This window comes from Lithobates pipiens, unplaced genomic scaffold (assembly GCF_037356315.1).
Source record: "Lithobates pipiens isolate NorthernLeopardFrog02 unplaced genomic scaffold, aLitPip1_a1.2 Scaffold_8, whole genome shotgun sequence".
NCBI lineage: Eukaryota > Metazoa > Chordata > Amphibia > Anura > Ranidae > Lithobates > Lithobates pipiens.
This window is the reverse complement of record NW_027507903.1, coordinates 59,442,806-59,494,703: the sequence shown is the minus strand read 5'-3', so window position 1 is coordinate 59,494,703 and position 51,898 is coordinate 59,442,806. Positions and strand designations below refer to the sequence as shown.

Genomic DNA, 51,898 nt, shown 5'->3' with positions numbered 1-51,898 from the left:
CTATCAAGGGGGATCGGAGATTCGCTGTCCAAGGGCCCTGGCTATGGAACGCTCTACCAATCAACATCCGCCTGGAAGAAAATCACCTGGCTTTTAGGAAAAAACTTAAGACCTTCCTCTTTTAGCTGATGATCAAGCTCGCCACAGCGCCTAGAGGCGATTCAGTTCGCATTGTGCGCTATACAAGTATTTCATTCATTCATTCATTCATTCATTCACCAATATGACCACCCCCACAACAGAACAATGCACAATGCAGAACAAAGCATGGTAAGTCAGTAATGAGGAAAAGAGCCTTGCCTGAGATGCCAGAATGAAAAAAACGAGGGACAGAGCAACCGGAGTTGGACCACAGGCAATATTAGTTATTAGTCATTTGCGCTCTGCCTGCCTTTTGTTGGGCACAGCTTCCAGAGTTCACTTCATCTTTATGAATCAGTCAAGTGTTTACTGCTCACAATCCATTTTTCATTTATTTTCATGGTATGGTGTTTAACCACTTCAGATCCGCGCTATTGCCAAATGACGGCATTAGCGCGGACCTACATTTTCAGGACTACGTCTATTGACGTCGTCCTGGTTACGAGCGGCCTGCGCGCCCCCTGAGGGGCGCGCGCGGCGCGCTCTGTGATCGGCGAGTCCGTGAGACTCGCCTGATCACCGATCCGTGTAAGGGGTCGATCCCGACCCCTTATCACGTGATCAGCTGTCAGCCAATGACAGCTGATCATGTGATAGAACGGAGCCGGTAATCGGCTATTATTCCTCCTCGCGCTGACAGCGCGAGGAGAGAAAAAAAAAAGCCGATCACCGGCGGCCGTGATCGGGACATCAGTCCCGATCACGGCCATCAATACATGTGCCCACCTGCCACCTGCCTGTGCCCACCTGCCTCCCGCAGTGCCATCCTGAAGTAAAATAAAAGAAAAAGTAAGTGCCCCCCGTCAGTGCCCCCTGTCAGTGCCCATAGTGCCCACAGTGCCACCCACAGTGCCACCCACAGTGCCACCCACAGTGCCACCCACAGTGCCACCCCACAGTGCCACCCACAGTGCCACCCAATCTGCCTCAAAGGTGCTGCACCCCAGTGCCGCCCATCAGTGCCCAGCAGTGCCGCCCATCAGTGCCCAGCAGTGCCACCTATCAGAGCCACCTATCAGTGCCACCTATCAGTGCCCATCAGTCCCATCTATCTGTGGTACCTATCAGTGCCCATCCGTGCCACCCATCCGTGCCACTTATCCGTGCCACCCATCCGTGCCATCTTATCTGTGCCCATCTTTGCCCATCAGTGCCGCCTTATCTGTGCCCATCGGTGCCGCCTTATCTGTGCCTATTAGTGCCGCCTTAACTATGCCTATCAGTGCCCACCAGTGCAGCCCATCAGTGCCCACCAATGCAGCCCATCAGTGCCCACCAATGCAGCCCATCAGTGCCCACCAATGCAGCCTATCAGTGCCGCCTAATCAGCGCACTTCAATGAAGGAGAAAAATGACCCGTTTGCAAAATTTTATAACAAACTATTAAAACATGATTTTTTTTTTTTTTTTTTTTGCATCTTTTTTTGTTTGTTTAGCAAAAAATAAAACTCCGAGCTGTAACTAAATACCACCAAAAGAAAGCTCTATTTGTGGGAAAAAAATGATAAAAATTTCATTTGGGTACAGTGTTGTATGCCCGCGCAATTGTCACTCAAAGTGCATCAGCGCTGAAAGCTGAAAATTGGTCTGGGACTGAGGGGGGTTTAAGTGCCCAGTAAGCAAGTGGTTAAAGTGATTGCAAAGGATCGTTTTTTTTTAAAATAACAAACACATCATACTTACCTCCACTGTGCAGCTCGTTTTGCACAGAGAAGTGCTCTCCCAGGGGGGTTACCTTGCGGGCCCACTCCCAAGTCCAGCATTTGCGTCCACAGAAATGAATTCCAGACTTGGCCTGCCCCTGGGGCCGCGTCATTGGATTTGATTTACAGCAGGGAGAGCCAATGGCTGCGCTGCTATGAATCTATCCAATCAAGAGCCAGGACCCTGTGGAGAGAGGGACACTCTTTACAATCTTTATGTTATGTTATGTAGAGTTAGAGTAAATTCGTTTTCTGATTCTGAATTAAAAAAAGGTGATTGCACCAAAAGCATTGACAGTCACTGACTCTTAAAGTGATTGCAAAGTCTTGGGGTTTTTTTCTATAAAAATAACAAACATGTTATACTTTCCTGCTCTGTTGTAGTTGGTTTTGCACAGAGCAGCCCAGATCTTCCTGTTCTCGGGTCCCTCTTCTGTGCTCTGGGCTCCTTCCTCCTGTCGAGCAAGCAGCTTGCTATGGGGGAACCTGAGACAAGTCACAGCTCCCTGTGTCCATTCAGACATGGAGCTGCAGCACGGCCCTGCCCCCCTCTCTCCTGATTGGCTGACTGACTTTGATTGACAGCAGCGGGAGCCAATGGCACCATTGCTGTGCCTTAGCCAATCAGCAGGGACAGACACGGATGGCCGAAACACTCCTGGACATCTCCGGACAGAGAGGGGGCTCAGATAAGTATTATGGAGGCTAAGGGGGGCTGCTGCACACAGAAGGCTTTTTATCTTTAATGCAACCCCTTTAACCTCTTCATAATTGACAAACTCAACCTAACCCTTCGTGGCCACTCTGTGCAAAACATGCTGCACAGTGGAGGTAAATATGATAAGTTTGTTATTTAAAAAAAAAAAAAAAAAAAACAAGTCTTTACAATTACTTTAATCTTACTCTCAACCAAACTCCTAGCCACTCCAACCCAAGTCCAATCTCTAACCATAAACTGGAGGCAAAATGTTTACCATCATGGAGATAAATAATATCATGATGAAATCAGAGGTGAGCAAACAACAAAAATGTAATGGAATTAAAGCTGTGGTGCCTGTCTAAGTAGCTAGCAGATCCTTCATCCGCCTACTAATGCTTTAATAAGGCTTATGGTACTGATATCCACTGGACATTCATCTGTTTTTTTTTTCTTTGTGTGTTTTCTGTATTAGATGATGACATATGAGTAGCATTTGCCCTCCTCCTCTTAATATGCTACTCTAATGCTGTATAGTTTTAAATAGAAGTTGCACCAACTTCAACTAGATGTTACGCACGTTCATGTGAAATGTATGAATATGCCACTCATTATTCACCCCTAAGTAGGTAACACAACACTAATTTATTGTTTTTAGTTGCATGTTTGTACTGTTGTACTTCAAAATACAATAAAAAGGTTTAAAAAAAAAGCTGTGGTGCCTATTTACAAAGAACAAACAAAATTATTACCACTGGTATAGTTTGGCCAAATTGCTTTGACTTTTGCGGACTGCTTGGTTGCATGTAATGAAATATTGAAACAAAGGCATGCACGTGAAAAAAATTAATTCTTATACCAAATACTATCAATACATATATTATCCAGAACGAGATATCAAAATACAATATTTTTGTAATATTGTTTTTTAAGTTATCTGATTGGGCAACTCAGGCAACAAATATAATTATTATTATTATTATTACACAGGATTTATATAGCGCCAACAGTTTGCGCAGAGCTTCACAACATGAGGGCAGGCAGTACACTTACAATACAAATCAATACAGAAGGGATCAAAGGGCCCTGCTCGTTAGAGCTTACAATCTAGAAGGGAGGGTCAAGTGGAACAAAAAGTAATAACTGTGGAGGGTGAGCTGATGGAGAAAATACAAATACAGTTGTTAGGTGTGAGTAGGATAGGTTTCTCTGAAGAGAAGGGTTTTCTGGGATCGTCTAAACGCTAAAAGAGTAGGAGATAAGCGGGTAGATTGGGGTAAGGCATTCCATAGGATTGGAGAGGCTTTGGAAAAGTCCTGGAGGCGAGCATGGGAGGAGGTGATGAGGGAGCTAGAGAGCAGGAGGTCTTGAGAGGAACGAAGAAGACCTATAAGCTTTCTTATGTTTGCTGCCTGAGTCCCTGGGCCTGGGCACTGTTCACCTGCTAGGTTTGGTTTGCTGGTGAAGTGTGAGTGCTATGAACAATACTTGCCGATGGCTAAGTATACTATGCCCAGGACCACTTGGAAAAGGTGTACCCTGGCACAGTATACTTGTGGTCCGGTATGTTTCACTTCAGTGTGGGTGCGAAAACCTGAGCACAGAACTCTCCATAGATGACTGAGCACGTAAACAGGGTTCACTGGTCTGGTTGGCAGAGGTGATGATGTAAGTGAACCGAGGAGCACTTGCTTATAGCCCAGTGTGAGTGCTGATCAGTGGGGGAGTGGAGACAATCAAACTCGGGCAAGGTTTGTTTCAACTGTGTCCAGCAATAGAGCTTTTTGGGTAGGCCTGGCACTCAATCGTGTAATACCCCTGATTTGCTAACCTACTTTGGGAAAAATAACCCTTTATTCTGAGAGCGGTTAAATTTTCCTTGTTTAAGTGTGAACAGACACTCGTGCACCTTGTTTTTGGATGAAAAAACATTTTTGTCTTGTGGAAGTTTTATTGACCTTGTAATTTGCGGCTTCTGAACTTTTATAAATATAAAGATATGGTATGTTCGGGGAAGCTGATGATTATTGCACTTTATTTACGTTGTGCAGATCAGCCCTGTTGTGCATTTTAATTTCTAACAAAGCATGAATTATTCTCTGGAGCATTTTAAAGATCCCTCTGGAATTAATTTATTCCAGGCTCCTTCCCCAAGCACCAGAGACCTTGTCTTATCGTAACAAACACCAATGTGAAAAATGCACACTGATACACACAAAACTGAGCGCAAATCTATATATAGAAAGATAAACAGGGTCATTGGGGAAAATATATTCTTGGGGAGATGAAGATGAAAGTAGTTATTTTTAGGAAAGAAAATGCCAAGTTTCTAAATCTCTGTTTCATGCAACCGTCGCATAGCATCTGCATATTCTGTCAATACTGTCAGCAGAAACATATATGTTATATTGGAAATTATGTTAGCTCACTCTTGTAAGCATGTATAATCCAATATATCACAAAGGTTATTAGGCCTGGTTTCACTTCAATGCAGTTTTCTTTTAAACCATTTATGCAGTGCTTTTTGCAGTGTTTTGCCCCAAAAAAAGCATAAAAAACACAAATTTGTCGTTGAGCAGATCAAAAAATGCAAATCACAGCATAAAAGCACTACGTCTATTGACCCAAAAATGCACCACTTTGCTTTTATAAAAGTCCCTGACCCTTCCAAAAACGCAGCGGCTGAAAAAAGCATAGATGTGAACGTGTCCCATAGGAAACCATGTTAAGTGGACTGCAAAAAACAAAAAGGACTAAAAGACGCATAGGTGTGAACCAGGCCTAAGGTTGGGTTGACACTAGCTGCAACCATGGCTCACAGCAGGGGTCCGGTGCATCCCTGTTTGCCATTTCATGTGCGAATGAGGTCCGAATTTTTGGCAAAATTCGCAACTGAAACAGAGCCAAAGACTCACAGGACCCTTTTCCAGAGCGCTCCGGGGCCTCCCTGGAGCTGTGTGAACCGGCTCCATTGAGAGCTGGTCACATTCTACTGTGATGCGAATTGGATGTCTGCATCCAACTCGCATCAGTGTAGATTCAGCCTTGATATGGTGGAAGATAATTGTAGATTGGTTTATTAACCTCCCTGGCGGTATGATTATGTCAGGAATTTTGTACCAAATGCGGTACAATTTTTTGCATGGAAATTTGGTGTTATTTATTATAGGCCTGCAATTCTTAGTAATTACTTACTTAAACCTGACCAAGCAAGACTCTAGTAGACATCCCAGATGTGATAAAGTTTGAATCACAAAATCATGAATTATAATCTAATAAATAATATAATTGTATTCAATAATGTAATGCAAAATAATGAAATTTGTCAAACAAAGAAAATTCAATAAACATCCTGAGTGTGATAAATTTTGAAACAAGATACAGCACACGGTCCGACATGACAATCCGGACAATGGAACTTGCTTTCTTTTCGGACTTTCTTTCCATTGCTATCTCTCTTTGAACAGCAAACCACGCACATCCTGGTGGGTGCTGCCTTTTTTGCGGTTGGTGGTATGTAGTCCATAAAGTGGCGACCTGTTAGGCGTTCTGGGTTGGCAACGTCAATAGCACGTCGTCCAGGTCTGTTCACAGCTACTGATGGCGTCTGGTGTTTGACAAAAATCTGCTCAGCCACCTTCCAGATAAAGTCAGAATGAACAAGAGGCTTGTCACTCTTTGCTCTGTACAGAATATATGAATTCCAAAGGCATTGTTCCAGAAGATGCCAGAAAATCTTTTTATAATATTTTTTTTTGCTGTTTGCGCATAGCCGGATAAAATGTAATTGCCTGATTGGCTCTGTCAACACCTCCCATAGTGCAATTATAGTCTATCACGACTTGCAGGTTCAGCACATCTTTCCTACCTTTTGTGCTGACCATGGCAGTGGAGGTATTGTGCACAGTGCTCATGAGACACACGTCCTTCTTGTCTCGCCATTGCATTGCCATCATTTTACCCTTCTGCCAGGCAACCATTTCTCAGTTTTTTAGTTTTTTCTTGGAAAACCTAGATGGCATGTCACATCGGTTAGGCCTAACGGTACCATACGCATCGGTCTTGTTTTGTAGCAAAATCTCAAACAGTTCCGGAGATGAGTAGAAATTGACCATGGTCACACAATATCCCTGGTTCAGCAATGGCTCCAGAAGTGTAAGGACTGATAATGTGGCCATCCCATAGCCGCTGTACCTGGGGTTGAACTTCGTGCCTTTACCGGTGTAAATAACCGAATTCCAGATGTACCCAGTGGATGACTCGCAGAGCATGTAGGATTTGATGCCAAACCGCACTCTTTTGGATGCAATAAATTGTATCCAGCTTAGGCGTCCCTTGTAGGCCATCAAACTTTCATCCACGCTGACGTCCCTTTCTGGCACATAGGTCTGCTGGAATTTGGTCACGATAATTTGGCATACCTCCCAGATTTTTTTTTGTTTGGGTGCAGGATGCGTGGAAATACTTCATGATGAGGGAAAACCGGTATTCGGACATCACGGTGCCAAAAAACGGAGTGGCCAGTAATTTATTGGTGGTCCAGTACCATTTCTGGAGCAGTTTCCCCACCACCCCCGAAGAATGATGAGTCCCAGAAACTGTCAGATGTCCTCTTTGGTCACCAGTTCCTACTTTCTGCTTCGGGAAAACCTGGCATGCAGCGTAGTGGATTGCTGCTCTTGGTAGCGATTTGTATCTGTGACAATTTTTTCAATTACCTCCTCAGTGAGGAATAATTGCAAGTATGCCAGAGGGTTGTCACGTTCAACATCTACCTTCATCCCAGGACATCCAGTGAAAGGGAATCTTGGCAGCGCTACCTGGTCCGTATCACAGTCAATAGGGCACCAAGTGCGCACATCACTGAGGTCAGGTGCAGGATCATCACCGCTGTCACTTGCCCGAACAGTGTCAGTGTCAGACGACAAATCTCCCCACGGCTCACTATCGATCAATTCTACAAGCAACTCCGTGTCGCTACCGCTGTCACTCAACTGGTCCAAAGGCGATTTTGAACGAAGTGCTGCTTTTTTGATGCCGTGTTAGAAATATTTTATTGGGAAAAATTGGAGGCAAGGGGCACTGTAAATTTATCAGTCAGATAAAGAGATGATACAGTGTAATCCTCTCAGATTACAGTGTATCACCTCTTTTTATGTGTTTGTGTTTATGTTTCACTTTTGAAATTCCCGCCCAGTAGCGCTCCCATGCGCCATTGCTGCACGCAGTGAACGGAACCAGGAAGTCAGATGCCGTGATCTCGCCGGCGATCGCGTCGGCGATCACAGCGGAGGACATCTCCACTGGAAGCTCTGCAATGTTACCCCGAGTGTGACTCGGGGTTACCGCTCCTGGCAGAGAAAATCAATCCCAAGTCACACTCGGGGATACCACCAGGGAGAATAACAATTAGATGTTCAGATTAACATGAGCCGAGTATGTACATTGATTTGCTAAGGCTGTGGCTGGTATTAGACGGCAACTTTCAGCAACAAAATGTAGCGCTTACCAAGAGGAGCCACTTGGTATAACGGGTCCTCTGTTCTTAACCACGTCTCTGTGAACTGCTTTGTCCACTCTGACACAGACAAGTAACCTTGTTTGCCACACACCACCCCCCCCCCCCAAATATATAAAACCAGCTGCCACCATATTGAATAGTATCAGCAGTGATAACAGTGTTAACATAGTCAGCGAACGTCTCAGAGTGCACTCTATTTATATGTATTGCTAGGAAAATATAAATAACCCAGGAAAGGTACCTCTGACTATTAGGTAACTCAGTTCAGAGTCCCTGGGGAGCAGTTAGTAAGTATATGGCTCCTGAACTGCAGTCTTCAGATGGCTATTCATTAGGGCCTTTAAAGCTCTGCATGCAGATGCAGAAGTCTAGGCAACTAGATGGATGGTCACTCCCTTTCTTACTCTCCATTTCTAAAGCCTCGTACACATGATTGGATTGTTGGCCAAAAAAATTGTCTTTTTGCAAACTTGTCTTGCATACATACGGCATTTCACACTTTTCATTTCGCACATTTCATTTCACACTTTTCAATTTGCACTTTTCATTTTACTCTTTTCGGTTTGTTTCTAAACAGCTGTTCGTCAACGAGCCATGTTGCAGAATCGGAGGAGATAACGTGTTATTTATTATTGGCCTTGGAGTTATTGTTTTGACCTAAGTCCAGTCCAGGAACAGGAGGAGGAGGATTTCTTAGACCAAAAATTGGTTGCTTTATTAATCGTGACCAATTATGTTGTATGCCTTTGCTGCAGAAGCTCCAGGAGAATAATCCAGATGTTTTTCGGAATTATCTCCGGATGACGGACCACTACATTCACCAACTCTTGGCATTGTTAACCCCCTAGATTAAGAAGCAGGACACATGCATGAGGCTTTTATTTTATTTTTTGGTTGAATAATGATTTGATTTGGTATATTTTCTATATTTTTGGATGCATAGAATGCACTTTTTGGTTAAGTTCTATTGGCAGATAGCATGTCTAATTTTATTTGTTTTCTTTTTTTAATGCACAATAAAAAAAAAAGTGAGAATTATACTTGGCTATGTATTTTACTATAAATGACAGTTTGGGAGTAGGCAGTTACATTTAAAAAAAAAACAATGTAAAATTGACAAGGGACACAAACATAATTGTATCTTTGATCTTAAAAACTATGGGATAATGGTGTTGTGGTAACTTGCCAACAAAAATAAAACATAATAATATTATTCTTGATATCACTAGGAAAAAAAAGCCTTTGAAAATGTGTTTGCAATAACTCCATCAGTATCACCAGCAAAGCAGCTTCATTATTATCCCATTAAAGAAGAGGAGAATTGTGCAATGCATTTCGAGATTTCATAATTTGCCACATCACAAATGTTAATTCTCCATTACGAATGCTAGTTTACAAGACCGACCACTTCCGGCTCGTCTTTGCTTCCGAGCAAGTGTGTTGTATTGTGGACACACGCACGGAAAAAGCGACAACAGACATTTGTCCGTGGAAAATTTAAAAACCTGGCATCCAACATTTGTCCACGGAAAATCCGACAACAATTGTCCGATGAAGCATACCCACGGTCGGATTTTCCACCAACAGCCTGTCATCACACATTTCCCATCTGAAAATCGGATCTTGTGTACGAGGCATAAGTCTGCTAGCAGAGGTAAAGTCAAACAATGCAAGTGGACACACATTAGTCCCAAGCGCACATGGGAACTCTGATCGGAACCCTTGGCTTTCGGCAATCCTTATGACTCTGCACTCAATGTGACTGGTGCTCAGTGCTCCAGTCCTCAGTCTACAGATGATGAATACATACAGCAGCACAGATGTACGCTCCGCAGTCCCCTCCAGCAAGAGAAAGATCTCTCCTCTACAGCCCAGGAAAGTTGTTCCTTTACTCTCCTTTTTTGCATCTAACCATGGGAGTTGTAGTTCATTACCCTATTCACTGTCATAGCAGAGTCCTTTCTCCAAACTGCATCTCCCACAGTTCAGTGCGACCTGCACCAAAGTCTTTTGAGCTCCTCCTACTTGTTAGTTCCTTTTGCTGAGTAGAGGCGGACAGTCCAATGAGAGCACAAAGAGCAACTGCAACACAGGGCACTAGATTGCTCCTGTTACTTAGGCAAGCACCTGGCTACAAAAAGTAAAGTCCAGTACAAACAGGCCAAATGTCAGGCAGCATCAGCCAGTTCAATAGAAACCGGCCGGCATTCAGCACGTGTGTACGTCAGCTAGTCTGACAAGGTCATGACCAAAGAAGGTCTGCTGACTGGCTCACAATGGCTGACAGAACTGACTGGAGTGTTCTGGCAGGGGGGCTGCTCCCCTGTCAGAACACAATAGAACAGCAAGTGAGATTGATGTACTAACATCGGATTGTAAGTACAGCGGCTCCAACTTGAGCTGTCAGCTTTTTTTTCTGGTTTGAATGAAAAACAAAAACAGTAGTGTGTTTAGGCTTAAAAGATGCTTCCAAATAACGTAACAGCTTGTTGGCAGGAAATTTACTGTGTCCTTGGTCACCCTGTCAGGCACTGCTACCACATTTAATTTAGATACTGGTATAAACCACTGATCCAAGCACAGGGCCGGATTAACATAGGGGCTATTGGAGCTGCAGCTCCGGGCCCCTTTCTCAAGATAGGCCCATATGCCCAAAAAAAAAAAAAAAAGATCGACTTCGAGGATTGTAGCTCGGCGATCAGGAGTCACAGAGACCCCACATTTGGGGGGTAGGTAGCTAAAGACCCACACCAGCACTGGTTAAAATATGGGGCTGCTATCATCTATGGTTCCGGAGATACGGGGCTCCTTGCGTTGCCTGTCAGAAGCTACATACAGAGCGGCAGTATAAATACAAGCTGGAACACTCTGCAGCAGACTGAGAGGATGAACTCACAGTGCTTATAATAATTATTTGTATATTACTTATGATAATTAACCCCTTGCCACCCGGGCCATTCTGAGACTTCTCTCCTACATGTAAAAATCATAATTTTTTTATGCTAGAAAATTACTCAGAACCCCCAAGCATTATATATTGTTTTAGCAGACACCCTATGGAATAAAATGGTGGTCTTTGCAACTTTTTATGTTACACGATATTTGCGCAGCAATTTTTCAAACTTTTTTTTGGAAAAAAACTGTTTCATTCATAAAAAAAACACTAAAGTTAGCATGATTTTTTGTTGTGTACTAAGCGATGCTTTACATTTTTTTACAGGTTACATGTTTAGAGTTACAGAGGAGGTCTAGTGCTAGAATTATTGCTCTCGCTCTAACAATCATAGCGTATGTAACCTGTGTGTATCTGGCTCTGATACTAACCAGTGCCTACCCAGGGACTGACTAGTATCTCTCCCCAGCCTGTCCCCACACACCCACACACCCTCTCACCTGCTGACATGTGAATGGGGCAATCACTTCCGCAGTGTTATTGTGTTCTGCCAGTCAATACAATGATTAGTGTTGCTAACTATAGCTGGCAGCACTGATTGTTTTGGGGAAAACCTGACAGGCTGGTTGTACTCAAGTCGGTTAATAGGTTGACTTGTGTAAAACCAGCTAGCCCATACATAGATCGACTATGGCTGGTCTCTGCTTAATTGGTGTAATTTCAATCCATGTATGGACCGCTTAACCACTACACAGCCCCTAAACATCCTTCCACAAATCTTTACATTTTTTCTTCCCAGATTATTTCATCATCCTCTCCTATACAAGTGCCCACTGTCATACTCTCCACACTTCTCTCCTATATATAGTGCCCACTGTCATACCCTTAACACTCCTCTCCTATACATAGTGCCCACTGTCATACCTCCAACACTTCTCTCCTATACATAACGCCCGCTGTCATACCCTCCACACTCCTCTCCTGTACATACTACTCACTGTCATACCCTCCACACTCCTCTCCTATACATAGTGCCCACTGTCATACCTCCAAAACACTTCTCTCCTATACATAGTGCCCACTGTCATACCCTCCACACTCCTCTCCTGTACATACTACTCACTGTCATACCCTCCAAACTCCTCTCCTATACATAGTGCCCACTGTCATACCTCCAAACTCCTCTCCTGTACATACTACTCACTGTCATACCCTCCACACTCCTCTCCTATACATAGTGCCCAATGTCATACCCTCTACACTCCTCTGCTGTGCATACTGCCCACTGCCATACCCCTCACACTCCTCTCCTTTACATAGTGCCTTCTGCCATACCCTCCACACTCCTCTCCTGTACATAGTGCCCACTGTTAGACCCTCCACATTCCTCTCCCTCACCTGCACATACTTCCCACTTTTATACCATCCATACTCCTCCCCTATGCCTCTTACCCACAAAAACTGTTCTTTAAAATTATGCTGAATATCCTCAATGTTACCAGCTCTAGAATGGGCACTTTTGTCAGTTCAACTAAAGGAAATATTACAGTCCTCATATTTGTTCTGCCCCATTATTAGTACTTATTTAATTTTGTAATTACTATTGTGATATATAGAGGAACACGGGGGATGTCAGCTACTCTAAATATAGCACCTGTAGAAAAAAGTGTCCCTGAAATTATTTTTCAAATGTTGACAACTATGCACTTAGGCACTGCCCAAGGGCCACAGGGTAAGTAGGGGCCCCATGAGAGGCTCCTGTGATATTAAAGCAGTAGTAAACCTTTCTAAAATTACTACTTTTTAGAGGCCCTGGGGTAGGTTATGCCATGATGTACAAGTATGCCCAGCAAATTAGCACATTAGGGCACACTTAAATTGTCAGATTGAGCCCTCCAGTGCTGCGCTGTGATCAATCCGGCAGCACTTCCATCTTCACCCGGTCTTCCTTCTGGGTTCTGTGCCTTCGGTCACTTGCCTTGGCCAGGCTGTGTTGATGTCACTCCCACACATGCTCATGTGCATCCTCTTTCTCTCATCCCCCCTTTCTCTCTCATCCTCCCTTACCCCTCACACCTCTTTCATCCCCTTTCTCTCTCTCTGTCTTTCTCTCGCTCTCTCATCCTCCCTCTCTCTCTTTAATTGAATTTGTTATAACAAAAAATAGTTAGCATTTTTATTTATTTATTGTTTATAAAAGGCCCCACCAAAATCCTCAGCACCAGGCCCATGATGTTCTTAATCTGGCACTGTCCAAGCAATTAATGCAACTAGTGTTAGTGAAATGAACACTAGTTGCCAGTTGCTGACAGATTGATTCTGCCACATATAAAGTTAAGGCAACATTGAGCAATTTCTTTCCATACTCATTCTTTTACAGTTTCTCAGAAATTGCTCTGGCTAGATACATTACCTTATGACTGGGAGGACTGAAATGTAATTAGTGTTCTAAACCTGTAGCCTGAAGTACATCTAATGCCGCATATATAGTAAGAAATGCCGGCAACGCTGTAATCCTTGAAGTGTCGTTTATTGGTACATCAGAGTGACAATAAAACAATAAAGCTGACACGTTTTGGCAAAAGCCTTAGTCGCAGCTACGACTAAAGCTTTTGCCGAAACGCGTCAACTTTATTGTTTTATTGTCACTCTGATGTACCAATAAACGACACTTCAAGGATTACAGCGTTGCCGGCTTCTCTTACTATTGTTGCATTGGAGTGTGTTGGGACACATTGAGCCTTGGCACCTGTGCGTGGACCTGGTGTATGGATTGAGTTGTCCCTGCAGAGAGCGCTGTTACTTTTCTGCTTTTCCATGATGCCGCATATACACCACCGGACATTTCAACGGACTAGGTCCGGCGGAATTAATCCGTCGGATATTACGATCGTGTATGGGCTCCACAGGACTTTTTTTTTCCCAAAAGTCCGACGGACCTACAAATAAAACACGTTTCAAATCTTTCCAACGGACTCGAGTCTGGTCAAAAAATCCATTCTTCTGTATGCTAGTCTGATGGACGAAAACTGACGCTAGGGCAGCTATTGGCTACTGGCTGTGAACTTCCTTATTCTAGTCCTGTCATACGCCATCATGTTCAAATCCGTCGGACTTTGGTGTGATAGTGTGTGTCCAAGTCCGTTGTTTCGTAAAGTCTGTCGGAACTCCGCTGAAAGTCCGTTGATGAAGACCGTCGGACCTAGTCCGTCGAAAAGTCCGGTCATGTGTATGCGGCATAACTGTTTAAAGCACCAAAACCTAAGCTCTGACCTTCCCGAGTCAGTAACACAAATATATGCCATCTCTTATAAAATTTAGCTAATGTCGATCCCTTCTTTTGCCCTCTCCATCTTCTTTTGCCCTCTCTATCTTCTTTTGCCCTCTCCATCTTCTTTGGCTTCTCCACTATTTTCCTGGCTAGACCCATTACTTAGTACCTTGGCGTTCACAGTCTAAGCCCAATCGGAACCGTCTAGCTTCTGAGGAAGTCCCATTGGGTTGGGTTGGTCTGTGGTATCAGCACACTATTGAGAGGAGTTTTGTGGCGAAGCCGTCGGGTGACCTGAATGGCTGCAATGATTGCAGGGAGACCAGGTGGTGGAGCCAAAGCACAGGTGCCAGTACATAACAAGTTCTGTTTATATGAGTAATATTTAAAGGTGATAGATTGTGATGTCATCTGACCCTCCTCTCTTTCTGCCTTAGCCAGAGAGTACTTTATATTTACTGAAAAAAAATACAAGTTTCTTCTGTAAGGCTTCTATTGAATGGCAAAGGTTGCGGGAGTGAGCGACTGTTTTTAGAGGATGTTGCTTACTGTATGTTACATTGGCTACATTAGTGACTTACAGCTTCATCACACAGAGGTGGCATATGGATTTATTGTTTGAGCCAAGGTAGCCCATAGTGAGTGTTTAAACTAATCTCATTCCTGAAGTTCTCCTTTAAAGTCTAGGTTGTTTCAATAAATGTTCCACCTCTACCTCTCTCTTTCTGTATTTATGTTTTCATTTAAAGCTGAATTAACCACTTCAGCTCCGGAAGGTTTGCCCCCCTTCATGACCAGGCCATTTTTTGTTATACCGCACTGCGTTACTGATGATTGCACAGATGTGCGACGCTGTACCCAAATAAAATGTTTTTATTTTTTCCCAAAAATAGAGCTTTCTTTTGGTGGTATTTGATCACCTCTGCACTTTTTATTTTTTGCGCTATAAACAAAATTATTTTTTGAAAAAAAAACAATATTTTTTACTTTCTGCAATAAAACCTACCCAATAAATAAAATTAAAAAATCTTATTTATTCATAATTTTAGGCCAATATATATTATGCTACATATTTTTAGGAAAAAAATTTCAATAAGTGTATATTGATTGGTTTGCGCAAAAGTTATAGCGTCTACAAACTGTGGGATATTATTTTTTTTCATTTTTTTACTAGTAATGGTGGCAACTGCAATATTGCGGAGGACAAATTGGACATCTAACTTACACTTTTGACACTTTTTGGGGACCAGTGACACCAATACAGTGATCATTGCTAAAAAATATGGACTGACGCAGTACTAATGACGCTGGCAGGGAAGGGTGATCAAAGGGTTAACTGTGTTCCCTGGGAGTGCTTTCTAATTGTGTGGGGGGTGGTTGTACTGTGGGAAGGCAGAGATCCGTGTTTCTGCTTAGCAGAAACACAAGATCACTGCCTTCCGTTGTCACAGAACAGCAGCCTGCCTGTTTACATAGGCAGACCGCCGTTCTGCCAGTCTCCCGAACGATCAGCAGGTCCCGGCAAACATCCCACTGTGTCCAATCACAGCAGAAGCGGGTCACCAGCGGTGTATGTGTGCCCTCCAGACCCAGAGGTGCCAGATCACGCACCTAGTCTTTGATCTGGCGCAGAGCGGCCGCCCTGCCACAGTATATCTGCATGGGGCAGTCAGCAAGAGGTTAAAGGAAACACGTTTTTTTCATTCTGCATTTTTTGCACTCTGTGTCCCATTGGGGAGATTTATCTTCAGTTTCTTTTTCACAGTCAAAACAGGAAGTGATAGAAGATCAGCAGGACTAGTGTCCCAATGGGAAGGTTTCCCCTCTATTACTGTTCTGGGGTGATAACGGTAAACAGGACAAAATAAAGGGGAGTCTTCTTAAAAGGGGCACATATGGAGCAATAAAAACCCGATGAATGTTCTAAGCCTTCTCTATGAATTCCACTCACTAAACTTTTAAAGTGTTTGTTACCCTAGCATTTCATATTCCTGATATGTGTTTGCTGTACCGTGTACTTGTGTGGAAAAGTATCCTGTTCTATTTATATTGCTTCCTTTGTGTGGAATCCCTGATGTTTCTGTCAGTCCCTCTGCTTTCCTATTAGAAACCGACCACACTAACCAGGAGAGCACATCGTGGTCAGTTCTCTAGCTATGCTGGGTTCTCAGCCTGCTCTCCTCCAATGATCAGACTTGTCCTGAACCCCCCCCCCCCACACACACACACACACACACACCTCCTTACAGCCATTCATTGGAGAGTTCAGTGTGCTGTTGCTTCTCCTCCCCCCAGTTTTTATGCAGCTTAGAACAGAGATTGTGTGATCACTTATAAAAGTATATATCTATACACAAATGTTTTGCCTTTCATTTCAGTTTTAAACGGAATAGGTTGTTTTACAAGGTGATCTTTTACAATCACTTTAAATCTTTACAAACAATGCAGCTCCTTCAATGCTCTACATAACATGGGTTAGCAGAACCTTTCCAACATTCTACAAGCAGAGAACAACAGTCAGGAGACAAACGTGTCCCTTTGGGGAAGAAAAGACAGTAAATTCACCACAGAAAGTGCTAAATGTTTATTTTGCTTTTATTTCTTGAAATTAGCCATAAATTTGGTTATTTTAAACTTGAAAATTATGGAGTACATAATCTGTGATTGTTATGAATCATGTAAAGGTTTAGTGGTTAGATGCAGTTTGTAAATCAAGGATGTCATACTGGCTGGAAATTAAATAAGTTAAATATTTAGATTATTTTACTTTTGGCAAAAAATATATATATATATATATTGAGTGAGTGCCTTTTTTTACTGCATCTTCAGTGCTAAGTGAGCAAATGCCCAGCAAATAGTACCAAGTGACATGAAAGCTGCTTGGGACATTAGGTATATTGTAACTAACTATATTAAAAATATATACCAATGTACATGTTTAATAAAACTTCATAAGAGACATGGTAATAAATTAGATTGCATATTAAGATTGTATTTATTGGTGCTTATTAAATGTGCAGTTACCTTGTCTACGCTACACTAAAATGGCAGTTCTTTCAGTTGTGTATCTACTCAAGCTAAAATGTACCTATTGCCAATGCACGCTGTTGTCAGCCATCTTATATGTTGATAAGGGGTGTTTCTGCCATAAGCAGATAAAATCCTCTTGACTCAGGTACCTGCAGTGATAGCAGTGGGTTACTGACTTCACTTTAACCAGCTGTTGCCTCCATATAAAGTAGAGAGGCAAAAGACAACGTAAAAGACCAAGCTTCATGTAGCTGTCACTTTCCACCAGTATGCAGAGAATGTCTCCAATGATCTCAGCACGTGCTAAAGTTAGCTACATGATCACATTAAGCCTTTTGGACACAGGGTCATCCAGCTGCAGTGTGTCCCTCCAAGCTCTTTATGCCTGTGTTCTGGAACCTCACCTATCTCCCTAAACACCAGTACCACCCAGTATAACATTCATCCCCGTCCAGTCACAGTTTTCCATAGACTTTGAAGGGCTTCCTATAGTGGGGCTGGATGCTGCACCTGTCCCTCCTGGTGCTTTAGTACACTGCAGCTGGATGGCCCCACGTGCTAGGGGTCTTAGAAGTAATCATACTTATTTCACCACTTTCTCCAATGATTAGAGGAGTGGTCATTTTGGTAGAAATTTGAAATAAATGGTAAATAAATCTTGGTTCATAAGGAACCTAAACCAAGAATGAATAATAGGTTGACCCAGTATCTAAAACTATTATTTAGTAAGAAATCAAAAGGTTGAGTTTGAACCCATTTTATAAATTGGCTGACTTGTGTATAAGCAACAGACACATTTAATATAAAGCCACTGGAGGCCTGCAGGTATTCTACACAAGCGCTTGTAGAGGGCAGCAGGGCAGTTTGAGGCCACATTGAATGCTAATTTCTGGGAAGCTAGGCATACTGTAGAACTTGATTAATTTCCTAAAAGCATTTTTCTCTAAAATCATGACCTTTCCTGGCAGCTTGGACAGAATGCTACCATCCTTCTGAAGTTCAAATTGCGGGACAATCTTATCAATAAATTTTTCTCTAGGATTATTATGAACAGGAACACTATTGCAGCTAAGGGATCGAGCAGTCTTTTTCTTATCATGAGTAGACCAGTATCGATACTTAAAGGACACTGGCCTATGTTTGCTAGCCACTGGAACACTCTCGGGGAAGCAGTCATCAAAGGGATCCATGTCATCTTCAGATATCTGCTCAACCCAGTCTTTAGGGTTAAAACCTCCATGTTTGGGCTGCACAGTAATTTCCTGGTCTTCTTCCATGGTTGTTTCTCTGTGTAACTGATGGCAATCACCGGGAATGGCACTGTGATGTCGATTGGTGACATTTATTGCAGCTTCTCTAATAAGGTTCCAGTCACGCTGAATGTCTTCCCTAGTGGTAAACTGAGAGGTGACAGTGAAGCGAATAATAAACTTGTCATTGATTGTGGCTGGTACAAGGAACATATTTCCTGATTTGGTAAGTTCTGCTAGTACTTGTTCTGTCAGAACATTTGGCCCCTGTATTACAGACAAAAAAAAGTAAGTTAATCCAGGCCTAGTCATCATTGTCAAGTCCTCAATAAAACACTGAAAGCACAGATTCCCTTACCTTAAGGCGGAAGACAACCAGGCCGAGATGTCGCTTAGCAGGAACTTCAAACAGTTGGTCGGCTTTCACCAAAGATTCAAAGTATTTGGCCATTTCAGTTCCCTGAAATCATGAAAACAAACAATTTATAAACCAAACTGGAAATTACACAAAAATGTTGTTGCCTATAGATGCTAGCTACATATTTCAATTGTTTGCCAAGTTCCTTTTTTAAATTCAAACTCCAGGCACAAAAACATTAATTCAAATGCCTTCCTCAATAGACAAATAGTAATTTCCTCTATTGGATTGTACCAAATGTCTTTTCAATTGTACTTATTACCTTGTAAAAATAGTAGTGACATCACTGTGTTGTATGTAACCTGTGCAGAGAGCAGAGCTATAGGAGGGACCCAGCAGCTCCACCCACAACAGGCTGCCTGCAGAAAACTACAGAAGGGGTGGAGACAAGACCAGTCACCCATTACAAGAAGAGAGGACAGCATTGATTGGTCTTTATTAAAGAAAATGTCTACATAGAGGCAAAATGTGGCTGCTGCTTAATGCTTAAAGAGAACATGGAAGCACACAAGCACACACAGGCAGACCAACTGGTCAGATGGTATGACAAATTGGCTTCAGCTTGTCTCCTCCCAAGCCACCTTTGATGTGTTTAACCCACACACAGGGTGGGAGTGTCAGTATACCTCTGAGTTATATGCATCATCAGCCATCAGACCAAATAGAACTCTGCTGGGTAAATTAGCAAGCAAAAAATAAAGATGAATGACCTGTTCCGACTTACTACAAAGCGCCGTTCTGACATATATATACTCTGCTGAAATTTTGAGTTGAGACTAAAAAAAGGGGTGCGGGGTGGATTGGCAATCCATATGAAAGATAAATGTCTTGGGTGTTAAACTACAAAAATCGATAACAGATAGACAAGGTTCAACCAAAAGAGGGTAGGAGGAGGAAGAGGATTAAAGAAAGGATAGGAAAAGGGAGCTAAAAAGAAAAAAATTACAGAAGATATGTGCCATTTCACTCATAATGGAATAATGTTCTATTCATGGCTACGACCCCTCAGAATTCAGGTGTCAAGTCTGAAAATTCATATACTTCTCCTTTACAGAGAAGGGAAAACTGGTCCCACCTTCTTTTGGGGCAGTCAGTCCTCTCGATGATTTGGACTTTAAAAGACTGTAAATCAGAGGTGTGACACAGTACAAAATGTTTTGCAACGTTGGTATCTTTGTGGGTATTTATGTTTGAAATGTGTACAACATGTATATTACATAGGGTACATATAATAACATAGACAACATATCTGGTTTTACCATTGACACATTGTTAGAATTTCTGTTCGAACATTAGGTGATTACATGGGGATCTTTCATTTGACCACATGACAGGGTCTTGTAAAAAGCCCCCCTAATGTTCATACTGCATTGTGTGACCTAAGGCTGGACTGCTCCTTTAAATGTATTATTTTGCTTAGCAGTAAGTACATTTATTGTTGTTTAAGAAGTAAGTTTGTGTTGAAATCGAATCACGATTATGAATAACTTGCATATGTCACCAGACAGTGTGTCTGGAACCATAGGTTTTTTTCTGAGTGATATAATAAGTGACATAATAGTTTTGCTCAGATACAGAGATGTGAAGAATTCTAACTATATGTGTTATTATAATTGTTTAAGTGAATAAGTAAAGTAAACATGTAATTTGAACATGTACCTCTCATTGGTGGAAAATAAATAATAACACCCATCTTTCCTGTGTATTTAAGATTCTGTACAAGCAGAGGTGTCTGCAAGTCTGCTAGAGTCTAGAAAAAATGGCGCCTATGGCAAGGACTGAAACTGTGCCCCTGTCAAAACTTCTTTACCTTTAGAGCCCCCATTATCATTAGAGCCCACCTATACATTCAGACCCCCCATTACCATCAGAGCCCTTCTTTACCATTAGAGCCCTTCTTTACCATCAGAGCCCCCATTTATATTCAGAGCCCCCTTTATATTCAGAGCCTCCCTTTACATTCAGAGCCCCCATTACCATCAGAGCCCCCATTACCATCAGAGCCCTTCTTTACTATCAGAGCCCCCATTACCATCAGAGCCCCTCTTTACTATCAGGGCCCTTCTGTACATTCAGATCCCTCCCAGTGCTGGAACTGTGCATAATGGGTAAGGATGTTCTACTTACAAGCTGAGAGACGTGGAGAGCACTTCAGTGGAGAGCAGAACAGTCTGTGCTGGGACTCCAGCCACCATACTGCTGTCATGTGCCAAGCATGGAAGGAGATTGAAAATAAATACCACTGGCATGGTAAATGGACTCTGACAGGACCATTCTCCCACTGATGTCACCACAGCATAGGAACCTGCATATTGCAGGACAGCTGCATCCCCATCCCCACCCAGGTGCCCACTCACATAGCCATAGGCAGTAAGGAGAAGACAGGCTCCTCCTACCTATCAGACAGTGACCTCCACCACATGGTAATGGCTAATGAAAGTTACTGCTAGAGGAGGGGGAGGAAATTCATCCCGATCTCTGTCTGCAGCACTCAGAACCCTAATGCGGCAAGCCAGTGGCTGCTCCCAGGGTCACCCCCTCATCCCCATTAGTCACTGGGACTCGGGAGGGTAGTGATACCCAGCCACTCACGAGTGCCCCCTTCATATGTGGATATGGCACTTGGCATATCTGCCATACTTTGGATACGCCACTGTGTACAAGCCAAATATAAATGAATAGTGTGTAATCAATCCGTGTTGTGTCATGTTGTATACACTGTTACCTGCGCAGAATCTGTGGCTAATGGAGTGGTGCCAACAATAAGGAAGGTAATGTAATTAGATGATAATAATTGGGAGGATTGTTAGGGCTAGGAGTAATAGGTTAAAGGAGAACCCTAGCAGCTTTGGTGTTATAATTTAAAATACTCAGAAAATAGATAACATGTTTAAATAGTTCAAGAAGTATCACTGGTAGCTGGGCTCATGTTAGATTTAATAGGGACCTAGAGTATTTTTGTTGGGAGGGAGTGCGGCTGCTGAGGGGTTGTTCAACTACTAAATTACACCTGGGTTTCCACCACGTCCCACCCCCCCCAGTAGTAAAGACGCCACCAGAAGAAGTTGCTTACTGTTTGGTGTCGCAGCCTGGGGCTTCTATATTGTTGTGCCCAGGTTGGCCTTAAGCGTTATGGTAACCCTGTAGAAAAAGTGTACACGCCCATTGGTAGCAGTGGAGGTTGTGGGTAAAGTAAGGAGCCCAGGCAGGTAGGGATTTAGTCAGAAATAGGGACAAAAATGAATTAGGAATCTCCCTTACTCACACCCAGATATTGTGAGAATGGTAAGTGTTTATGTGTGTACATTCGCATAATAGGAATAATTTTCCTTCCAGGATGAAGGAGGTCTCCTTTTACAAATGTATTTGTGTATAGAGCATAAGTGCTCATTATGCTTGCAAGTAGTAGCTGTGTAATTGGTTAAAGTGGAGGGCCGTTTAAAAAGTCAGCAGCTGCAAACACTGCAGCTGCTGACTTAATAAGCCCACTTGCCTGTCCAGGGCGCCCGCGATGTCGGCCGCCCGAGGCCGACCCGTCCCTCGGATCTCGGGTCCCGGCGCCACCATTCCTTGTAAGGGAAACAGGCAGTGGAGCCTTACGGCTTCACTGCCCGTTTCCTACTGCGCATGCGCGAGTCACGCAGCGCTTTGTGAATGGGACGTGCTGTGTTCTGGAACACACAGTTCCCAGAACACAGCGCGACACATTACCCAGAAGACAACACGACGAGGAGAGAAGACCAGAAGATCTCCGTGGAGGAGGAAGAGGAAGATTAGGATTATGTGCCTAGCAACAGGCATTTCTGGTAAGTAAAAAAAAAAATTTTTTTCATTTTTTTTTTTAGATTTTTTTGTAATTTTTTTTATTTATTTTTTTTTCAGGGTGGCCCTCCATTTTAAGTACATGTTTTAATGTGTTTTGATAACCCCTTAAGGGTGAAGGTATAGAATGGTCTCAAGGTTGCAAATGGAGGTGTTTTTGGGTGTGTAGGGGGGATGTGTCGAGAGGTAGCGTTTTTTCAATGAAAACACCCTACATTGTAGTCTGGTTAAAGTAAGTTGTTTTAAAAAAAAGAAAAACAGGAGATCCTGAATGTTGTACAGTAAAGTATTCAGAAGGATTCTAGATTTAATATTTGGGAAAATATTGCAAGTAGGGATTTTGAAAGTTAAATTCTAAATGTAAATCATAATGATATTTATGGTAGAGGTGTAAAGTGCCACCTTAAGATAATGTTTTGTTCTTTCAAGCTGGTTAAGTGAAATTTCAGAGGTTGCATTGGTTGAGCTATTTTGAAACCACGGAATTTCACTAAGAGGCCTTGAACAGTTTGAACTATTTCGATGTATATGTATATTTTAGGGAAAGAAGGAATATGGTTATGGGTACAGTAGGGGGTAGTGATATATTTGGGTTTCGCAGATTGCTTGTTTTTCTTAGGAAAATAAACTTGCTGAAAGTATGATTCCTATGGTGCGTGCCTTTCTGGCCAGGAATTTAGTGCCTTATGTTAATAGCATTGTATACAGCATTGTATACCAGATCTCCTTGTAAGATGGGTCAATAGCTATTTATATTTATGATGTCATATAATTGTAAGATATATCTCTATGAAAAACTACAGGTGTTTTATTGGTGTTAGATTTTGGATGGTTGGAGATGCGGCTGCTATAGGGACAACTCTCCAAAAGGGTCTCCCTAGAGGATTCTTTTGCTTTTAAATGCCCCCTCACTTCATATTTATTATATCCTTGCTCCTGAAACCTTAGTTCCATTAGTCTGGCTTTATCATCAAAATCTATAAGAATGGAACAGTTGTGTTGACCCTAATAAACCGCCCTTTGCAAAAGGCACTAAGGACGTGAGGTGGATGACCACCTGTTGCATGTAACAAGGAAGGTAGGTTTTCTGTAAGGACATACTGTAACAGTATAATTCTGGATTGGCGCTAACATTATATCTAAATGATTGATTTCTGACAAATACTCCCCCTTAAATTGAGGGAATTGTCATTTAAATACTTTAAGAATTCAGCTAAAGGTACTTCTATGTTAATGATAGAGGTGAGATTGTCAATATAATGGAAAAAAGAGACTATTTGACTTCTGTATGGGTTTTTGACACTGTATATGAATTTCTCCTCCCACCACCCTATGTACAAATTAGCATACATGGGGACACATTTTACCCCCATCAAGGCTCCCCGTTTTTGTACATTCCATTTTTTATCGAAAAGAAAATATATGTGTCTGAAAAGAAAAGCCATACTCTCTGGAATGAACCACTCGAGTTCATGGGAGAACACTGTATACAGGTCCACGTGTTATCAAAGTGCCTGTAGATCTAGATTGTGAGTTATACATGAGTCTAAAATTATGACAGCATATGTGAACCATTTGTGACAACTATTCCATTATCATCAACTATTCCATTTGAACCTTTATTTTGTATCACGCAAATGTGAAGGTAGTCTCACAACTAGTGGTTTAACAGAATAACAATAAGATTCTCCATCAGTTCACCTAAGGAACCAATGCTGGCAACTACTCGTCTCCCTTGAATGGGGGCCTCAAGCTTGTGAATTTTTGGGAGGTTATAAAAAATAGGAGCAATCGGGTGAGTTGGTAGAAGTTTAATGGCTTCTTCTTCCTTCATAACGCCTAAACTCACAGCCTCTTTTAATGGTATATTCTAAAATAACTTTATACTCTGCGGTGGGCCATAAGTTGACAGGCCATAAGTTTCTGTATGAGAAAACTCTCTAAGCCCTTGTACACACGGTCGGAGATTCCGACTACCAAATCCGTCGGAGTAATTCTAACGGATTAATTCCGGAAGTGATGTTGCATACACACGGTCGGACTAAGTTGTCGGAAAATCCGATTGTACATAACGTGATGACGTTATTTCGTTAGACGGGACTACGTTCAGGCTAGTAGCCAATAGCTTTGGTCTAGGAATTTGATCTGAGCATGTGTGGCACTTTGTCCGTTGGCGTAGGCTACACATGATCAGAGTATGTCCGATAGGAGAATTTTGTCGGAAAATTTTACCGGCAAGTTGGAAAACTTGGTCCGTCGGATATTTTCCGACGGAAACAGTCCGATGCAGACCACACACAGTCAGAATATCCGACAAAACGGTCCGATAGAACACATTCCATCGGAATCTCCAACCGTGTGTACAAGGGCTAAGAGCTTCCTTAAGGCAATTACTGATATTCAAAATGACTGTGGCCTTTCCTTGCCCCTTGCGTCATGCACATACACAAAGAACATCAAGTTTCAAACCAAATTGTATTTAGACATTTGCTTATATAAAAAAAAAACATATATATATATATATATATATATATATACACACACAATATATATGGGAGAGAGAGACATATGATGTATTTATATAGTGAAAACAGCACGCAGTCCTGTGGAAATCCACCAACAAATTTCAGCTATACTGTAAATGCATAAAGTACAGCTGATAGAATATTTTTGTTTTGTTTTAATCTGGCACCATCTTGTGGTGATTTGTGAAAAAGAATGAACACAATTAGCAACTTGTATTAGAGTCTGAGTTGACAGTTTGCTTGAAACGGTTTTACAAACCCATGCAGGTCTATAGAAATGCAAAGCCTGCTTGAAGCAGGTCAAACCGAGTTCAAAAGGAGGTTAACTGCAAGCCAAATAAATGCACCTGTCAATGAGTTTTGAATGAGCTCATAAGTGTCTCAAACCATTGTCATACTTACCTGCTCTACGCAATGGTTTTGCACAGAGCAGCCCAACATACCCCCCCCCCTTGCCAAATGTCCCCATAGCAAGCCTCTTGCAATGGAGAGAGGCATCGTGCTTGATCCTGAGCCTCACTGTCTGTGTCTATTGATGACCCCCCACTCCCTCATCACTGGCTATGATTGACAGCAGCGGGAGCCTATAGCTCCCACTGCTGTGTTGTGGCAAATGAGGAAAGAGCAGAGAGAGCTTCTACTCTCATGCACATCACTGAATCAAGATCGGCCACAGGTAAATATAAGAGGGGGCTGAGAGAGGAACTACATGCAGAAGGTTTTTTTACCTTACCGTAGAGAAAGCATTAAGGTAAAAAACCTTCTGCCTTCGAAACCACTTTAATCACTTGCCTACCGGGCACTTTTACCCCCTTTCTGCCCAGGCCAATTTGCAGCTTTTCAGGGCTGTCACACTTTGAATGACAATTGCGCTGTCATGCAGCACTGTACCCATATGAAGTTTTTTTTATCATTTTTTTCAAGCAGATGGAGCTTTTCTCTTGGAGGTAATTCATTACCACTGGGTTTTTTTATTTTTTGCTAAACAAATGAAAAAGACCAAAAATTTGTTTTTCTTATTTAATTTTTTTAGTTTAATTTAGCGAATTAGTAATTCTTCTTCTTCACTGATGTGTGCTAATGCACTGATGACACTGATAGGCTGCACTGACTGGCAATGATAGGCTGCATTGATGAGATGGCACTGATGATCACAGAGCGCACCCAATGCTTGCCGCGGGAGGTGCGCAGGGGGAGGGGTTCTGGGAAGACATCTATTGATACCCTCCCAGAACTGGATGATTACACTGTAGCCATCTTTCAGCTATATTGCAGTCGGAAAGTGCTTAATGCCATTGGCACAAGCCCAAAATCCATCCACATAGGCCCTCACAAATATTATTTATTTTTCTAGCGCCATCTCTCCCAGAATGTGGTTTGGCCTGTGTTTGAAAAACATTATAATTCTTTCCGAGAACTGATTGGTTATAAAATTCCTGGTTCAATTCTGTATATCTTTACTTCTTATGAAATGGCTATTCTATGGGGGGACTCTAATGGGTTTTTTTGGGGGGTTTTGTTTTGTTTTTTGCATTGTATTGGCTGATGAATAGACTTATACAAGCACAGGCCAGTAGAATACTTATACTCACATGTCTGATGTGTGCCTGAAGATTCTTTATTCCAAAGGAACGAATCACAAACCAGAGCTTTAGGGAGCGGAAGCGTCGACTTAGAGGAATCTGCCAATGCTTCAGTGTCAAAGAATAAAAGAAGAGTAGAGCTTTTTATTGCTTTTTTTTTTTTTTAGCAAAATATGTCAAAACAACTGTTGTTTGTTTGTTACTAATAGTGACTCCTGTAAAGTGAAACTTTGATGTTGGCATAAAATAATATATAGCTGACAGTTTTCAAGCACCTCACTGGTTGCTGTGGGCTCTTTACTTTACAGTGTTTTGTCTAAACATGCCATAGTATGACTGATCTGTCATTAACTGACGACATTCATTTTTTAAAACATCCAGCTGACAAAACTTATGTGGCAAATCTAGTACTCAAGTCTATCACTAACAGTGGCCATAACTAATACCAAATAATCTATTGCATTAAAATTAGACCTTACTTCCTCTGCCAATACAATCTTCATCTGTTTGATACCAGGATTGAGAACTACACATTTGCTTAGACCTACCATGCAACCAACCTGAGCACATCCAGTATAGCAAATATAAGGTAATGCAATTATAAGGTAATGCAATGATCAGCACTTGATAGATAGCAAATCTGTATGCCTGATTAAGTACCTTTTTATTTTGTTATTGTTATCATTATTAATACATAGGATGTAGTGCCAACAGATGGTGCAGTGCTTTACAATATACAGGGAGACAGTTCAGCTACAATACAATAAAATACAGGTGGGTTAAGAGGGCCCTGCTCATAAGAACTTACAATCTAATAGGGAAAAAATGCTTACCATGAAATCAGTTGCAGCTCCGCTATTGGCATGTCGGAGGTAGATGGGGTCAACGCTAAAAGTTTGCTGCAACTTATATTTATCTCTCACCCTGCCAGAATAAAGGAGATGTCAGCAGATGTCTGTCTAAGCAAAGAGTTAAAATTTGTGCCACCCTAAAGCCATTTAATCTTGCTTTAGAGAGCAGCTGAATAAGCATCCATCTACCATCAGTGCATTACAGTGTTTGTTACCCTAAAACAAAAAAAAAAAATAGATCCTTTTCCCTTAAAGCATGTTATACAGCACAGCGATTATGCCGTATAATTTGTCCCCCTGTATATCCTAAAACTCCTGGCTGATCCTGCCTGGTTCTGCCCTCCCCACTGTACACTGACCACGGTTTATCATAGCTGATAAAACCTGAAACTGTGGTCAGTTTACACACTTCCGTCATCCGCTGTGTCTCCTCTCTGCTCTCCTCTGTCCTCTCCCCTGCCTGCCTGTCAGCTCCAGACAGTTCCCACCCCCCTCCCCTGCTGCTATAAAAAAAAACAATACCATTGGTATACCATCCCCGACGCTCACGTGACTCCTCGGCTCTCTGCTCCTCTTCCCCACTCCTCTCGGCTGGCATCAGCGGGGGATTCGCAGCCCTGCCCGCTAAAGTGGGAGAGGAGAGAGCCGAGGAGTCACGTGAGCACCGGAAAATGCTCTGAGATAATGTAGAAATCTGCGTTTTATATACATCACAGGCACTGGGACACATAGCATTATATAACAGATGGGATGGTATACAGATGATACAGTGGCTTAACAACCACTTTAAGTCTGAAGAGCCATACTCAGCTGTCAAGTGTACATGACAGATAAAGGAAGTGGTGAAGATTGCAAAGGATGAAGCTGGTGTTGGCTTATCAGAGGGTACAAGAGCAATCATTTGTCCTCCTCAGCTGATCATAGCCAATCCATTGACACTTTCCCTTCCCCCCTCCACAGCCACAAACACGCAAGTTCACCCAATGTGAACTCCTGTTAGTAGAAAGAGCTTTATTCTTCCATCTAATGTTTGGAGGCAGCTTTCATATGGTTCGTATGTTTTGCCTATACAATAAAAGCAGAATGACAGAGATATTCCTCACTGCCATCTATGTCTATACAGCAAGGTCTTGTATCTCGATTCCCCCCACGAATAGGCTTGCTAAGAATAAGTATGAATTTTCCCAGTATTCACCCCACTTGGAAGTTTTTGTGTTTTGTTGCCTCACAACCTGGAATTAACATGGATTCTTTGAGGATTTGCATCATTTAATTTACAGAACATGCCCACAACTTTGAAGATGTTTTTTTGATTGTGAAGCAAACAACAAATAGGACAAAATAACAGAAAAAGTCAATGTGCATAACTATTCACCCCCCTAAAGTCAATACTTTGTAGAGCCCCCTTTTGCGACTATCACAGCTCCAAGTCACTTTGGATAAGTCTCTGACAGTGATGGCGAACCTTGGCACCCCAGATGTTTTGGAACTACATTTCGCATGATGCTCATGCACTCTGCAGTGTAGTTGAGCATCATGGGAAATATAGTTCCAAAACATCTGGGGTGCCAAGGTTCGCCATCACTGCCGTAGGAGCTTGCCACATCTTACCACTGGAATTTTTGCCCATTCCTCCTTGCAAAACTGCTCCAGCTCCTTTAAGTTGGATGGTTTGCGCTTGTGAATAGCAATATTTAAGTCTGACCACAGATTTTCTATTGGATTGAGGTCTGGGCTTTGACTGGGCCATTCCAACACATTTGCATGTTTCCCCTTAAACCACTCAAGTGTTGCTTTAGCAGTGTGTTTGGGGTCATTGACCTGCTGGAAGGTGAACCTCTGTCCTAGCCTCAAATCACACACAGAGTGGTACAGGTTTTGCTCAAGAATATCCCTGTATTTAGCACCATCCATCTTTCCCTCAACTCTGACCAGTTCCCCAGTCTTGACTGCTGAAAAACATCCCCACAGCATGATGCTGCCACCACCACGTTTCACTGTGGGGATGGTGTTATTTGGGTGATGTGATGTGTTGGGTTTGCGTCAGACATAGCGTTTTCTTTGATGGCCAAAAAGTTCAATTTTAGTCTCATCTGACCAGAGCACCTTCCTCCATACATTTTGGGAGTCTCCCACATGCCCTTTTCACAAACTCAAAATATGCCATTTTGTTTTTTGCTGAAAGTAATGGCTTTCTTCTGGCCACTCTGCCATAAAGCCCAGCTCTATGAAGCGTATGGCTTATTGTCGTCCTATGTACAGATACTCCAGTCTCTGCTGTGGAACTCTGTAGCACCTCCAGGGTTACCTTAGGTCTCTGTGCTGCCTCTCTGATTAATGCCCTCCTTGCCCGGTCCTTGAGTTTTGGCGTGTGGCCGTCTCTTGGCAGGTTTGCTGTTGTGCCATGTTCTTTCCATTTGGTTATGATAGATTTGATGGTGCTCCTAGGGATCATCAAAGATTTGGATATTTTTTTATAACCTAACCCTGACTTGTACTTCTCAACAACATTGTCCCTTACTTGTTTGGAGAGTTCCTTGGTCTTCATGGCAGTGTTTGGTTAGTGGTGCCTCTTGCTTAGGTGTTTCAGCCTTTGGGGCCTTTCAAAAAGGTGTGTATATGTAATGACAGATCATGTGACACTTAGATTACACACAGGTGGATATCATTTCACTAATCGTGTGACTTCTGAAGGTAATTGGTTGCACCAGAGCTTTTTATGGGCTTCATAACAAAGGGGGTGAATACATACGCACATGCCAATTATCAGTTTTTTATTTCTGAAAAATAGTTTAATGTATATATTTTTCTAATTTTACTTCACTAACTTAGACTATTGTGATCTGATCCATCACATATAATTCAGATTAAAAAAACATTGAACTAAAGGCTGTAATGTAACAAAATAGGTAAAAAGCCAAGGGTTTGAATACTTTTCCAAGGCACTGTAATTGTGGCTAATAGAGAGGTAAATAGACCAAAAGTTAAGTGTAAAACTGATGTTTTAAAATGTGGATTTTGGAGCACTGGTATCCTGTAATACTGACCACAGACCATTCTAGCCTATATTCAAGAGGAGATTCTATTTTTTTACAGCCTGTCCATACATAAAGGAATCTAATTGTTCAACCATTAACTATAAGACCCTCAGATAACATTCTTTCTACCCAACATGTACATACAATTAATTATGCTTGTGAACAATCTAACCTTGATGAAATGTTTCTGTTCAGATCAGCCTTACCAAAAAGGTTAATAGCTAATCAATCAGTCCAGTCACTAATGATGCCCATGGTGAATCAGTATGATCAATCATACCCTGTCCAAAGGGAAATAATCACACAGTACTGCTAAAAAAGCTCATATTAGTTAATAAAATCTGCATGAGTGTGGTGAGCATAGGACACCATGAGGACCTTACAGTTCCATTTCACAGAATAACATTGTCAACACTATTGTGGTTGATTGATGATAACTAGTCACCATATTGTGTATGCGGTCTTCTGGTATCTCCGAATGCAACCCCCTTGACTGCTGGGGCACCCCCCTCTCTGTTCCCCGGGGTCTACGTCTGCATGGAATCCACGGAGGGAAGTCTAGATGGTTGGAATTACTCTCTACTACACTTTCCCTCTTCCCTCTCTTTACTATCCCCCTTCCTTAAATCCAGTCCATACATTTACAGAAACATTATCTTACTCGTGGTATGTTTAACTGATGACCGTGACCTGCATATAGGTCTATAGGCACTACCACTGTGTTGGACACACACTTTCTTAGAGCCGAGCTTCAACCCTGGTAGGTCAACCAGCAAAGCCATATGTTTGATAATTGCAGGATGCATCTACGTTTCCTACAGAAGACTGCTGATGCTTTCTTATTTCCCTCCCCTCTCCCCTGCTGTGTTTGTTTTATCCCACTACCCCCCTTGTTTTTGTGCTTTGTATTTTTGCATTGTAATATGTAAACCTTAATAAAAAATTTCAATTATTAAAAATTGTCAATTCTATAAAAAAAAAGAAAACTAGTCACCAATCAGAATTCTTGTTTCTTTTTTTCCATAATATGCAAAGCCTTATTTGTTGCTGCTGGCTACTACTGTGCACTAATCAAGTACTCTGCTTCAGTTCCTTGAGAGGTATTAAGAGAACATGATATACCTTGATTCTTTACTTTTGTAGTACATGAAACTCACCAGAAAGCAGTGCAATCAAAATGAACCATCATCCACTTTGATGGATTAAATGTAAAAGAATCAGCATAGTCCACTCCATTAAACAGTGACCTGAACTCAGGACAGAGAAAGGCAGTGCCGGCGTATGCAGCATCAATGTGAAGCCACAGTCCTTCCTTGGTACCTGGTCAGTAAAATTATACAAGTGAGTTAGGGCTAAACAAAGGCACATATGCATTTCCTATGCTGTAGAAACATCAATAGTTAATATTAACAGCAAAGTAACTTACAGACTGGCCCCAACTCTGCAAGGTTATCAAAAGCACACACACCGGTTGTACCCAATGTTGCACAAACCTGTAATGAAACAATTATAGGATGTTAGTTTTGCTTTTTACGAAGATATTGAGTGTCTGTTTAGTACAAATCCGATGATCTATCGTTAAGCACAGGATTTTCAACAGTTTATGTAATGTTCACAATGTCCATACAATAGCTGACTGCCCGAGATCAGAGGCACCATAATTAATTAAACACACATCAAGTGGCCAGATTTTACATTGGCTTTGTTCTGATTTCAAACAACATCAGAGGGGACTGATAAATCAACTTACAAGTCTATCTTAATTGGTGAAATATATATATTTTTTGTACTACTTAGAGCTGCACGATTAATCGTTAAAAAAAAGCAATCTCGATTCACCCCTCCTGACGATCTCTCCCGCTGAGAGTAGGCGATTCTTTCATACAAGTGGAGAGATTATCTGCTAACTCAGCTGTCAAAAGAAAGCATCCCGGCAATCTACCAAGTTTAGAACTTGAAACATTGTAACTAACGCTTACTTCTTAGCCCTTGTACACACGGTCGGAGAATCCGTCGGAATGTGTCCTATCGGACCGTGTGTGGTATGCATCGGACTGATTCCGTCGGAATATCCGTCGGACCCAATTTTCCAACATGTTGGAAATATTTCCCGACCAACTGGGCTGGTCAGACATACTCCGATCATGTGTAGCGAATTTTGATCGGACCAAGTGCCACGCATGCTCAGATCAAATTCTTACATCAAAGCTATTGGCTACTAGCCTGAATGTAGTCCCATCGTAAAAAAATTACGTCATCACGTTCTGAAAGATCGGACAACTTAGTCCGACCGTGTGTATGCAACAGTTTCGGACAAGATCCGACGGACAAAATCCGACGGACAAAATCAGACAGATTTGGTTGTCGAAATCTCGGACCGTGTGTACAGGGGCTTAGATCAAAGGGATAAAACTTCTTGTATAAACAAATAATCTGGGCAACCTGCCAAGCTTTCAACCAGGTGTAAATGCAGGAAGTTTAACCACTTAAAGTCTAAACCTTTTTCTGACACTTAAGTTAAAATCAATATTTTTTGCTAGAAAATTACTTGGAACCCCCAAACATACATACACATACATATATATATATATATATATATATATATATATATATATATATATATATATATATATATATAATTTTAGCAAAGACCCTGGGGAATAAAATGCCAATTGCTGCAATATTTTATGTCACACTGTATTTGCCCAGCAGTCTTTCAAATGCAATTTTTTTGGAAAAATACACTTCAATAAATAAAAAAAATTTAACAGTAAAGTTAGGACAATTTTTTTTTGTTTTAATGTGAAAGATGATGTTTCGCCGCGAGAATCGTGAGAGAATCGTGATCTATCTTCTAAGCAAAAAAATTGTGATTCTTCTTTTAGCCAGAATCGTGCAGCTCTAGTACTACTTGCTTTTGTAGAAAAATCTCTCTCAATTAATTTGGTAGGACAATAAAAAGTAAATAATCAAATTATATATTAAATTCTGTTTTTGCATAAATGATGGTAATTATGGAAATTATATTACTGCAGGTGACATCAAGCTTCCTATTCCTGCATTTCTGCAGAACATTCAGTAACAGAGAAGCTCTTGCTTGGGACTTCATTATCACAGCATTCTGCTACATTATTTTATGCAGGTAAACTTCATGGACCCAAAAATATGCATTTCTATTAGCACAGCTGATAGAAAACATTCATACACTGCATCAGAAATTCAGAATGCATTAGAGAATATCCTATTTGCTGCTTTTTGGTGCACTGCCTCACATTCTGCCATTGAATTTAATTTAAAGGTGTCTTGCAGAAATGTAATGCTTCTGAAAATGCATTGTAACTGCATACATTTCCAACCACATCTAGTAAGAGTGAGCCCTCAATGGCACTGACCATTAGTGGATTGGAGAACATTTATAGGATCAAGGTCCTACACGGTAATGTGGTCAGAAATGTTTCATCTGTATTAACAGGGTGTTGGATGTGATTGGTTGTGATCTGGACAAATGCAACTAAAGATTCAAATAACTTGCTTTGACTATAAATGCTATGCATGGTAGATTTTACAATTTAGACTTCATGGTAGCTCCTTTATACATTGAGTCACCTTAACAACTGAGAGACACCTACGTAGACCACTTTCTACAGAAGATATTAGAGAGACTTACAAAGACAGGAACAAGTCCACGTTTTCGATCTTCTTCCACTGCAGCCTGCAATGTCTCTCCGCGAAGAGAGAAGTTTTCATCTACTGGCAGGAACCTGACTTTTACCAGAGAAATTAAGCCAGCTTTTTCCACTGAAGAATGAGCCTGAGAAAGTAACCAACAAGTTATTTGGTGAAATCATAGCCGTACTGTTAAATCAAAATTTAAGCCCAAAAAGTTTTATTTTAGGTTTTGGATATAATTGGAAAGCGATGGATCTTTTGTTGCTATTGCACCTTTCAAATAGGTGACAAAGTGTAAATGCTCTTGCACCACTACACACTAGTCTATTAACCAAGTTTAGGTTCAAGCTTGAACTTGAATTCAAGCCACGATTTGTCTGTTATCACTGCCTGGCTCAACAAAATCAACTTTTGTTAAAGGAGCCATGTGAAAAATTGTTGGCCAAACAGTGACTGCATGCAATCAAATGCAGTCAGAATACAATAGCTGGCAGGGGATATGCATCCATGTTACCCCACAAGCTAAAAAAGAGAATTTTAAAAGTGTATGGCTAGCCTTAGAATTGTGCAATATCTTTCTATTGCTAGTGTATATGAGGGAAACTAGTTCTCACGTTGGTCAGATAAAAACTCTGATGAGTGCTTAGGGATCATCCCCTTTATTTTAAGCTAGCACAAAAGGGGTCTGACAGTCCTGGATGATTTGAAATAGGCAGAAGCCTCACCATTTGTTTTGTGCATCTATGGCCACCCTTAAGCCTGCCATGCACAGCTCAAGTTTAGGTTCAAGCTTGAACTTGAATTCAAGCCACGATTGGTCTGTTATCACTGCCTGGCTCAACAAAATCAACTTTTGTTGAAGGAGCCATGTGAAAAATTGTTGGCCAAACAGTGACTGCATGCAATCAAATGCAGTCAGAATACAATAGCTGGCAGGGGATATGCATCCATGTTACCCCACAAGCTAAAAAAGAGAATTTTAAAAGTGTATGGCTAGCCTTAGAATTGTGCAATATCTTTCTATTGCTAGTGTATATGAGGGAAACTAGTTCTCACATTGGTCAGATAAAAACTCTGATGAGTGCTTAGGGATCATCCCCTTTATTTTTAGCGTACAAATGTCCTGTAAATACTATTCAGCCTTCCATATTAAATGTTAGAGTTACAACTGCACAGTGAGCAGCTGACATGCAGCCTCAGTGTGGCATACTGTCATTAGTACCCTGTACGATTGGATGTATTCTGTCTATGAAGGGTCCCATTTATTCAGGTCATGGTAGAGTTAGTACTAGTTAGCCAATTTCAACTGGACTTATTCTGTAAAGTTGAAGACTTTTTTTAATATAATTTACTAAGCCACTTCTTCCATTATAATAAAAGTTTGAAACATACCCCAGCACTCACATCCACACAGGTAGCATAGTCATCTTAATCAAAAAAACTTGGGTTATGTCAAGATTGATGTTGATTGTCCAAGAACAGGATGGAAAGTGTAAAAAAACTTTGACATCTCCCATAAACATCTGCTTTGACACATCCCATGGTGATTGGAATAAGGTTATAATGCTACCTATTTGAATATAAATGCTGGAGTATGTTCCTGACACTCACTAGAACTGAATAAGCAGCTTGGTAAGCTATAAAAATGTCTTCACATTACAGAACAAGTCCAGTTGAACGTGACTAACTACTACAAGCTATTCTCTGTAAGGTGAATTATAGCTACCTTAAGAGTGTTTAGGTGACAGGTACACTTTAAACATAAGTGAATACAGAAGTAGATGTAGTCATCATTGTTACTGACTGTTCCTTGACTTTGCTGACCTTTTCCTGCCATTCTGATAGACAACTTTGACAGGAGTTGGGAGCAATGCAATAACAAGTGAAAAAGGAGCAGCAAACAAGTGAAAGCATGCAAAGTGCATTATCTAGTTTACTGCAGTCAGGTCATTAAGAATATTTCTGATTGTTTGTTACTGCTTATCTTTACTCTTTGACCTGCTGTACTGCAAACGTCATGCCTGAATTACTTTAATGGTATAGATAGGTCTACATGAGGTAGTCTGAAAGTTCAGAAACAATTGATCAGAGCCTTAAGCCTAGTACACATGGGCCGAATGTTGGGCGACATCGGCCGGTTCACATGATATGTATATCTGGTATTCAGGACATATCCAGTGATCTCTCATTTACAGTCTATGAGACAGATAAAATGAATTCAGGATTATGCCTATTCTTCTTTACTTTATCAGCTGAGATAAAAAAGGATACCTGGGCAAACTACTGCCCATTCTAACTAGTGACATGAAAAGAGGTCCCCTTCTGTCTGCTGATAGTGTTTGTTCTCCCTTCACAGTGAGGTTATCATCACACAGTAACAAACTGTGCAATGAGATCTATCTGTGTATGGTGGCTTTTATTGCAGAGATACAGCAAGCTGTGTTAGGAACAGGGATGTAAGTAACTGAGTAACTTAAAATAAACGAATTTACTTAACGTAATTACTTTAGAGGGTAACGAGTAATCTAACTGATTACTTTTCCCCTCATGGTAACTCGGTTCCCATTACTTGGTCGGCGTTACCTCAATTACATCTACCGCCCAGGAGGCCCCGTTGTGGCCACGCTACCGTTCGTTTTGCCGCGAAGAAGGGGGCTTTTGCCCGCTGAGCTGAGAAGAGGCTGAGACTCAGAGAGACTGTCTGAACCGCCCCATCCCATCCCGCCTATCCAGAGAGAGAATGTAGGGAGGCGGGGTGGACACTGAAAAATTAATTCAGCTGACCAGCTGACACCAATCGAGTGAAGGGGAGGGTCTCTCTCTCTCCCCATGAGGAAAGGCATCCCTGGAGGCATTCAAGTAAGTGACTGATGATTCGAATTGCAGTGCAATCGATCCATCCCAAGTCCTCCACCACCTCTGCTTCTTACTGATCCCATCCCTACCCACCCACCATCACTTCTACAACAGAGGTAATGGGGGGGATAGGGTAGGGATGAGATCAGTGGTGGTGGGGGATGGGATCAGTAAGAGGCAGAGGTGGTGGTGGTGGGAGAGGATGGCACCACCACCGCTGTCACCCCCCAAGTACACCACCGCTGCCACCCCCCAAAGTACCACCGCTGATACCCCCCAAAGTACACCACTGCCACCTCTCAAATACCACCACTGCCACCCATCCAAGTACACCACCACCACTGCCACCCCCCAAGTACCACTGCTGCCATCCCCTCAAGTATCACCACTGCCACCCCTCAAGTACCACCGCTGCCACCCCCACAGCATTTGGGTTCAAATAAATACCAAATGTTCTAAAATACTGCATATAGTGTTTTTATTCTTCAATCAGTTAATATAAACTTCTTTGATATTAAAGATGTTATAGAACGTAATTGCATTATAGAATATTTAAAAAAAAAAAGTCAGTTACTTTGCTGAGTAACTAATTACTTTTCCAATGTAGTAATTGAGTTACTAACGCAATTATTTTTTGGGAGAAGTAATTTGTAACTTAACAAATTACTTTTTTAAAGTAAGATGACCAACACTGGTTAGGAACTCATACAAAACTATCTTGGCAAACTTTGTATTACCTGATTAGATGCATAAGCAATGAGCCGGGAGTTCAGGCTTGAGTCATCAGAATCGGGCTCAGAGATTTTCATTTGCATGATTTTATCCTTCCTGGCAGCCAATAAAGCTATCAGTGTTGATTCACTTACAGTGCTCTAAAAATGAGAAGAATTGTTTCAGTATAAAGGAAAACAGATGTGGCATAACAGAATAAGGAATACAGTTAGGGACTGTGTTAAAGTGTTAAAGCGTAACTCCACTTTTGTTGATTTAAAAACATTCCTCCCTCTGGCTCTGGGTGATCTATGTACATTGCAAGGATTTTAACAAACTTTGTTGCAGATTCCTACCTTTAGTTATTCTGAAGAAATCCCTGTTTGTTCCTCTGTGCCCCTGTGCTAAGTGAGTCTAATGGGAGTGGTTTCATAATTATCAAACAGCTGCTGCAGAATCAGGGCTCTAATGAGGAAAATTGCAGGGTCTCCATCCCTTTAGACATTATTTCCTATTTGGTAAAATACATTTTTGTTGCAGGAAGTGCCAAAAATCTGACTTGTATCTTAGTGTTGACTTCTGTGAAAATCAGTGAGCCAATCACACAAGCAGGAAATTATGGTTCTGGGGGGTGTTCTGTACACATTCTGTGGAAAGAACACCTCCAGGTAGGTATATTGCATCAACATTGTCATAACAACAAGTTATTTCTCACACACAGCATATGCATACTTCCAATTACACCCTAAAATACATTCTGCTACTCCTCCTGAGTATGGTGATACCACATGTGTGAGACTTTTTCACAGCCTGGCCACATAGAGATGTCCAACATGCAGGCAGCACCATCAGGCATTGTATTAATTTCATTTCCTGACAACCTATCACACTTTTGAATCCCCTGGAGCACCAGGACAGTAAATTACCCACAAAATGACCCCATTTTGAAAAGAAAACACCCCAAATGGTGACGGGTATTTGGGTACTCTGATAGGCTGGTGACAGGTACTCAGATGTGCTGTGACAGGTACACAGATGCTGGTGACAGGTACTCAGATGCTGTGACAGTCTGGATCTGGACCTAGACCTAGATTTGGATCTACTCACCCAACATTTATCAACCTCTCCACCTATAACACAAACCAGTCTACACCCCAAATCAGTGCTTTACCCCACTCAAACTATTTAAAGGCCCTTATGTGGAGGCCTTTGATATTTTTTTCCGATTTTCAAAAGTTATGCAAATATACCACTGTTAAGAACAAATACATAACACATAATCCAAATTCAGGTGAAACACAAGCCCTAAAATATTTTTCGAACAACCCTGAACTCATTATTAAACCAGCGGACAAGGGAGGGGCCATAGTCATCCAAAATAGAACTGACTATGTATATGAGGCTAATAGATTACTTTCAGATACACAAACATACAAAAAACTCTCCAGAGATCCCCTATCAGTGTGTAACGCTGAAGCTGAAGATATTATCTTATCAGCGCTTCGCAAGAAAATCATCAGTAAAAGTGAAGCCTCTTTCCTACGCAAGGACTTTTATAATACACCTTATTTATATCACCTGCCTAAGGTGTAGAAGAATCAAAAAAATCTTCCCGGAAGACCAATAGTTGTATCTATGGACAGCATCAGCAGTGGTTTCTCACAATATATTGATTGTTTTCCGCAACCCCTTGTCCGAACCTCCAATCCTACATACGGGATTCTACCCATTTGTTAGAACTTTTGGCCCTTTATTCATGGGAAGACCAATATTTGTGGTTATTGTTAGACGTGAATTTATTATACACAAACATACCACACTATATAGGCATGCAAGCTACACAATATTTCTTACTACAGGATTCCATGCTTAACTCTCGCCAAAGCTAGTTTTAATTTGGATGCTACTCTTTTTTGCCTTGCGCATAATTTTTTCAGTTTGAAGATGAATTTTATCTACAAATTCAAGGTACGGTGATGGGTGCTAAATTGGCACCCTCATAGGCCAATCTTACTATAGGGTACTGGGAGAACCTATTTATTTGGAAAAACAACCCATTTGCAAAACACATGTTTTTTTACTGTAGAAGTGTAGATATATCGATGATATCATTATCATCTGGGATGGCCTGCCCATTGATCAATTTGTCATATATTACAATGACAACCGATTAGGTTTCTCTTTCACTTCCGTTTGGGATAAAAAAAAAGACCTTGGCTTTCTAAATTTGGAACATGGCCACGACCAAGGTACTATCTTTGCTCGTAATTACACTAAACCCACTGCAGGTAACTCCTATTAACATACAATAGCTGTCATTACCCGCAGTAGGTTAAAAACATACCAAGGGGCCAATTTTATAGACTCAGATAGAACTGCACAAGAGATTGCAATTACATGTCCCAAAGTAGGATCTTGAAAAGTAAGTTCTTAGATAAAGGTTATGCAGAAGAATAGACCAAGCCTATACCACCTTCCTCCCTGGAAAACCCTCCAAAGCCACAACGCCATCAGAATCTCAACCTGTTTTAAAAAATGGATAATAATACTAAATCAACATTGGAATATCCTTTTATAGGATCCAAACTTAAAACCTATTCTTTGTGACAAACCCAAAGTTGTGAGCTCAAACTCTCAAAAATAAAATAGTGCCTAGTAAATCAAAGAGCACCAGAGCCCGCACCAATTCATTATGTTTATTCTCCCAAAAAGGCATGTACAGCTGTTGCAAGGCACTGTGTGAAACCTGCAATTTTGTCCAATATGAACAAATATTTTTTATGCACAAAGGCATAACATATAACTTGGAGAACTTTTACAACTGGTCCACGGATTATGTGTAATATTGCCTTATATGTCCATGTAAGCTCTTGTATGTTGATCAGACCACTAAGACAATGCATCAGCAAACACTGTCACTTTGTTGAGGAGGGTTGTGATCAACATAGTGTACCTAGAAACTTTCTAGAGGTCCACAACAAGTCCACTACAGGACTACAAGTCTGGATTACCAAATCTATGCCCAGTAATTTCTCTGAAGTCGAATGTTTCTCAAAATAATGTCAGAGTGAAAAGTTTTGGATATACACTTTAGATACTCTCTCACCCAATGGGTTGAATAAGGAACTCAATGTTGGGACTATACTTTAATATATATTACATACACGTTTTTAGCTTTTCTTTCACCTTTTCAGCTTCTTATTATTAAAGTGTCACTTTTTACCATATTTAGGTATAAATATCACACATGTATATATAGACTATTCCAGTCCATCAAGATCATCATTTGTGAGTATTTGTATGATATATTGCGTCCCTTATATATACATGATCTCACTACAAAATAGTTTGTTTTTTACCTATTATATTATATATCTAAAGCCCGCATGCATCATTTTTTCAATACAGTATAGTTGATGCGTTATTTAGAATGATTTTTAGAATATTCCTAAAGTTTTTAAAACTTTAAAAAATAAAATAAAAAATAATGAACAATAACGTATAAAAATCTTTTTTACAAAAATATAAAAGTACATAAAAATAGATTTTATACTTTTTGCCCGCTCATGTAGTTTTACATGTATTTCTAAGGTCATATATATGTCTATTTTTAATCATATGCCAGCGCTGAGTATGTATATAGAAACATATATCTACACTTATTTTATCCACTTATTTTATCTTCATATGGTGTGTATAATTTTATCAATATGATCTTGTTGTTTATAGTATTATTACTATTGTTTTATTGTAAAAAGTATTCAAAATAGAGCATGAATACCATTATGTTATGATTTAGATAGCATTTACTAATTTAAACGGGACTTGGATAAAGGGTATTTCATGCACATTTTTTAACTTAATTTTTACATTGTCTGTAAATCTGCTTTATTCTCTATGCATGGTCTACATAGTGACCATAAGCTTGCAATTTGTATGATGGCCAGTAATCTACCTATCAATACCCTAATTATAATTATATATCTGCTGTTTGCTGTATTATAACATGCACTCACTGGCTAGAAAATATATAAAATATAGGAAATATAAAACATCTAGATCAAAGTAAACATGTTTTGTGTGATGCTGTCTGATCATGTAAAAGTACATTTATATGGAACTTACTTGTAGCACTCCTCCTCCTTTGCTCTCTGGATAATGGTGTAGAAAATAGCAAGGAAGTCCCAGCATTTTTGCCAACCAATCCATCACATTCATCTCTAACTCTGTACATGCTGGGCTGGATGCCTAATCATGGGGTATGGGGAAAAAAACATTACATATATCATTGTATTTATTTTACATAAAAACAACATAAGATTTTAGGGAAAAAAAGCAAGTCATGAATTGTAATGATCGCACAACTATCTATAGTGAGTGTAATGGTGGAATGAAAGGGGCGCCAAGTTGGAACGTTTTTTTTGTTAATTTACTTGTATAGATCTAGAAATATATTGATCTGAAATGATTGTGCTCTATGAGACTGAAGCTAGTCTGCAGGCCTCCCTTTCCTGCCCCAATTAGTTTCACTTTGTATCATTGCTGGCGCTGAATAATGGGCAAGATAGACTATGGGTTTGATTTAATAAAGACTGTTCATTTTGCAATTAAATTTCCCCAAGAGCTTAGGGATTGATGTAAAGCTCTGCTGACTTCCATTAACCAATCATGTGCAAGCAAAAAAAAAATTTTTCTTTATTTTCCTTACACGTGATTGGCAATTCTTTGCAACGTGAAATTTCACCCCATTCACTAAGTTCTGGGGAAAATTCCCTTGCCTTCAGTAAATCAACCCCTATGTAAGTACTGACCCCAGAAATAAGAGGATTATCACCCAATTGTGTATGTTTGCAGGCCCAAGCTACTTTTGCATCCCTGGTCAATCAATCTAAGGGCAAAAGCACTGGTTGTGTTGAGCTTTTGTAGAATCATTAATAAGCTGACCTAATTTGCGGTTTCCCTTTACTTTTTCTATAGTTACACCCATGCATGCTCAGGTGAACCAAGTGTTCATGTTTATGGAAAGATCTTCACAACAGAGAAATGTGGTAGTCAGATCCTGGCCACGCTGAGTGAAGCAGCAATTCTCTCATTTGTATGCTTTATGGTACATATGGGGCACCATGTCACTGCCCTACAACTAATATAGGCACATTTAAATGTGCATGTCAGTAAATCACAAGCCTATGTTTGCCTTTCACTAGCAGTTGTAGCAGCAACAAAAGTAGCATTGGTAGTCATAGTAGTAGTAGTTTGGACCCACAATCCTGACAATAAAAAAAACAGAAGCCTAAGCACACCCATGGAATATCCCAGACAAAATTAATGTACTGACATTCACTTCAAGTTTTTTTTTTTTCAGTGATCATAAAAAAAAATAATAGACATATAGACAATGGGTATTGTGTCAGGACAAGCATATTCATTGATATGAGTTGGTGTTGTGGTGAAAAGTATAAGTACAACTTACCCATGTGAATCCTAAGCAGTTTATGGCATCTGCTAACATGTCTCCTAACAAGGAAGGCCAAGATGTTAGTGCTGGGAAATAAGCATGCATATGAGGACTCTGCCAATGGACAACCTACATGGACAAATAATGGAGGTTAATCAATAGATGGAACAATGCACAGGGCTAGTATACAAACAACCCATTGGAGTTGATTTACCAAAGGTCCAGTTTTCAAGGGAAGTTGAACTTTACAAGGAGATTTTCCTCATAGCTTAATGAGGTGAAGTTCTGCTGACTTCTATTAACAAATCATGTTCGTGCACAAATGCTGTTTTTCATTTTTTTCACCTGATTGGGCGTGAAATTTTACTGCATTTACTAAGGTCTAGAAAAATTCCCTTGCACTATGCAACTTCCTTTGCAAGTGAACAGCCTTTTTGCCCTTAGTAAATCAACTCCAGTGTCTGCCCTTTTACTCAGAGGAAGGTTGTACTGTATTTACCAGGCACATGTGATGGACTAGAAATCAGCTTAAATTTTACAGTCATTCAACTTTTAGGAGTTGTTTGCAACGATATGTTTGTGCCAATAGTATGGTTTATAACATTCTCTTTGAGACAAAGCAAACTGTATTTGTCCCACTAATGAAAGGCTAAATAAAATCTTTTACAAACCTTTTATAAACTGAGCATATGATGAAGGTAATCTTTAGTGAAAACTGAATGGCAAAATGATCACTAGATTTACAGATATAGGAAATCAAATTTATGTAGAAATCCTGATTATTCCTGTAATACATAGCAATAAAATCACGAGTAACTATAGGCTAGTAAAATAGACATCATGGCAGGCATAGTTGGTTTGAGACCCTTGAAACCCAAGATCAAAGCCTAGTACAGACTAGTAGTTTCTTTATTGTTCAACCCAGCAGGGTTGAACGAAAAAAAAACTGTCAGCTCAAGGGAAACCACTGTACTAACCATGCAATGTTATTACAGCGACCCCCCCCTGCTGTGCTATTGTGTTCCGACAGGGGCACGCCCCCACCAGAACACTCCGGTCAGTCATTTCAGCCACTGGCTGAGAGCACGGATTGGGAGCCGATCGGTAAACCTTTTTCAGTCATGCTCCTTCGACAGAAGTCGGCTGGCTTTTGTCGGACTGACTGCAGTACAAACGGGCCAAATGTTGGCCGTTTTTTATTGAACCAGCTTATGCCGCCCGACATTGATTTCGTCCCCCCTGTGCTTAAAGTGGTTGTTAAGCCACTCTAACATGTATGCACCATCAGCACTGCCTCCTATTACAGTGTTCCCCTATGTGTATGATTTATAACAATAAATGCCGCAAATACCTAATTTCACAGCCGAGATTGCAATCACATGACTGGCCGACTTTCTCCTTTCCTCCTCTGACAGATGAAGATTCCCCTGCTGTCAGTCAGGAGGGGAGGAGGAGCGGAGGAGGAGAGAGCTGGTCAGGTCATGTGAATCTCGGCTGTGAAATGAGGTATTTGCTGCATTTATATTTATAAATCATACACAGAGGAGGACACTACAATATGAGACAGTGCTGATGGTGTATACAGGTTAGTGTTATGCAAGCATCAGGAGGGGTGGCATTGTCATGAGCAGACAGACAGAGAGGGGAGGGGGGAGGAGGACACAGGATCAGCTAGCAGGCTGCGGATGACAGAGGCATGTAAACTGACCACGGTGTCAGGGCTCAACAGCCATGATATACCGTGGTCAGTTTACATAGGGGAGGGCAGAAACTGATGGATCAGCCAGGTTTTTTAGGTGTTACAGGGGACCAAATGACACAGGACAAGCACGTGTCATATAACATGCTTTAAAGGAGCAGGGTCCATATTTTGGGGGGTTAACACTTGCTTTAAGCTGTTTGATAAGGCTTTAATCATTACTGTGATGACTCTGTAAACCATCAGACTTGTTTGAGTGCAAAATTCTAATTTTAACAAGTTATTTTTCACACACAGCTCGGGAATTCTTACAAAGGCCAGAGACAGAGCAAGTTTCTTTCCTGCAACCACAGAAAATTGCTTGATTCTCCCATCAACGCAGACAGCATTGACAGGGGATTCTCTCACTCTGAGCCATTGTGTTCTCCTGTCGAGGGGGGGGAGCCGTCCTTACTGGGAGAAGACACTGAACAGCCGCTTGCAATGATCGCATGTAAGAACCGGCAGGCTGGTTGTACCCAAGTTGACCAATCGATCGATCAACTTGGTACATTCAGCCTGCCCATACAAGGTTTTGAACTGTCTATGGCTGGCTTTAGCACTACACATAGTAATACACCCTACTACTCATACTACTCATCCTGAATATAGGGATAAATGAAATATAAGAATTCTGCGCTGTGTGTTACCTAATATTAAGCAACCAAGGTAGCTAACACATAAGTAGTATAGCCAACTTATAACGTAGATAATATGAGAGTGTAGCGCCCAAAAACATACACAAAATAGCACATCATTCAGAACACAGATAAATATCAATCACATTAATGAAAGTCACTTGACTAGAAAAAATAATCCATAATAAATAGTTCATTAGAACAAAAGTAATCCATGGCAGAGGCCACCATTCCAGTGAGAAAGATGTAGAGCAATCGTGTCCAACCAAATGAACCGCCACCAACAGAAAGATTGCAAACTCACCGGACTTCATGGCTGTCATTAAAGCAGCATGGGAACCTCAAACACATATGGAAATCCCTCTGGAGATATCACAGTGGATCGCTTCCACCAAGGGTTCACATCAGGATCCAACTGGGAATAAATAAGCTCAGCAGCAAGACATCAGTGCCAAGTATCCCGCCCTGATGCATTTCGTTCAACGATGGACCCCTTGATAACACATTGGGTGAGATATTTGGCATTGAGGTCTTGCTGCTGAGCAATTCCAAGTCACCAATGTGTGTATTTGTTATGTTTTTTATGTATTTGCTATGCATCTTTTATCTATGGAATAAACCTACTACACTATGAGACTTCTTCTGGGCTCTGGGTGAGATTATTTATTCCCACTTGGATCCTGATTTGAACCCTTGACAGAAGTGATCCACTGCGATATCGCCAGAGGGATTTCCATATGTATTTGAGGTTCCCATGCTGCTGTAACGGCAGCCATTAAGTCCAGTGAGTTTGCAATCTTTCTGTTGGTGGCGGTTCATTTGGTTGGACACGAGTGCTCTACATCTTTCTCAGTGAAATGGTGGCCCCTGTCATGGATTACTTTTGTTCTAATGAACTATTTTTTATGGACTATTTTTTCTAGTCAAGTGACTTTCACTTATGTGATTTCTATTTATTCATGCTCTGAATGATCTGCTATTTTGAGTTTGTTTTTGGGTGCTACACTCTCATATTATCTATTTAATATAGGGATAGCACAAGTGTGAGGCCTTTGAACTGAATAAATGCAAAGGAGCACCTTCGAGCTTCCAGAGGTCTAAATTATGTATCTGTTTGCCAGACTGTTCATCAGATTTTTGGAAGGCCTGGAGTGCAAGGGCAGTACAAACACTCTACGATGACCCCTTTTTGCAGGCAGGCACCACAAGGTATTTATTAAAAGCTATGATGCGCCTTTTGAAGATCTCGATTTTTGTCAAAAGTTTTCAGAAAATTATAAAAATAAATGAAAATTTTTTTTTTTACAAGTTTCTAATTTTAACAAGTTGTTTTTTTTACACACATTATGGGCATATTCAGAATGACAACCACAAAATGTACTTTGATACTTCTCCTGACTATGAGGATACCACATACAAGAGACTTTTTACTCAGATAGTACTTTATACATCAGAGAAAGCGTGATGTTGATTGCCAAAATTAGTAGGGAAGGAGACAGACCTTCCTGAAGATTTGCAAATGATATGTGAATTGATCATGGCCAATTGACATAAATGGATTGTTACATAGATCAAAAGCACATCAGTGCCTTGATCTAAGAGCTTCCGGGTATGGCCTCCTCATCTGGTAATTTAAACACAAAGTACAAAAGTCCAGCATTACCATGGATATGGGTGCAGCTCAGTCTCTATATATGCTGTGTGATAACATAAATACAGAAAAGGGTAATCAGTTGATATCCTGCAAGACTGTGACTTTAATCATGTATGTGAATAAAAACTAGATTCTTTTAAGGATGTATTGATTCGTTTTTCTTTTAAAGTCCCATGGACAATGTATGTTTTTGTGATACATGGTAATTTAAATCTACCCTTTCTATGTGCAGAATGTACTCTTGGTTGCAGTGAGTTTTTTTTTTATCTCATCTACTGTATCCTTAAATCTTAATGCTTTTCCTATTTCTTTATTCATTATTATTTCATATTCACAAAGGTTTGTGAAAAAAAAAAACCTCTGATTTGGTGGCATTTTACCACAAGCCATAGTATTTGTTTTCAAAACAAGTTTCTAAAAAAGTGGTACGCTTGTGTAAAAAATTGTCAATGTACCGTAGTTCAAAACTGGGGAATATCTACAAAGGATTTTCAAAGCCATCCTGAACACTAGCATGGACTCTTTGGGACAGTGTAAGCCCATCACTTTGAGGCTGGTGTTGCTTCCCCGCACTGCTTGGATGAACCACACTGCTGCATCTTGGTAGCTTAGTATGACTGTTTTTCCAGAGATTGCATCATCTTCAGAATTAGGGCTGACAGTTAACATATTACTGCTTTCTACTGGTTCACAGACATCAGATACATCTTTACTACTCTTATGCCGCGTACACACGACAGGACTTAAGTCCTGCAGACTTTCGACGGAGTTCTGACGGAGTTCCGACAGAGTTCTGACGGACTTTTCGAATGAGCGGACTTGGCCACACACAATCACACCAAACTCCGACGGATTTGAACGTGATGACGTACGACTGGACTCGAATAAGGAAGTTCATAGCCAGTAGCCAATAGCTGCCCTAGCGTCGGTTTTAGTCCGTCGGAATAGCATACACACGAGCAAATTTTTCGGTAGGAACTGGGTCCGGCAGAGTTCTGGCGGAAAAATTTGAAGCATGTTCCATTTCTAAAGTCTGTCAGACTTTTGCGAATCAAAAGTCCGTTGCAGCCCACACACGATCGAATAGTCTGCCGGAATCATTCCGTCAGACTTTGGATGTTGAAAAGTCCGCTCGTGTGTACGGGGCTTTATACATCATACTAATGAGGTTATATGCTTCCTGGTTTTTTTTTAACAATTGTGCAGGGAAAAAATGACAAATAGAAAAAAAAAATTAAAGATCACTAGACCTTCAGGTCTGACACAAAAGGTTATACTTGCCAGGTGCTCAAGTTTGATGTTAAAAAAGTAATACTTGTCAGGTAATCAAGCCTGATGCTGAAAAATTTTACTAAACAGAGCTAACGGCAACATGGCTAAATAAAATTATTGTGATGCAGTGCTGACTATAGGACTAAATCATTGTCACATCACACAAACAATTGTTACACAGAGCAGATGATTACTGATTAGGGAAGGAACACTGATGTTGGCTACCTGTCTACCAGGTAGGTCTGGTCAGGCAGGCACAAGGATAGGTTGATGTTCTGATAATTAATATACAGTATATATGGTATATACTAGTGTTAACTTTGTATCATTTATATATTTTTATAACTTCAGGTGTATTTGCTGTTACCCTCTCAAATTTTCCATACTTGTATTTCAGCAAATTCCCTGCATTTAGTTGCATTCAACTGTTTAGAAATGTTCTTGTGGATTGGAAAGCAAAATCAGAATGGAAAACTATTCAAAACATTTTTCAACCAATCATACATTTGATGATGTCAATGTTTTATTCAATAATGGTATGTAATGTAATTCTTCTAGGAGATATTTGAATATACTTGGTTCTTTATCAATCTACATTACCCCAGGCATGATGATTTCCTCAATGTCCCTGAAAATGTTGTCCCAGCTCTCTGACTCCACCGGGGCACTGTCGGGCAGCAGGGCTCTCATATAACCAGGCTGGACATCCGGGCTTACACGTCTTTCCCTCACAGTGCTGAGATAATGGCAGATGTAATCAACCAACTCTTTACCTAGGCACATGTATAAAATATAGACTTGAAGCAGCTTCCATAATAAATTTTGACTGATAAACAGACATAGAACTTGTATGAGTGACATCTAGGGGAGGATTTACTATCGCTGGAGCATGTAAAATCTGGTGCAGCTTTGCATAGAAACCAATTACCGGTAGCTTTCAGGTTTTATTGTCAAAGCTTAACTGAACAAGCTGAAGTTCGAAACTGATTAACTACCATGCACAGCTGCACCAGATTCTGAGTGCTCCAGTTTTAGTAAATCTCACGCCTCATGTCTTTGGAAGAAAAAACACTGTCCCCAAAGATTCCTCCAGTATACACAGCACAGAAGTTCCATATTATCTTGCTTTACAATCTGCAGTGCCTTTTATTATTTTAGTTTTTTTTCCCCACTACACTATATTGCCTTCTGCTGAGAGGAATGCGTCCTATGACTTTATTACTACCTCACAAAAAAAAAAACTATTTTATCTATTCCAGTAAAATGTTACACATTTTTTAAAGGCTCAATGTTTTTAAGGCTGGATTCCCCCTCTCTATGAACCTGTTTTACATATCTCCACTGTGGCTCCAGTGCGAATTTGCACAGGAGACCTGTGCGTCTTTTGGTCCATTTCAGGTCCGAATTCAGCCAAAAATTTGGGCTGAAATAGGACCTGAAACTGTAAATGGGGACACACCAGGCCCCTGCTGTGAGCTCCATGCAAAGATAGTGTGAACCCAGCCTTAAGGTTGTATTTAGTTTTGAATAATGTGAAGTGTTGGGGGAAACATTATAATAGAACTAATATGTACTTAGGTTATTAAAAAGACCAAGTTACTAGTTCTCGATTTAAATAGGAATTTAAATTACTATTATTCATTATCATAGTTACTAGTGTCTCCTGATCTAATCTGTACACATGTTTATTATATGTTGTGTACATTATACAGTGTTACATTTTGAGCAGCTGCACCCAGTACCTGGGACCCTATATTGTCAATCTCAGAACTTTCACAGCCTGAAATAAAAAATAAATTGTCACCTGTTGCACTCATTCTTACTACCTGAAACTTTGAGTGAGCTTAAGCAAATGCCAAGCTCAATAGAGCACAATTAAAAAAAATCGAAATAATCCTCTTGCACTACTGTATCTAAGTGTCCATTTTCTTATTGTTCCTAATAAAATTCAAGTGAAAGAAAACATTTAAATAAATACTATGATTCTATATACTATGATGCATGAGGGTCTAAGAGACTTACCTCTCTTTCTGTATTCTTCTGATTCCATTGTGATTGTGTAACAAGACGTGAGAGCCCACTCTTCCCACAGCAGTCTTTCTGAACCTCCCTCTCATAGCTTAAGTTTTATACCCCTGTTATCTCTTAGTCATACGTCATTTACATTTATTTTTGTCTACATGCCGAGTTTATCTTATTCCATTTATTTCATATGCCTCTCCATCAAGCGGATTGAAATAAAAGAAACTCTCAAGCTCTGTTTGCTTTCCCGGTTATCTTTGATGTCTTCACCTGTATCTACACAGCCTGTTCCATTCATAATCATTTCACCGGATGCTTGAGGACCAATTTTGACCTATTCTCTGCTGGAAACACATACAACCACCTGATAGATCTATATCTGAGAGCAGAAATTATACTGCCATTGAAAGTGTAAAGGTGCCCATATTAGATGGTCAATTTTCGCCTGAATGAACATTCCCAGATGATCGTTCACAAGCTGGTTATTCAGAGTATGCATGGACAATGGAAACATATGTCCATGTACATATCTAAAACAGAGAATATCTGTAGTATGTCCATCCATCCTTTTATGTATTTTGCCTGTTTTAAAGTGAAAACCAGAGTTATAGGAGTACAATCTATTACATATAAGCTGGCATTACATTAGTAAACATATTATGAAAAATGTAGGCCCCCTTGAATTCCTTATTATTCCTTAAAAAAGATATCTGCTAAGTATTATTTACATTTAAACTTTACACATAATATTTTAAAGTAGGGGCACAGTTAGAGCTGGGAACCTTTTAGTAAAGGGTAGGCAGTGTAAGTGCCTAGAGGTCCCCAGAGTAGTGAGTGGGGCATACCATAGATAGTGAGGAAGTACCAACCCTGCCAGTGGGGGTATCTTTGGGTAGAGAGCTTTGTATAAACAATCTGGCAGGAATATTTCTGCGTTACTCATGAGAAGGACAAGAACTAAGGCATGCAAATACGACATCTTTGAGTCTATAGCTTCTGGAACCTTCACATTAGAGAGGAAGCAAGGGAGGAGAGGTGCAGGACTAATGGGACTACTGAAATCCATTGTGCTTGGGATGTAGGCAAAACCCTAAAGGTATGGGTTGCTCCTTGACTTTGCTTTTATCTCTGCTGTTCTGT

The 51,898-nt window shown here is 40.8% G+C and overlaps 1 protein-coding gene across 1 annotated transcript; it reads right to left on the bottom strand.

Annotated features, from left to right (window-relative positions):
• Positions 1-16,805: 16,805 nt before the first annotated feature.
• HDC (histidine decarboxylase) lies at positions 16,806-50,822 on the bottom strand. Its single transcript, XM_077473373.1, has 12 exons — positions 50,759-50,822; positions 49,337-49,509; positions 43,450-43,563; positions 42,105-42,227; positions 38,006-38,140; positions 34,411-34,554; positions 32,170-32,236; positions 31,901-32,063; positions 27,688-27,778; positions 26,864-26,962; positions 18,865-18,966; positions 16,806-18,773 (listed from the first exon to the last, which is right to left on the bottom strand). Exons 1-12 carry the CDS (start codon positions 50,784-50,786, stop codon positions 18,087-18,089), a joined length of 1,926 nt encoding a protein of 641 aa, XP_077329499.1. The 5' UTR covers positions 50,787-50,822; the 3' UTR covers positions 16,806-18,086.
• Between the last annotated feature and the right edge of the window lie 1,076 nt (positions 50,823-51,898).

What these genes read in the sequence shown, in the direction of transcription:
- HDC (XM_077473373.1), bottom strand. Translation starts at nt 50,786, where the DNA reads ATGGAATCAGAAGAATACAGAAAGAGAG. An exon ending in AAGGAGGAGGAGTGCTACAA is followed by an intron (nt 38,141 to 42,104) that starts GTAAGTTCCATA and finishes TCTCATTTTTAG; the next exon opens with AGCACTGTAAGTGAATCAAC. An exon ending in TTCAGGCACACATCAGACAT is followed by an intron (nt 18,967 to 26,863) that starts GTGAGTATAAGT and finishes TCATGATTTCAG; the next exon opens with GGAACTGAAATGGCCAAATA.